This window comes from Dysidea avara, chromosome 8 (genome assembly GCF_963678975.1).
Source record: "Dysidea avara chromosome 8, odDysAvar1.4, whole genome shotgun sequence".
Taxonomy (NCBI): domain Eukaryota; kingdom Metazoa; phylum Porifera; class Demospongiae; order Dictyoceratida; family Dysideidae; genus Dysidea; species Dysidea avara.
In genome coordinates, this window is record NC_089279.1 from 472,715 (window position 1) to 538,561 (window position 65,847).

The 65,847-nt window shown below is 39.7% G+C and overlaps 3 protein-coding genes and 1 long non-coding RNA gene across 5 annotated transcripts; all 4 read left to right on the plus strand.

The window, feature by feature from the left end:
• The first annotated feature begins 3,059 nt into the window (after positions 1–3,059).
• Positions 3,060–6,477, plus strand: LOC136263725 (uncharacterized). Its single transcript, XM_066058357.1, has 5 exons — positions 3,060–3,319; positions 3,371–3,841; positions 3,974–4,651; positions 4,729–5,576; positions 5,888–6,477. The coding sequence occupies exons 1-5, from the start codon at positions 3,060–3,062 to the stop codon at positions 6,475–6,477; spliced, it is 2,847 nt and encodes a 948-aa protein (XP_065914429.1).
• A 194-nt stretch (positions 6,478–6,671) lies between these two features.
• Positions 6,672–7,891, plus strand: LOC136263726 (uncharacterized). Its single transcript, XM_066058358.1, has 2 exons — positions 6,672–7,237; positions 7,303–7,891. The coding sequence occupies exons 1-2, from the start codon at positions 6,672–6,674 to the stop codon at positions 7,889–7,891; spliced, it is 1,155 nt and encodes a 384-aa protein (XP_065914430.1).
• Positions 7,892–28,412: 20,521 nt separating this feature from the next.
• On the plus strand, positions 28,413–30,909 carry LOC136264485 (uncharacterized). 2 transcript variants are annotated; one of them, XR_010705150.1, is made up of 8 exons: positions 28,413–28,882; positions 28,961–29,359; positions 29,619–29,715; positions 29,768–29,892; positions 29,949–30,066; positions 30,118–30,189; positions 30,328–30,392; positions 30,452–30,909. It is a non-coding gene; the product is annotated as an uncharacterized lncRNA (long non-coding RNA). The 2 variants fall into 2 exon arrangements; XR_010705148.1 differs by having other exon boundaries at positions 28,413–29,359; positions 30,452–30,901.
• A 13,104-nt stretch (positions 30,910–44,013) lies between these two features.
• On the plus strand, positions 44,014–46,206 carry LOC136264482 (chimeric ERCC6-PGBD3 protein-like). The gene is made up of 2 exons (XM_066059237.1): positions 44,014–44,383; positions 44,591–46,206. Exons 1-2 carry the CDS (start codon positions 44,015–44,017, stop codon positions 45,656–45,658), a joined length of 1,437 nt encoding a protein of 478 aa, XP_065915309.1. The 5' UTR covers position 44,014; the 3' UTR covers positions 45,659–46,206.
• Positions 46,207–65,847: the final 19,641 nt, after the last annotated feature.

Consider the following 65,847-nt stretch of genomic DNA (forward strand, 5'->3'; position numbering starts at 1 on the left):
CTTGTCATCTCATGACCGTGGCTATTATATAACGAGCATCATGGTCAATCTACCTGGCCAAGCAGCTTCACTGCGCCCAATTTCCCAAAAATTCAGTAGCAGGTACACACATGCACGCATGCACGCACACACCCAATAACACGGGAGCAACATAGATATGCAATAAGCATCTCAAACAGTACACCTGCAATGAGCATGTTGAGCAACACACATACAATGAGCATATCAAGCAGCATACATACAATGAACATATCGAGCAGCACACATACAAACATATCGAGCAACACACATACAATGAGCATATCGAGCAGCACACATACAATGAGCATATCGAGCAGCACACATACAATGAGCATATCGAGCAGCACACATACGAACATATCGAGCAGCACACATACAATGAGCATATTGAGCAGCACACATACAATGAGCATATCGAGCAGTAAACATACAATGAGCATATCGAGCAGCACACATACGAACATATCGAGCAGCACACATACAATGAGCATATCGAGCAGCACACATACAATGAGCATATCGAGCAGCACACATACAATGAGCATATCGAGCAGCACACATACGAACATATCGAGCAGCACACATACAATGAGCATATTGAGCAGCACACATACAATGAGCATATCGAGCAGCACACATACAATGAGCATATCGAGCAGTAAACATACAATGAGCATATCGAGCAGTACACATACGAACATATCGAGCAGCACACATACAATGAGCATATCGAGCAGTAAACATACAGTGAGCATATCGAGCAGTAAACATACAATGAGCATGTCGAGCAGTAAACATACAATGAACATATCGAGCAGTACACAAACAATGAGCATATCGAGCAACACACATACAATGAGCATATCCAGCAGCACACATACAATGAGCATATCGAGCAGCACACATACAATGAGCATATCGAGCAGTACACATACAATGAGCATATCGAGCAGTAAACATACAATGAGCATATCGAGCAGTACACATACAATGAGCATATCGAACAGTAAACATACAATGAGCATATCGAGCAGCACACATACAATGAGCATATCGAGCAGCACACATACAATGAGCATATCGAGCAGTACACATACAATGAGCATATCGAGCAGTAAACATACAATGAGCATATCGAGCAGTACACATACAATGAGCATATCGAACAGTAAACATACAATGAGCATATCGAGCAGCACACATACAATGAGCATATCGAGCAGCACACATACAATGAGCATATCGAGCAGTACACATACAATGAGCATATCGAGCAGTAAACATACAATGAGCATATCGAGCAGTACACATACAATGAGCATATCGAGCAGCACATGAGTACCTTTTCGTCAACATACCATGTTAGTAGAGACTATTGTGCCGTGGCCGCCTTGTCTGTATCAGAGATGTTGGCATGAGCTAGGAGTGCAGGGATGGACTGTATCATTGCCAGAGAGGAGTGTATATATACTTGGTATGCATTGCTACTCCATCTCTCTAATATCTTGATTAGCCAATTCGGTATCCCTGCTGCAACGACAGTGGTTGCTCCGCCACTTCTGAAGCTGTGGCTGGAATATTGATGATGACTGTACTTAGTTTTCAGCAAAATGTGGCGAATGGTATTTGTTAAGTGCTGCCTGTCTAATGGGGAAAATCCGCCAGCCTTGAGCACTGGTGAGTCATCTTGGAGTGGTAGAATTGCTGAAACATAAAGTTGAAGTGCTCTGATGGGGCATGTGGATGCACCACTAGCATGAATAGCAATGGTATGGCCATGTCTAAAAGGATCAGTTTTAGACTGCTCTATCAGCACTGTGTATCTGTCCCCAGCAAGCTGTATGTGCCGCCAAGTCAGATTTGGGGTTGCAAATTCACTAGCTCTCAGGAACCCATAAAATGCTAGCATTAAGGCTGCCCAGAGCAGACGCTTCTCCAGGGGGGAGAATGAAGGGTCCAGACTAAGTTGAGACTTCAGTGTCTAAAGGACAGTGATGGTTATTGGTAGGCGAGTGTGCGACGATACCCCTTGGAATAAAGATAAAAAATAAACTTAGTTGTTGTGAAACAGTCAACATTGAAAGTGTAGATGTAAAGGTTGAATCTGGCAAGTTCTAGGACTTTCTTCAGAATTGTGTATAAATAGATAGTGTAGCATGTACATTTGGCTGGTGTTATTGTACTCCTGGTGTGCTGTTGTTATTTAGCTGTTGCTGCTGTATTTTTTACTGTTGTTGATTAAAGAGATTCTTAATCAGATAGACTGTGTATAGTTTCTCTGGAAATAGATTTGGGCTCAGTATCGTGGTCTTTACACCAATTTCTTGGTAGCAGAGGATGGTTCAAGGTTAAAAGCTGATGACTATGGAGACTAATAGTGAGATACTAGAGTTGGAGAAAGGTTTAGAACAGCAGCAAAGTAATGAACAGCTTGAAGATAGCATATTAGAGTTAAGACAAGAAAAAGCTAAAGTAAAGACACTATTTACTAAGGCAAGGCGTAGAACACTAGTTTTGATACAAGAAAAAGATGTGACTGTAGAAGTTATTAAGGATGCTTGTGAAGATTTAGATGAGGCTTTGGCAAATGTTATGGACACAATAACTAGGTTAGCAGATGCTTTTAGAGAAAACAGAGATCGTAAAAATGGTGATAAACTCAGCCAAGAAATAGAAAAGGTTGAGTTAGAGTATAGTAATGCACAAGATCGTGTGCAAGACACCTTGGATGAACTGAATAAAGTAGCTAACCTCAACAAGTTTGTCAGGAGATTAGAAGAAGATAGTTTCAAACAGAGACAATAGCTAATTATAAGACTACAGCCTCAAGGGAGGTATCAAAGTCAGAGGATTTAATAGCACACCAGCAGTCTGAACATGTAAAAGATAATATAAAACATCAACCGCGAGTTGTAAGAGAAGGCAGCATAGTAATAAGTAAGATTCCCACTGTGTCACTTCACTCAGCAGTGGATCATCAGATTACAGTACCAGAAAGAGGGGCATATTATCCATTGGATGAAGAGACAAGCCAGAATATGGCTGATTCTGCACTGATTGGACAAGACCTGTGGAAACAGCTCAAGAGGGTTAGTATTCCTGTTTTCTCCGGTGATAAAAGAACATACTCAAATTGGAAAGCTGCCTTTTTGGCCTGTGTGGATCAGGCACCAGCCACCCCAGAATACAAACTCCTTCAATTACGACAGTGTTTGGCTGGAGAAGCTTTAAAGACAATTGAAAGTTTGGGACACAGTGCTGCAGCATACCAAGCAGCAAAAGAACGATTAGAGCGAAAGTTTGGGGGTCAGAGAAGACAAATAGCCATATAGTTGGAGAAAATTGACAGTTTTAAGCCGGTTCGACCTGGAAATTACAAAGATATTGAAAAGTTTGCAGACCTATTGGATGTTGCTATTGTAAATGTGAAGGAAACACATTATCCTGAAGAGTTAAGGGATGGTATGTTGTATATCAAATTACAAAAGAAATTACCAACTCAAATGCTGGCTGCTTACCATCGTTGGGTGTTTGAAAACTGCAAGATTGAAAATGTTGAGGTGTTGCGTGAATGGATAGTTCGGGAGGCAGAATTCCAGATGAGGGCTATAGAAACAGTCCAAGGTTTGTCTACAGGAAGGCACGGAAAGCCAGAGACTAGATCTCATGGTTTTAGAGAACCTCATCAGACCTTTTTTGGGAGGTCAAATGCCAAGCTGGAGTCTGGTGAATCCCGAGGTCAGAGGTCATGTAGAGTTTGTAATAAACAACATGGAACATGGACATGTGATGAGTTCAAACAGCTGAATATCCAGAAAAGGTGGGAATGTGCAAAAAGATTAAGACTATGTTTCCGTTGTCTGGGCGAGGGTCACCTGGGCCAATACTGTATACGTACCAGAGTTTGTGGCTTGAATGGTTGCAAAAAGCTTCACCACTGACTGTTACATAGAAATCCAGTTACCTTACCTGATAACGTTGAGAAATCACAGAGAATAGCAACAAACAAAAGATCAACAGTTCAGGTTGATCAGCCACTTACTACTGAGGCATCAAAGTGTACCCAAGAAGAGAGGGTCCCAGTGACAAGAGTGGATTCCCCCAGGGAGGGGGACCAAGTGACATTAACTCAAAATACCACCATGGTTTCTGGAATCTCAAGTAATATTGCCTTAAGGACAATACCTGTATTTGTGAGGAATGGGCATAGAAAGTTGATGGTTAATGCTCTCTTGGATGATGCTAGTACTAAGACTTACCTGAATACGGATGTAGCATCAGAGTTGGGATTGAGGGGTAAGCTTCAGAGAATAAATGTAAATGTATTGAATAGCCGGGTTGAAACTTTTGAGACTTCACCAGTTGAGCTTTTGATAGAAAGTTTAGATGGAAATACTACTTTGAAAGTGACTGCACTTACAACAGGTAGAGTTACCGGGAACATGAAAGTTATTGATTGGGTCGAGTGTGCAGGAAGATGGCCACATTTAAGAAATATTGAGTTTCAAAAATTAGGACCTCGACCGATAGTTGATGTGTTAATAGGGCTGGATTGTTCTGATTTACATTTTTCTTTCAGGGATGTACGTGGTGAACCAGGTCAGCCTGTGGCTAGACTTACACCACTTGGGTGGACTTGCATTGGACCTGTCTATGATGAGGGACAGGCTTGTATGACTAATTTTGCTAGAACTTACTTTACCACAGGGACACTGATGTCAGCAAGATTGAAGCTGTATTACAGAAATTTTGGGAAGTCGACAGTTGTAGTGGAGAAGTGAGTTTCTTATCTCCTCAAGATAAACTGGTGTTAGAAAAGACAAAAAAATCAATTCAGTTTGTTGATAGTCATTATAGAATCTCCATACCATGGAAGGGAGATTCAGTGTATCTACCTGACAACTATTCTGTGGCGGTGAATCGTTTGAAGAACCTTGAGAAACGACTGGCAAAGAATCCTGAGGTGGCCAGGTCCTACCAAGAGACCATTAAACAACATTTGGAGAAGGGTTACATCAGGCAAGTTAATCCTTCGGAGAAGTCCCACAGACAGTGGTACTTACCACACTTTGCGATAGTTAAGAAGTCAAGGTTGACAACTAAAACCCGCATTGTATTTGATGCTTCTGCTCAATGTGATGGAGTGTCTTTGAATGATGCTATACACCAAGGGCCAAAGTTACAGAAGGAATTATATCAAGTTCTGCTACGTTTTAGAAAGCTCCCAGTAGCTTTGATATGTGATATAGCTGAAATGTATTTACAGATCAAGCTTTATCCACAGGATCGGCCTAGTCACAGGTTCCTATGGAGAAATTTAAGTTTGGAGGAAGACATAAAGGAGTATGAGTTTGATCGGTTAGTATTTCGTTTAAATTGTTCTCCGTTTTTGGCACAATTGATGACACAACATCATGCTAAGATTTATCAAGAAAGATACCCTATGGCTTCTGAAATTATATTAAAGTCAACCTATATGGATGATAGTATGACTTCAGTTGTGAGTGAAGTCAGGGAGTCCAACTTTATCAAGAGCTATCCAACCTTTGGGCAGGGTCAGGAATGCATGCCCATAAATGGCTATCAAATTCTGATGTGGTTCTTAGTCAGATTCCAGTAAAGGATAGAATTTATGAGATTGACCTAAACAGTGACCCCTTACCTTCAGTCAAGACACTTGGAGTAATGTGGCTAGCTACGGAGGATGTGTTTATGTTTAATTCAAAAATGATGGAACAAAGGTTTGAGTTAACAAAGAGAAATTTTTTGAAAAAAATTGCAACCTTGTTCGACCCATTGGGCTTTTTGTCCCCTTTTGTAATACGAGCAAAAATGTTAATGTAAGAAGTGTGGGTACAAGGTGTAGATTGGGATGAAGAGTTACCACTGGATACATCTACACAAGTGACAACATGGTTCAGAGAATTATCAAGTTTACCAAGTGTTAGAATTCCAAGGTGTTTACAGTTGAGGAAGGAGGTGAGCTCAATTGCAGTGCATGTGTTTGTGGATGCTTCACTGGAGGCTTATGGTGCAGTAGTTTATGTAAGAGTCAAATATCAGGATGGAAGTTTATCAGTACGTTTAGTTTCATCCACCAAGGTGGATCCACTTCAGTCAGTGAGTGTACCACGTTTAGAGCTCATGGGAGCTGTGTTAGGGAGCAGGTTAGCGACATCAATTTCAGATGCTTTAGATATGGAGAAACAATCCTATACTTTCTGGACTGATAGTGCAAATGTTCTATGGTGGATTAGGGGATACAGTAGAACATTTAAGTCATTTGTTGCAAACAGAGTGGGAGAAATACACTCATCCTCTTCTCGTGATCAGTGGCGATATGTTCCAACAAAGTTAAACCCAGCAGATTATTTGACACGTGGAGTTAAACTTATGGAGTTAGTAGAGTTGAGGATGTGGTGGGAAGGTCCAGAATATTTAATTAAAAGAAGATGAATCCCAATGGCCAAGGAATGTTGTTGACAAGAGACCTGCATCAGCTGTAGAAGAAGTTAAACAGAAATTTACAGTGAAAGAACCATCAGAAGAAAAATCAGCCTTTATGACTACCACAACAAAGATAATTTGGCGATTACAACCAGAATGTTTCTCCAGCTGGAATAAATTAACTAGATATACAAGCCTGGGTTATGAGATTTACAACAAATTGTCGTTCTCACCAGCATGAAAGATTGTTAGACAAAGGGATAAATTTGGAGGAAATAAGGGATGCAGAAAAACTAATTTTGAAGACAACACAGAAAGAATGTTTTAAAGAAGAGTATACAGCCATAGTCGAAAGAAAGAAATTACCTAAAAATTGTAAATTACTCAGTTTATGTCCACGACTGGATGATGATGGGGTGATGAGATCAGAGGGCCGACTCAAGTATGGTGAATTCCTTCCATATGATGTAAGGTATCCTATTATCCTGCCCAGGAAAAGTTGGATAACCAAACATATTGTGAAGCATCACCATGAGCTGGGGAACCATAGTGTGGGTACTAACCAGATATTGTCCACTTTATCATCCAAATATTGGATTGTGGCTGCCAGGGAAGCAATCATTGAGTGGGAGAGAGAGTGTGCCATGTGTAAGAGGAAGAAAGCAAAGAGGACAGAGCAAATAATGGCACCTTTTCCATTGAATAGGCTGACAACATCCTTGAGGGCTTTTGCAAGAGTGGGAGTAGATTTTGCTGGCCATTTATCACGGTACAGGGTCGAGGAAAGCGAAGACAGAAATGCTACTTATGTCTTTTCACGTGTCTCGCATGCAGAGCTGTTCACTTGGAAATTGCTTATGGTTTGGATGTTGATTCTTTTCTAACTGCTTTCAGCCGAATGATTAATAGGAGAGGACTACCAGAGGAAATAATATCAGATAACGGCACTAACTTTGTGGCAGCAGATAAAGAACTCAAGAAGATGACATGCCAAATAGTAAACGATTCGAAGTTCACTTCTGCAATGATTAAAAGAAAGATAAAGTGGTCTTTTAATCCTCCCCAAGCCCCACACTTTGGAGGAGTCTTCGAAACGATGATTAAAGCAGCAAAGAGGGCAATCACGGCTGTTCTAAGTAACTCAGACATTACTGATGAGGAATTGACGGCTTTTACTGAAGCGGAGGCCTTGATTAATTGCAGACCTTTGACTTATCAATCTGCTAATCCACATGACGATGTACCCCTTACACCGAATCATTTGTTACATAGTCAAATGGGGGGAACTTTCGCTCCTGAAAGTACAAAAGAGGTAGCTTACCATCCACTGAGACGATGGAGAAGAATACAAGAACTTAGTAGACATTTTTGGCAACGATGGTTTCATGAATGGATACCAGGTCTGAGTCCGCGGAAGAAGTGATTCGAGTTGCGGAACAATTTGAAAGTGGGTGATGTAGTTTTAATGATGACAACTGATAGTCCACGAGCTCACTGGCCTTTGGCAAGAGTTCTTGAAGTATATTCGGGCCAAGATGGGAATGTTCGCTCAGTTAAAGTTCAAGTAGCAGATAAGACCTTTGTTAGACCAATAGTTAAGCTTTGTCCACTAGAACTGGAATCAGCTAAATAAGAATATTTTGTACAGACAATTGAGAGATAATATGTGACCGGATTTGCAAAAGGGTACCTTTTCCACACACAAAATTTGACCCATTTTGTGAACTTTACAGCTTCATAACTTTTTGATCATGGTATATAATTGATTGAACTTTTCAATGAATGTAGCTACAGTATCTGGCTACATTATGATACTAAGAGCAAGTAAAACAGTATAAGGAGTCAACTGTTATATCATTTTGTTTCCTGGTATGTCAAATGTGTGGAAAAGGTACCTTTTCGCAAATCCGGTCACATATACCTTAACCAAAAGATTACTTAAAGAGAACGATTTACTGCTGATATTACACTAATTCCTATATCATCATGTAGAACATGAGGAGGGGGAAATGGAATAAAGATAAAAAATATACATACTTTTTCCCTCCACACTACAATAAAAAGTAATACAAAACAAAATATCCCATGGCTGTCGAGGCCTTGTACACTTACCAAACCCCTCCACAATCATTTGATTGTGTGAGGTCTACGGCAATAACAACCATGTGAAGGATAAACAGATGGCCAGCCGGAACTAGCAGTGAAGTGGATACGGAGCTGCACACTGTTACAGTTGAGTATGGTGAGTGAACAACATTAACTAATACTTAAACTAAAATTATTGACGAAACTAGCTACAACTACAACTAAAACCAAAACTCCATACTAAAACAACACTATCAGGAAGTACCAAAAAAATGTTAATTAAGATGGATAATTACGTTACATAATTTTAACAGCTAGACACCTAAACACTTGAAAATACATAATTCTGTTTAATTATATTTTGCAACTATGCAAAATGTTCAATGCTGATGGAGGTCCAGTAAGAAATTTCTGTAAATACATGGTCTTTGAGAAGATAAAAAAACTACTATGGACACCAAAACAAGGTTGTGACAAAAAAGTGGATTTGGCTGCCAGACTATTAGTTTTTGTTGTAGCACAGCTAGCTAGTTACAGCTTATTAAAGTACGTACTGTGCCAAAATTGGAAGCACATAGGCCCGTAGTAGTGTGCATAGTTTACTTATGATCGTAGTAGCAGTGGTGCTCAGATCTATGACCTGTCTCATTACGATGGGTCTCATTACGATGGGTCTCATTCTATTCACCCCAGCTGGAAGTTGTTCGGCCCTTTCAGTTGTCTGGAGCTTAATCTCGACTAACAGATTGAAGTAATACAATTTCTACTCGAGTACTATCCAATCACATGAATCACTTGCTGATCTTGCGGTCTGGCACTGAGTGGCTGAGTTAGTGTGTTCAGAGGAACAAGCTGTCGAGTATCAGTCTGTCTCAAATCTCTTTATCAAGGCGTTGGCAAAAGTCGAAGTGACAACTCAGCAGCCTTAATGTTTCACGTGCAACACTTGAAATTATAAGCACCCCGCTCATTCAGCAGCATAAGCACTTTCTTTGTGGTGTCTACAGAAAAGTGTTGATATGGAAAATTAATGCCTCGGTATGGTTTCAATGCTTGAAGAAGAAGACAACCAACCTGATTGAAGATAAAAGGAAAGGCAAGGCACACAGAGCATACACTCATCGGAACCCCAAAAGGCACATCCCACCGGTGAGTTTGCTGTTGTGGCGTAAAATGGTGACTATGTGCTGCTTCATTTGGGCTCTAGGCTTGCGACTGGTCAGGCTGTGAGTGAGGTAGTGAGACTAAAATTTGAGTTTTTGGCGATTTTTAAAAATTTTATATCTGTCCACCTGTAAGTGTTTTGTTGTATTTAATACTGTTTTATGTATTATATGGACTAGTACTATTCTGTAAAGGTGATTTTCACCACGTAAAATGTCTGTAGGATAATTTTCAAAGGCGGAATTTTGGGCAGCACGCAAAACAATCACCACGATCCCTTCTAATATCTGTTTATCTTTTCTGAAACCTCAGCTTGGCAAAACAGGCTGATCATAAAATCTCATCATTCCTTGTCGTTCGTTGTCCAATGCAAAGTACATGTATTTTACACTACATACAAAACACTAATTTACAACCTTTAACTCACAAAATCTCTACAGCACACCATACAATGAAAGAAAGCCCTTGAATTTCTCTATCTAATGCCAACTGTACAAATGGGAGTTATTAACTGCTGATGATGACATAATATGTGCTCTATACATTAACCTATTGGAAAATTTAATTATCTCGGCGGGAAAATATCAATTTACATCCTAAACTAAATTAGCTAAATTTAGTATCATTGTACACAGCGAAGGATGCTTAAAAATAATCCGACCGTACAAATAGTTAAACAAGTTGGTGTACAGAGATATGTTGAAAAACACATTTTTACGGGAATACTGAACGTGTAAATTTCACGGTACAAGACTCCTTTTTAGCTTCCCCTTTGTTACTACACAAAGAACTTACACATGAATAGAATTACCTTTCATCGAGGAATCTGATAAACCAAACTTCATGTCGTTCAATCAGAGTATGCAGAAGTTATGGCACCTTGTTTAGAAGACGGTGTAGTTTTATACGAAATGGGTATAACCTATTTGGAAATCCAGAATATCTTGCACAATTTTGATATGTAATATGAAGAATATGAGCAAAACAACAAATTTCAGTTTAGTCACAAATACACATACTGTTTCTTTTTCACTTGATATTTACTAGTGGACCAATACCAATTGCAAATAACTACCAGAGGGTGGTTTTGAGTTGGAGGATGCTTTCCAAGGTGGTGTTTAGGTATATGTTCCATTAGAGTTTTTGCAAAAAAAAACATACGATCTTTATTATTGTGGTTCATGACACTATCGTGGTTAGTGATTACACAATCTTGGTAACTTAACAGGCTTGTGGTCACCTTCATAAAATGCAACCGGATTTCATATAACCCGGCTTCCACACACACAAAATCAAACTTACATTTTTACCAGAAATTGATTGTTGGTTTAATACACTATCATATTCCACTCTGTATTTCCTTCAGGATTGGTAGGTCCGGTTTCTGCAGCAGCTTTCTTCCGACCCTGTCAAAGCCATGAGTGGAACTTTGGCACCATATTATGGCCATGGGTTTGTTGTAATGGTGTGTAGTGAGCTGGGACTTCACAGAGAGCTCACCAATAGTATTCGCAATCAATTTGGAGAGATTTTAGGGCCATGGAGGGCCATGGAGGGCCCAAACTTGGCCTCTGAATTCCATTCGTTTTCTTGTTCCATTTTATACTCCTATATTAAGCCCCTATTACTACCACCTGTGATCCACTTGAAAAACGCTGCCCAAAACAGGGCATATTTTGGGTATCAGAAACTTATACACCCACACAGTTATAGCTAGTAAATGGATGAATAATTGGTGCAAGTTTTGTTTGCACAGCTGTAGGCACTGGGAAGTTACTACACAATGATTACTTAAAATTGCCATATCTCCTTATGCATTGAAGCTGGGTTTTGTCACATCCAGTCACAAATACAGATATCGGTTCTTTTCTCTGATACTTTTTGTGACTGTGGTAATGTTTTGCATGTGGATATATGAAAGAAGCCAGTGATTGGCATGGTAGTATCATGGCGCATGGATTTCTCTGTGTACTGATATTATCAATTCACATAACAGCTGTATGGGGTGTGAGCATAAACATAGACTTTAGGTTGAGTTTACATCGTGTTATCACAACCACACTCTGTGTCATGCTATTCAAACAGAAATGCAAGTGCCAATACTGTTGACTCTTCTCAAAAATCTAGATTTTCTTGAGTATGCTGGTTACAAATCATGTATACTTTGTTCAAGAGCTGTATGTTTCTTGGTTAGGCGTGAAGTTATTATGCACATAAATTACAGAATCCCTGAGGATCGCAGATCCGATATGGGGAGGCTGAATTGTATGAGGAGGTGAAGGGTACATGGAAACAACATAGTCAGCTTACTACATGGTATTGCTTTTATTGTCCCTAGATCAGTAGAATTTAAAGTGAAAATAATAGAACAGGTCACGTGCTTAATCCCCTTTTTTGGACTGTGGGCAGTTAGTAGTGCTTAATTAAGTTTATCATATAACTACATATGTCATATCATAGTTACAAACTATACACATATTATGCTAGAGAAATGGATTAAAAGAGCTTAATACATAATAATAGCACCCCGACCACTAACAAACTGAGAAACTATCAGTCAGACTACACTATACTGCTAGTCTCTGGTAGCCAACCATTTTACTTTTATGGACATTGAAACTTCAGGGCCTAAACTTATGTTTTGGAAATGATCTGACAAGTCCTGTCATGTGCTTGGGTACCCTATGTGCTCAGGCTTACTCAGTAGTACTGTACAAGAAATTCTAAAAGTGTTAAGACACTAGCCAAAAATGGTCAGAAAATGACAAATGTCTAATCGTAATTTCAGGTGCTGATACCTAGCTTAGCACGACCAAAGAATAATATGGCTTTGAGAGCTATAACTCAATGTATCAAGACACACGGTAGTGTGTCGTGCGGCCCAAGAAGCCGGCGCGCAACCCCGTGAGTATATTGACAGGAAGAAAGAAAACGCAATTTTCGCACCTCCGTAGCTCTGTGTTGCCTTGATGAAACAAGACAAATTTTGCTGTGTACATTCCCTCCAACTTCAGTACTCCACAATCCAAATTTGAGCGAAATCGCTTCAGGCATTCCTGAGATATGCGACTTCAAAAATTGGCTTAGTTTCTTCGTTTTTTTTTTCTTCTTATTTTTTTTCCTCTTTTCGCACACTTACAAAAACTGCTATAAAATGCGAACGCGTTATCCGATTGCCTTGAAATTTGGCACACAGAAGGGGGGTATAAAGGCGCATCTCTGTACCAACTTTGGCTGGAATACCATAAACAGGCAAAGAGTTATGAGCGATTATGCACGACAAATAACACCAATATGTTGTCATGCCTACAGGGTAAACCGCATATGGGAAGAAGCTGAAAATCAGTGGGTGAATAGGTTAACTATTGAACCTCAAACCTTTTGTGGTTTGAAAGAAATCGAGCTAAAAACCAGGAAGATACAGCGAAAAAATCAACAGTGTGTAACAATTACGCAATCGAGATTAGCTAATTTTTCTATTATTATTATTATTATTGTTATGCTTGCCACGCCTACCAGATAAACCACTTGGGGTAATGCTTTGAAAATCGCTGTACAGATGGAGTTATCATCTTAGAAAGGCTCTTCAATGGTGTAGAAAAATCAGACTTAAAGCCACGGAGTTATAACACGAAATCCAACTTGGTGTAGCAAGTGCGAGATCGAGATACTCTAATAGAGCAGTCATCCTAATAGAGCAGTCACCCTGAACAGAATTCAAGAGATCAGTTTGAAATAAGTAACCTGTATAGAGATCAGCTACAAACAAATTACCCTGTAGAGAGTTCAGCTACAAACAATCCACCCTGTTCAGACATCAGTTAGAAGAAGTTTTCTTGTAGAGAATTCAGTTACAAACAAATCACCCTGTTGAAAGATCAGCTAGAAGATGTCACCTTATAGATAGTTCAGTTACAAAGAAACCACCATGTAGAGAATTCAGCTGCAAACAAATCACCTATACAGAATTCAGCTCCAACAAATCACCCTGTAGAGAGATCAGCTAGATGAAGTTTCCTTGTAGAGAGTTCTGCTACAAACAAATCACCCTGTAGAAAGATCAGCTAGAAGAAATCACCTTGTAGAGAGTTCAGCTTCAAAGAAGCAATCATGTGAGAGTTCAGGTACAAACAAATTGTCCTGTAGAGAGATCAGCTAGAAGAAGTTACCTTGTAGAGAGTTCAGCTACAAAGAAACCATCATGTAGATAGTTCAGGTACAAACAAATCACCCTGTAGAAAGATCAGCTATAGAAGAAATCACCTTGTAGAGAGTTCAGCTACAAAGAAACTATCATGTAGAGAGTTCAACTACAAACAAATCACCCTGTAGAAAGATCAGCTATAGAAGAAATCACCTTGTAGAGAGTTCAGCTACAAAGAAACCATCATGTAGAGAGTTCAGCTACAAACAAATCGGCCTGTAGAGAAATCAGCTAGAAGAAATTACCTTGTAGAGAGTTCAGCTACAAAGAAACCATCATGTAGAGAGTTCAGCTGCAAACAAATCACCTGTAGAGAGTTAAGCTACAAATAAATCTCCCTGTAGAGAGATCAGCTAGAAGAAGTCACCTTGCAGGGAGTTCAGTTACAAAGAAATAAACCATGTAGAGAGTTCAGCTGCAAACAAATCACCTGTAGAGAGTTCAGCTAGAAACAAGTCACCCTGTAGAGAGATCAGCTAGAAACAAGTCACCTTGTAGAGAGTTCAGCTAGAAGAAGTCACATTGTAGAGCTACAAAGAAACTACCATGTAGAGTTCAGCTGCAAACAAATCACCCTGTAGAGAACTCAGCTACAAACAAATCGCCCTGTAGAAAGATTAGCTAGAAGAAGTTACCTTATAGGGAGTTCAGCTATGAACAGATCACCCTGTAGAGAGCTCAGCTACAAACAAATCACCCTGTAGAGAGTTCAGTTACAAAGAAACCACCATGTAGAGAGTTCAGCTGCAAAAAAAATCAATCACTCTGTTGAGAGTTCAGCTAGAAGAAGTCACCTTGTAGAGAGTTAAGCTACAAATAAATCACCCTGTAGAGAATTCAGCTACAAACAAATCACCCTGTAGAAAGATCAGCTAGAAGAAGTTACCTTGTAGAGAGTTCAGCTACAAAGAAACCACCATGTAGAGAGTTCAGCTGCAAACAAATCACCTGTAGAGAGTTCAGCTAGAAACAAGTCACCCTGTAGAGAGATCAGCTAAAAACAAGTCACCCTGTAGAGAGTTCAGCTAGAAGAAGTCACATTGTAGAGAGTTCAGCTACAAAGAAACTACCACGTAGAGAGTTCAGCTGCAAACAAATCATCCTGTAGAGAGTTCAACTAGAAGAAGTCACCTTTTAGAGAGTTCAGCTACAAAGCAACCACCATGTAAAGAGTTCAGTTGCAAAAAACTCAATCACCTTGTAGAAAGATTGGCTAGAAGAAGTTACCTTGTAGAGAGTTCAGCTACAAAGAAACCACCATGTAGAGAGTTCAGCTGCAAACAAATCACCTATAGAGAGTTCAGCTAGAAACAAGTCACCCTGTAGAGAGTTCAGCTAGAAGAAGTCACATTGTAGAGAGTTCAGCTACAATGAAACTCCCATGTAGAGAGTTCAGCTGCAAACAAATCACCCTGTAGAGAATTCAGCTACAAACAAATATGCAGTGTAAAAAGATCAGCTAGAAGAAGTTACCTTGTAGAGAGTTCAGCTACAACGAAACCACCATGTAGAGAGTTCAGCTACAAACAAATCACCTGTAGAGAGTTCAGCTAGAAACAAGTCACCCTGTAGAGAGATCAGCTAGAAACAAGTCACGTTGTAGAGAGTTCAGCTAGAAGAAGTCACGTTGTAGAGAGTTCAGCTATAAAGAAACCACCATTTAGAGAGTTCAGCTGCAAACAAATCACCCAGTAGAAAGTTCAGCTATGAACAGATCACCCTGTTGAGAGTTCAGTTAGAAACAAGGAATCCTGTAGAGAGATCACCTAGAAGTATCGCCTTGTAGAGATTTCAGCTACAAACAAATCACCTGTAGAGAGTTCAGCTACAAACAAATCACCCTGTAGAGAGATCAGCTAGAAGAAGTCACCTTGTAGAGAGTTCAGCTATAAAGAAACCACCATGTAGAGAATTCAGCTGCAAACAAACACCCTGTAGAGAACTCAGCTACAAACAAATCGCCCTGTAGAAAGATCAGCTAGAAGAAGTTACCTTGTAGGGATTTCAGCTACAAACAAATCACCCTGTAGAGAGTTCAGCTACAAAGAAACCATTCTGTAAAGAGCTCAGCTGCAAACAAATCACTTGTACAGAATTCAGCTACAAACAAATCACCCTGTAGAGAGATCAGCTAGAAGAAATTACCTTGTAGATAGTTCAGCTACAAACAAATCACCCTGTAGAAAGATCAGTTAGAAGAAGTTACCTTGGAGAAAGTTCAGCTACAAAGAAACCATTTTGTAAAGCGCTCAGCTGCAAACAAATCACCTGTACAGAATTCAACTACGAACAAATCACCCTGTAGAGAGATCAGCTATAAGAAGTTACCTTGTAGATAGTTCAGCTACAAACAAATCTCCCTGTAGAGAGATCAGCTAGAAGAAATTACCTTGTAGAGAGTTCAGCTACAAAGAAACCACCATGTAGAGAGTTCAGCTGCAAAGAAATCACCCTGTAGAAAATTCTGCCAGAAACAAATTGCCCTGTAGAAAGATCAGTTAGAAGAAGTTACCTTTTAGAGAGTTCAGCTACAAAGAAACCATTCTGTAAAGAGCTCAGCTGCAAACAAATCACCTATACAGAATTCAGCTACAAACACATCACCCTGTACAGAGATCAGCTAGAAGAAGTTACCTTGTAGATCGTTCAGCTACAAACAATTCACCCTGTAGAGAGAGCAATTAGAAGAAGTCACCTTGTAGAGTGTTCAGTTACAAAGAAACCTCCATGGAGATTTCTGTAATCAATATAATATTATGTGACCGGATTTGCGAAAAGGGGTCTTCCACACACATCCAATTCTGTAACCGTTGGAGACCATAACTCAGTGTTCAAGTAACATATTAACCTGAAAATTTCACCACGTATTCAGCTATAGTGGTGCTCACCACTGTCCAAAATTCAAGGCAATAGCTCTTTCCAATCTGAAGTTATCAATTGTCAAAGTTGGCAAATTGGATGTGTGTGGAAGACCCCTTTTCGCAAATCCGGTCACATATGTATTATACAGTATATATAATTTGTACATTTACTGATAAAATATTTAAAGTACACCTACTTCATCTTTTCTTCTTCCTGTAGTAAAGAAAAAAACATAGGTTAAAAAAGTCCCAAAGCTGGCCATAGGCCGGCTTTGGGGTATACAAATACAAAAAGAAATGAAATCTAATCCAAAACAGCCAAGCTGTAAAAAAAGTGTGCGGCCCTCAGAAAGGCTATGGTGAAAAAGATAATATGAAATCCAAGGTGGCGGCCAAGAAATGGCTGTGATGGTAGGTTAATGGTAAAAATTTTAATAATGACAATTTAGGTAAATTTTGTGAAGCGGCACAAAAATTCACCTGAATTGTCGTTATTAAAATTTTTACCATTAACCTACCATCACAGCCATTTCTTGGCCGCCACCTTGGATTTCATATCTTTTTTCACCATAGCCTTTCTGAGGGCCGCACACTTTTTTTACAGCTTGGCTGTTTTAGATTAGATATAGCTTTACAACAAAAAATCTCTTATGACAATGAACACATAAATGACATAATAGGTAAACTCTCCAAACACACCCCACAGATTGAAAAACCAAGTTTATCCAGTAGTCTAATATTAGCCAACTCATCTCTGTAGTTTCAGTGTCCAACGACAGTACAATAGCTCAAGTATACCATACAGTCAAGTGGTTGTGCAGGGTGGGAGCTGACTATGTTGTTTCCATGTATCCTTCACCTCCTCATACAATTCATCATCCCATATCAGTTTTGTGAACCTTGGGAATCTGTAATCGTATTTAGGAGGCTCCAAATACATTTCAACAACATAGTCAGCTTACTACATGGTATTGTTCAAAGCATCCTGGATTTAACCGCGAATTTTGGGTTGAAATCCCATAGACTTAGTCAACACTCAAATGCTGTATGAACACTTGGGGACTTCTCTGGTCTATCTGTATATAGGCAACACACTAACAAAATCCATCTCTTGGGCTAGGAAGGTGCTCCCCCCGCTGTATGATGTGATATTATAATGCACTGAATACAAATCATACCTAACAGATTGGTATAAGACTTGTACATGTAGCTGAAGTACACATAAACGAATACCTCAGGGGGGACCTCTTGACACGAATGTATATATCCACTTTAACAATTACAGTAAACTGGACTGGTTTATCTATAGTGTACTTGTTGGCCAAGTCATCAGACTGCCTCAGGTTAGGCACTTCCAATAAAGTGGCAGATTATGTGAGAAGCCATCCTCCACTGAGTCTTTTGAGCCACTTACAGTGAACTCCCAGAGACCATAGCCTGGTCCAGGACAAAAAACTGTCTTCTCAATTGATTGGTCGTCCATCAGGAAATTCCAGTAAGCACTCTGCAGGTCCAACTTGGAGAACACTTTCTTCCCATTAAGTTTACAAAATCCACACATATTCTCACCTTCCCAGAGCTCTTAGGCACATATACAACCGGGGCACACAATGGGCTTGTGTCCGGGTGAATAATATAATGCCTTCCTTTGCTATGTCTTCTAGCTGGGCGTGTACCCGCTCTGCATAGTGAAAGGGGATCTGTCGAAGTGGAACTTTGATTGGCGTTGCCTCTCCAGTGTCTATGACGTGCCTTGTCACATTTGTTTGTCTCAGCTGTTTTGAGAATAGCTCCTTAAATTCTTTTATGACTGTTTCCAGTTCAGGGTGAACATCTGTGGGCATCTCAAACTGAATACAATTCTTATCTGCACACTTTACAGGAATGGCCTGGGGACAATCTTCATCAATGGTAACTGCACCACATGATCTCAGCTCTAATAGCAATGCTTGGTCTGGAAAATTAGTTCTGTGGAATGTGTAAGAATATAAACTCTAGAGCACTGCACATGCACTAATACACTCACAATTGTAACACTAGCACACAGTATATATGTATGATTGTACCTTTTTATTGGACACTATCACATGAGAGATAACTGAACACCTCGTGGCAGATCCGTTTCCTACATGGCGTGGTAAGCAGTTACACATTCTAGCATGGCTAATTCAACCAGTACAACAAGGGGGACAGTCACTGCCTGTCTGTTAATCTCTGGAGTTAATCCCTGGTGCCGGCGAGAGGCACCCATGAAAGTGATGTCATAACAGCTTTAGTGTTCAGTCTCTTTCTGTTACTTCCCTCTAGCCCAATAAAGATGCCCTACATGTTCCAGCTAAGTGCCGTACCCAAGCTGGACCTCCAAGAAGACTGTGGCACAGATTTCGAGGTGTGGAAAGCCTAGTGGATTTCCTACTCAACCCTGTCAGGTCTCAATGGTGAGTCAGCTGCTACCCAGGTACAAGCATTAACTGTATATTTTTTCACACGGAACACTCACGGTAGTTAATAACCTTGGTCTTAGTGAGGAAAACAGGAATAACGCTGAAGCAATTATTGCAGCAATCAAATGCCATGTTGATGGGCATATCAATAAGTCTGGAGCGTTGTCGGCTCCAGTGCAGAGTGCAGCAATCGGGAGAGAACTTTGATGACTATCTAGTGTCACTGAGGGAGCTTGCTAAATCATGCAACGTCTGTTCCATTGTGACAGTATCCGTGACCAGATCATCAAAGGACTTGTGGATGGTGACACTATTGAACAACTGCTGAGGCAACAGAACCTAACCCTTGACACAACCACTATGTGCCATGCACAAGAAGCAGCTAAAAACCAACATAAAGACCTAACTGACCACTCTGTCCTAGCCATCAGGAAATCTGCAAAACCACAAGTATGGCAGGTTCCACCACACACTAGCCAGATGATTCTGAAACCTTGCCCAGGATGTGGGTTACAAGCCTATCAAGGGAGAAGAGCACAGTGCCCAGCTTTCAAGCAGACATGCCACTATTGCCTCAAAGTCGGCCATTTTTCTAGGGTTTGACATGGTCGTCAACAGCAGAAGAAACACCAGCATTGCAACTGCAGAAGACAAAGACCAGGAGTCTAATGAGATGCCACTAGGGTTATCCATCATCAGCTTAAAGCAAGTAGTTACAATAGACCTGGCACCAACCGTGACGGTGCACCTGCATACACACCATGGGTCCTATCACACCCAAGTACTTCCAGATTCAGGAGCAGACATATCAGCTGCTGGTGAGCATGTCCTCCCACCACTCAACGAATACAGGGACAACCTCTTACCATCAGAATTCACACCACGTGCAGCTAATGGGTAGAGGATGCATGCTATTGGAAAGACGAGTGTTTGCTTTCAGCTAGCTGGTAATGAACATGAAGAAAATGTATACATCTTCCCACACTTGAGTGGGGTCATAGTTTCTTGGAGGGCAGCCAAGGCCTTGAAAATCCTGCCACCACATTATCCCCTACTACCCCCCCAAGCTCACAAAACATTATTACAGGCCACAGAGTGGTGTGCTCCCGTAGTGGTTGCTCCCAAGAAGAATTCTAATAAGATTCGTATGTGTACAGATCTCTCCCACCTTCATTGTTTTGTGGTCCGAGAGAGGTATCAGTCTCCAACACCTGCTCAGGCTGTAGCTGATATCGCAGCTAGTGATGCAAAATATTTTACTGTCATTGATGCCCTAAAGGAATACCACCAATGTCCCCTAGACCAACACAGCCAGCTGCTGACAACATTCATTGCACCATTTGGGAGATTCAAATACCTTCGTACCCCCTATGGAATCTCCTCAATATCAGAGCACTACAGCCGCCGGATGACTGGGGCTTTCAAGGGATTGTCAGGCTTTAGATGTGTAGTGGATGATTTTGTCATTTGTGATGGCAACATCACAGATCACATTGCACATGTGAAATAGTTTTTTCAGCGTTGTGCTGAACAACACATCGTGCTCAATGCTGAGAAATGTAGATTCTTCCAAACCAAGACAACCTTTGCTTCTCCAACCAAGGCTACCAGATAGACCCATCCATCACAGAAGCCATCTCAAATTACCCTGTCCCAACCAACCGCACAGAACTTTGCTCCTTCATTGGACTAGTTAACCAGTTGTCCTCCAGCACCAGTGCCAGTCGCAACCCTCTCGACACCATTCAGACCTCTGTTAAGCACCAAGAATGAATTCACATGGTCACCTTGTCACGATACAGCCTTCATAGATGCTAAGAAGTCTCTCACCACTCAGCCCATCTTGGCCTTCTGTGACCTTACCAAACCCACTAGGCTCAGCACCGACACCAGTCAGCAAGGGCTAGGGTATGTCCTTCAGCAACTACATGGGGACATGTGGTCCCTAGTGCAAGCAGGATCCCGATTTCTTTCAAACGCTGAGTCTCGTTATGCAATAATTGAGCTAGAGTTACTCGCAGTTGTGTTGGCAGCCACAAAGTGCAAGATATTTCTAGCAGGCCTTCGACAATTCTCTGTGGTAACTAACCACAATCCATTGGTTTCCATTCTTAACAATCGAAGATTGGATGAAATCGAAAACCCCAGGCTTCAGTGACTCAAGCCTCACCTAATGGCATGCAACTTTACAGCTCAGTGGGTCAAGGGAAAAGGCAATAATACACCTGATGCTCTCTCACGCAACCTGCTTTCTGACCCTCAATGGGATGACTCCCTTGCTGAATATGACTGCCAATACCATCCAGAACCCTCAATTACAGAGATCAGAATCCTTCAGTGTGATAAACGCAACAGCATTCGGCTACATAACCTACGTGAAGAAGCCACCAAGGACCCAGAGTATCAACAGTTACACCACACAATCACTCAGTGCTTCCCCAACCATCGCAATCAACTGCCAGAGGCTTGTAGACACTATTAGAACAATAGAGAGCATCTAACCATAGATGATGGGTTCATTGTATATGGATGTAACTTGTTGATACCTGCATCTATGCAACAAAAGGTGCTAGCCAACCTACACAAATCACACCAGGGAGCCGTGTGAACCAAAGAAAGAGCCAGATTATCACTGTATTGGCTGGGCATCAACAATGATATTGCCAATGTAATCTTGTTATGTAAGAATAGTCAGGATCACCTCCCATCCAACTGCAAAGAGCCCATCATGTCTAAACCAAAGCCATCCCGACCTTTTCAAAAGATTGTTGTAGACTTCTGCAGCTATTGTGGACAGCAATTTCTTATCATGGTTGACTGCCTCATGGGCTGGCCAGACATTATCTCCATGCGAAACAACACCTCCACACAGCACTTGTCCAATCATTGACCCAGTCATTCTGCCGCACCACAGTTCCAGACTTAGTGTGGTCAGATGGTGGGCCACAATTCTCCTCCAAGAATTTAAATGATTTTGCCAGTCAGTGGGGATTTGAGCACAAGACATCATCACCACACTACCCTCAGAGTAATAGTAAGATTGAGGCCACTGCAAAGTCCATGAAGAAGATCATTGCATCGTCCTGGGGTAACAGATCGGTGAAACTAAATGTTTTGTGTCGGGCACTACTGCAATACCAGAATACACCATCACGCAAACATGGAAAGTCTCCTGCACAGAAGCTGTACAGTAGACCTATACAGGACACACTACCAGCACACTGCCACTCATTTTCACCTAAATGGCAATGCAGTACCCTTGAAACTGAACAGTTGGCAGAACATACTTTAGCACAGGCTGAGTTATATTACAATAGCCATGCTCAAAAACTCCAAAATATTCAACTGGGATCCACTGTGACTCTACAGAACCCTCAGACAAAGCTTTGGGACATATATGGCACAGTGGTCAACATTAGTCCCCACCGCAGATACTCAGTGAAGACTCAGAGTGTATGAGTCCTGGTACGTAATAGAGGATTTTTATGACATTGTACACCAGCCTCACTGTGCACATCTGGTAGAAATAACCCACAGTCAGATACTCCACCCTATCCAGAAGAGATAGCGCAATATCCAAATGACAACCAAGACCTCCAAACTCTAGAACCACCATCACAAGATCCTCAGATGCCGACACAGCACCCACAGACCCCACCACAAAAACTTCATAGATCAGAGCATACCTGTACACCACCACAATGCCTGATAGAGGATCCCCAAAGGCCCTGATATCAGCATGGTTATCCTGTGGACTACACCATGCTTGGTGGGGGGATGTAAGAACATAAATTATGAACTATTCTATAGCACTGCACAGGTACTAATACACTCACAATTGTAACACTGGCTAACAGTATATATGTGTGATTGTACCTTTTTATTGAGCACTATCATGTGAGAGATAACTGAAAACCTTGTGGCAGATCTGTTCCCTCAGAATGTACTGGATTTGAAGTTGAGCACAAATCCATGCTCTCTCAGAAAGTCACATCCCAGTATGGCTAGTACAGACAGGTGATCAACAACAATAAAGGAATGTTTAGTAGAAAATGGTCTCAGAGTCACAGTTACATTAGTTATGCCACAGGGCATGATGTTCCTTCCATCAGCATTCACTAATTTGGTGTGGGAATTGGCTTACAAGCGATCTTTGCTGAAGACTGAACATGATGCTCCTGAATCTAACAATATTGTGAGAGGATTGCTGTTCAAGTGTCCATGTGCAAAAGCAGTGCAATTGCTGTGTGCAAGTACAGGAACATGTGCAACAGGTTGAACATTATTTAAACCTAGGGAGTGCCCCCTGCTCAATGGTTCAGGACACCCCCCTGCCATTTCCCTGACTCCAACAATTCTGATTGCTATGTCACCCTTTCCCACAATTATAGCAGATCAGCTCACTCCTCGAACAACAGTTGTTGGCTATATGGCCCAGTTTTCCACACCTGAAACAATGTTTGGTGCAGGGGCTTGCCTTGTTTACACTTAATGCTGCCAACTGCTCTGTCATCACTTTCAGGGTTTCCTCCATTTTGTCTAGTCAACTTGACTCTTCAACTTCTTTCACAATGCTTACAGGGTGAGTTGTGTTTGTGTCTGCCCTCTGATATATCAGAATGGCTTCTCTATCCTAAGCAATTGTCTGTGCACATGCTCCCTTGGGTAACAACTTCAACTGGAGAGTGACTTCAGGTACAGCTCTCATTAAATGGAATCTTAGCTCAGAGTCGTGGATCTCTGCAGGCAGTCCAGGGGATGATTGATCTAACAGCATTTCTATATCTTGAGTGAGTTCATCTAGGCTCTCGATTCCCTCTCGAAGGCATCTGTGTGTTAGCTGCTTGCGGGCTGCAAGACAGTCCTCATCAGTGTCAGGATTTGGTCTGCTGATTATGCCCTTCTTGAGAGCGTCATATGATGCGTTGTCATTTTCTCTAAAAGACTTGTAAATGGTCCAAACTTGTCCCCTGAGTAACTTCAGCAGTCGCACAAGTTTCTTGGCCGCGTCTCACTCATTGGCTGCGGCACATACATCGAATCACCTGAACCATGACGTAGCATTTCCATCTTCCAAAGGCTCTGGTAAACAGATCATAGTTCCTTTAGCCACTGTCCTGGGTTTCAGCACCAATGTAATAACTCAAGAACAAATATAACAAAAGATAACACTTACAACTCAAAGCACATGAACGAGAGAGGGAGGTCATGTGTCAATCACCAGATACAAGATTACGCACACTGTAATTAATATTACAGTAGCTTCTGAATATGTTGATCCTGACAACATTGACTACTGTAGAACTGAACAAATATTGTGTGTTCATGGCGATAAGTGTAGCTACCCTACTGCAAAAGTACAGTTTAAACTGGGTAGATGGAGGAGATGTGGAAATGTGGTTGTGGTTCCTAATGTACCAGTGGCTGTGTTACTGGGTACAGATATTTACCAACCAAGAAATTCTTACTGTTAAGGCTTAATGAATACAACTCATATCCAGGGAAATGTGTGAACTATGAGACATACAGCCACTAGTAGAATGGAATCAACTATAATGGACCAACTCCCTTCTCAGAGTAGGTTATGTATTTCTGGTAATGATGTTTCTGAGCTAAGAAGGGAGGATGATCAGGTTGGGCAGCCAATGTCACTGAATGCTACTCCAAAGGAGTTAAAGGAGTGGCAAAAGCAGGACCCCACCCTAGTCAACATTAGGAAGATGGCAGAAAGTCCAGCTAGAAGTGGGACAAGAAGAGTGTGTTTCCAGTACATAGGGGGTCTGTTGTACCGATTAGGGCTATTAGGAAGAGACCAGATGAGTAAACAATTAGTTCATCCTGTGCAGTGTCACAAGCTGGTGTTGCATCTGGCACATAACAATCCCCTCACTGGTCACCATAGTATCAGCAAGACTAAAAATTGTGTTCTCCAACACTGATATTAGCCAGGAGTGTTTAAAGGTACTGTTGAACTTGTGAGATATGTGAGAAGACTTTTAAGGCAGACAGGACTTTGATGAGTCATCCATTACAAAGGATAGCTATGGACTTTACTGGACCAGAGTCTGGAACTCAAAAGGAAGGCCAATATGTATCCAAAACATTAGGTGTAGCAGCTGCAATGATGACTGTATAACCAATGGATGGAAATCAGGAACTTGTAGAAGAGGCTGTAGTTGGAAACACACAGTGTGAAGTTGTCCAACAACCCCTCACTGTTGTCATAAGGAGGAGGGATGTGACATAGTGACCTATGTCATGCACACACCAAGCAATAGAGGACCTTTGTTTTATAATTAGGAAGTGATGTACATTTGATTATTTAGGGTACATCCTTTTGTACCATAGATATAAGGCAGCCTTACAAGGTTAAGCTGGCCTTATTACTGTATTAGGGCTTTGTGGTTTTTGTAGGTCTTCCATCAGGAAGTTAGGTAATTCAGTTTTATAGTATAAATAGAGAATACCTTTTGTTGTTTGTATGTGTAGTATGAATGTTTGAGTTGAGCTAAGCCTATAACCTTGGAGAGCTAAGCCAGCTTAGCACCTTGATCACTTGGATTTGTGACAGTAGTAAAATAGCAAAACACACTGTAAGAGAGCATGCAACTTTGATAAGCCTTACTAAGAGTGGGAAGAAAGATTGGTAGCAATATTACATTAAACTGTGGGAGTGAATCATATACAGTGTTGGTGGAATTACATTTTAAAAGTAACTCATTACATATCACTTGCAACTAAACTATTTAGTTACAGTTACATATTACCCAAAAATAAAGTAACTATAATAATATTACATATAGTATTACTTCCCGTCCACAGCCTTAAGCTGTCATGTGTGAGACTACCATCTTATCATGTGATGATTATGTTATTATGTTGTTGGACAGTGTGCAAATCTTGGTTATAAGTAAGAAGCTGGTGAAAAAGCTTTAGTCAGTAGGCATCGTTACTTTGTTGTGGCTAGATGTTACTTACGTAGTAGATTAGTAACAAGATTAGTAACTTCGTTACTGGTAGTAATAATCCCCCCCCCCCCCCAAACACCTTTGCTGTAAAAAAGGCGCGTCCAAAAAACTACAAGTATCTGTAACCCAATGTAAAACAGATAAGCTGTAGAAAACACTCCATGAAATTAATGGGTAACTGAAAGAGCTGATATCTAGAGCAGCCAAGAATTAATAATGTTACTACAACTGACTATGATTACCAAAGAATACCTTGGCTGTAGAACAGGTAAATAAAAGTAACTGGCAACCAAAACAGCTGATATCTGAAGCGGCCAAGAATAAAACTAGTTAAGTTGATACAACTTACTACAATTATAAACTTGCAACATTGAATCCTAATCATTCAACTGTGTTCTATACATTCATCCCTGCTACATCCTAAATTAATTCTTTGTAACTCTAATTGGCTGGTAATTTGGCCGCCTTTTTCAATAGTCAGAGTAAAGAACAAAAGGTGGCCAAATTACCAGCCAATTAGAGTTACAAAGAATTAATTTAGGATGTAGCAAGGGTGAATGTATAGAACACAGTTGAATAATTAGGATTCAATGTTGCAAGTTTATAATTGTAGTAAGTTGTATCAACTTAACTCTTGGCCGCTTCAGATATCAGTTGTTTTGGTTGTCAGTTACTTTTATTTACCTGTTCTACAGCCAAGGTGTTCTTTGGTAATCATAGTCAGTTGTAGTAACATTATTAATTCTTGGCCGCTCTAGATATCAGCTTTTCAGTTACCCATTAATTTCATGGAGTGTTTTTCTACAGCTTATCTGTTTTACATGGGTTACAGATACTTGTAGTTTCTTGGACGCGCCTTTTTTTACAGCAAAGGTGTTTTTGGGGGGGATATCACAAATTTTTGTCAGTTATATAATTTACAGACCCAATGTTCAAGCCATGGGGGGTGTATTATGAATTCTGCCTTGTAGAGGAGTTTCAACCAAACAGAAATCTGCTGATAGGCAGTGAGCATATAACATACATTCCTCTAGTAGCTATTAATTTTTTCTTAGGACAAGGGCCAGTGGAAATTACTGGTCATGCCAAGCAATAATGGCTACAGTCAGGGTAACCAAAGATGTGTGTAAAACACTTATTTACAAAGCATGCTTTTCTAGGTGATCTTGGGGAATGCCACCATCTTGAAATAGCAACTCTGAGATTGCATCTGGGATTTGGGAGTGTTTTCAGACAGAGATGTAAATATTCAGCTATATTGTTCAATAACTGTTGTATTAGAATATTTTATTGCCTGACTGTTCTATTAGAGTATTTATTGCTTGACTGTTCTATTGGAGTTTATCAATCATTCTGTACTTGTCAATGAATAAAACCTGCTATGACCACTGCCATAGTGCCATGAGGACGACCTATCAACTTGGTTTGCCACTCGTAGAGTTAGATGCTTTGCTAAGGGTTATGAAAGAGATCACAAACATCCTACTATTATTTTTATTTCACTACATACAAACACACGCTTACATCATATACAAGCACAAGACGCACACAAAATGTGCAAACACTATACACACATGTTCACAAACATACACCACATATTGGTTGTACTCAAGTTAATATCACATCTCTTGTGAAATGCTCTTGTAGGAGAGATGGTAGTGCCTTTACTTGGTGCTAAAAAGTTCTTGCAGAAAAGAAAATTGTGTTTTGTAGATACTGTTTAGTGCCGGTTAATTATACATGTCACTCCATAGTTAAGCCATGAGGATATCCAAGCAAGTGTTTTCGGTGTTGCGACTGATGTTCCAAGTTAGTTGTATGTGCGTTTAATTTAAGGTTAAATTCAGTGCCTGCTTGTTCTTTTACAGGTCTCACTTAACCTTGTGTTGTCATGCAGACATCTGAATATTGTGCAAGCTCTGTGGAACAACCCCAACTCATATACACAATCATTGACAACCACGAACCACATGCATATGTACTTTCAAGCAATCTGTTACAAAAGTTGAAAGCCACAATACAAGCTCAAACCAGCAAACCACGAACTACATTTCAGCAATTTGTTACAAACTTTGTTGCACCATGGTATGTGCATAATGATCAATTAATGAAAACCACAATACAAGCTCCATGATGTATTAATGGAAATAAATAAGTTCCACCTGACTGACAATTATCACGTAACCTGTTTAGGGGATATCCCTTGGAAAGACCTTGCACAGTAACACTTCAAGTGAAAAGTGAATGACACTTGATATGCGATTTATATTATTATTGATGGCAGTCCATATCTTGAGGCCGGGAGAAGTATAATATTAATATTAAACACTAAAATACATTAAAGTATGAGTACCGCATTGTAGAGCCATAACCAAGAACAAGTTCCACTTGACTGACAATGATCAAGTGGCCTATTTAGGGGACATCTCTTGGAAAGTCCCTGTAACACCTCAAATGAATACACGTGATACGCGGTTTACATTACTTATTGATGGCAGTCCATGGCTTGAGAGGACTGAATACTACTAAATATTTGTTATATTGTAACTGGATTTCAATGGAGCAGCGAAGCGTGCTTAACTGATTTGAAACTAAGATACGTAGAGTCTACACCGCTTGAAGAAGAATGTCGAGTGGATATTAAAGAGTCGCCGGCGAGAATACTGATGTCCTCAGCTCTTCGTGGAGGTTCAGTAACGAAAAGAGGAGTGGAGGTTCAGTAACGAAAAGAGGAGTGGAGGTTCAGTAACGAAAAGAGGAGTGGAGGTTCAGTAACGAAAAGAGGAGTGGAGGTTCAGTAACGAAAAGAGGAGTGGAGGTTCAGTAACGAAACGAGGAGTGGAGGTTCAGTAACGAAAGGAGGAGTGAAAAAAATGAGGGTAGTGTACAAAGTGCCACATCTATTCACACTGATTAACTGCGTGTATGTGATTGGTTTTTAGACTGTCAGACGTCTGCACTGACTAGTGCAAGTTCACTGAGACCAAGCTGAAAACTTCTGTGATGGTACCAACTTGAGTAGCAGCAAGTACCAATATTTTCCCGCTTGAAATTATATCTCATGGATGGATTGTCAACAAGGCGTACTCGTATAGACCAAACAGCTTTCAGTATTGTCACTGTAGTGCCAATTTAGAAGTCCTGGAACTAGGTGGAAGAAGTAAGGTAATCTACATGATACTTGTACAAAAAATACTCTTTTACATTGCATACTGGTCTTTATGTACAGTGAAACCTGTCTAATCAGGACACTGCTGGGCCAACTGAATCCTCAAACATGTTACCTCAAGGGTGTGATGAATTTTCAGGTCCTCAAATTTTGTATTACCTCAAGATGTGATGAATTCCCCAAATCTGACATTTACGTAAAAAGTGACAGATTTTTAGATGTATTATATTTAATGCCCGCCCATCAATTTTACAGGTACAGGGTACTTGGTCATAGCATTTGGTTCTCTTACTAGCAGTGCTACATAAATAACTTGGCTAGAGCTGCTCTAAACTTGGCAACTAAGATCAAGGTTCGGGGGGGGGGGGGGTAAGAAGACAAAGGAATTTTATAATGTTATGTAGTTCTCAATTGTCAAGTGTACGTGGACTGCACACCAAGTGTGCGTGGACTGCAGTAACATCAAGGATCTTTCAGGTCAGCAGTGCTACATACATAACCTGCTCTAAACTTGGCAGCTAAGATCAAGGTTTGGGGGGTAAGTAGACAAAGGAGTTTTATAATGTTGTGTGTTCAATTGTCAAGCGTACATGGACTGTACACCAAGTATGCGTGGACTGTAGTAACATCAAGGACATTGTGGATCTTCAGGTCAGCAGTGCTACATACATAACCTGCTCTAAACTTGGCAACTAAGATCAAGGTTTGGGGGGTAAGTAGACAAAGGAATTTTATAATGTTGTGTGTTCTTTAGTTCTCAATTGTCAAGTGTACGTGGACTGTACACCAAGTGTGCGTGAACTGCAAGGACATTGTGGATCTTCAGGTCAGTCTGTGTGTATACTAAGAAATTTTTGTATTACCTCAAGGGTGTGATGAATTTTCAGATCCCCAAATCTATCATTTGCATAAAAAGTGACAGATTTTTAGCTGTATTGTATTTAATGCCCTGTCAATTTTACAGGTACAGGGTACTTGGTCATAGCATGCGGTTCTCTCACTAGCAGTGGTACATACGTAAAGATCAAGGTTCGGAGGAGTAATTTATATAGACAGAGGAATTATATAATGTTATGTGTGTTCTTTAGTTCTCAATTGTCAAGTGTACGTGGACGATGAGGCCTGATAAGATCTTGGCATTATATCTCAGTTGATTACAATCTTCTGAATTTCCACGATGAGGCGTACAGTTGTGATGGGACTAACTACTAATTACAGTGGAACCTGTCTTAGCGACCACCGCTTTAAAAAGACCAGCTTTAAATTCCCCTAATGAGAAGTTTATACACTAATTTACCTGTCTAAAGCAGCCACCTGCCTATTAAGGCCAAGAAATCTTGGCCCAAAGGTGACCGGCTTAGACAGTTTCCACTATATCCCATTTTATTGTCAGAATTTTATTGTGAATGTCACAAACAATTAATGTGATATATTTTGTTATGTAACATGTGTATTAATTAAATGACATGCATGACGAAAGCCACAATGGGAGTGACTACTTGCTGTTAGGGTGGGTAATGCTATGTAACAAGCTGGTTTGAGCACCACCAGAACACACAGTACACCATGTGTGGTGTGGCAACAAGAATTATGTTTGGAACACCTTCTCTAGTGATAATGTTCTTGACACTTTACACTTGCTTATAAGATATCTGCCAATTATCAACGCACGCATGAGGCTTGGCACTAAATGGAGTTTAAAAGATTTCTGCTTAAAACACCTTCCCTAGGGAACTTATGGTTCTACACGCTTTTACAACTTGTTTATCAGGCATTAGGGCTTGTGTCCACATCGTGTCTTTAAAAGTTATTGTAGGGATGAGAGGTTTGATCGAAGAAAATACAAGTATGAACAAACCAGGATTAGATAATGTCAGTGCTAGATGGACTGTACAAACATGGGTAAGTTGACTGGTATAAGGTGACGCTAGGTGTAACATAAGGTTGAGAAATAAAGCGAAATATGTCTAAATACGCGTTTAATACTGGTCACAAGAAAACTACTACTACTACAAAAAAAGATTTTTTAATTACGTAACGCAATACAAACCTATTGAGAGATGCTGCATAATTCAGGGCTAATATTGCGAAACTGTCCCTACACGTAAATAACTCACAGTAGTGGTCATGCGTCTTTTAATTGGGCATGCACTTTGTAATTTCTTGGCCTCGCGCCTCACTACCATGAGTCTTGATATTACACTCCCTACAGTAACTTTATTACTTAGGTAACGTGTTACATTTCTAAATAAAGTAACTTGAGTTATATTACCAATTTTTATAGTATATTTCATTATATTATAAAGCATCATGTGGAAGCAACCAGTATACCTGAGAGAGAACCTGGGGCGAATCCAGAGGAGTTCAAAGGGTTCCATGAAACTCCATTTTGGAAGACCCTTAATATTACTTGGTGAACTGCTGCCAAGTTATTTAAACCAGGCAAGCGCCCACAGTGAAGGCCAGCTGTGGGCACCCGCCTGGTTTACTGAAATTGTTTTCGTTAAAATGTGTGTACGTGCCTACCTATGTTTGTTTGTCCATATGCACCCACGTGAACAAAAACTTTAAAAATGATAAAAAGCAGCCAGCATGTAAGAATTGAAAGCTAAATTAAATATGTATTAAACTTCCACACACATAAACTTTGCTTTGAGGTGGTTTCTTCTCGGCAGTCTGAAATACTCGTATGGCAGCTCTTCATATACTTTTTGAATGATCTTCCCTTTTGGTTTTATAGACGTTTAGCAAAATTAAAACAAACTGAAGGCATCTTAATGTTTAATTATGCTACCACTCACCTACTTACGTGGTCTGATCCTCAGATCTTCATTCTTCACCTCCAGCAATCCATTGATTGAGGAGGGGGTTTGGTAAGTGCTAGGGGCCTCATCTGCCATAGTATATGGCCTAGGCAAGGCTACGTAATTCCAGCGGAGCCAAATTAGGAAGTACTTTTGGTTTATTGATGCTTGGGTAATGAAAGAGTTTAGAGCAGAGAAGCATCTCTGTCTTAAACTCTTTACAATAGAGGCAGACGGGAGAACCTAGTGGATAAGGCAGATATCCTAAGTGAGGCCCCTTGGTTGACCTGCGGGTCACTACTAATTTGTGTCACGTGGCTTTAGCCAGATTGTGACAGCATCAACACCTGCACAGGTGATGCAATGGTCAGGGCGTGACCATTGTTTTCAGAGTTGTCAATATCCACTGTTGAGAGTGGCACTGTGTGAAATAGCATCAACATGTGATAGTAGCACTGTGGTCCCTCTGTGTGGTTAGCTGGTTGGTACTCTATAGCTGGGTCATGTTTGATAGTGTTCATGACAGAGAGTGTCTTCTGGTAGATGGGAGAGTGTCTCCTGATAGTGATCTGGACAGGAGAACATCTCCGGGTAGCAATCTGGTTGGGAGAGCATCTCTATTGAGCAATTTGAATGGGAGAGTGTCTCCTAATACTGATCTGGAAGGGAGAGCATCTTCAGCTATTGATCTGGTTGGGAGAGCGTCTCTAGTTAGCAATTTGAATGGGAGAGCGTCTCCTAATAATGATCTGGATGGGAGAGCATCTTCAGCTATTGATCTGGTTGGGAAAGCGTCTCCTGATACTGATTTGGATGGGAGAGGCAAGCAGCTGTTAGCAACCCGATTTCCTGATGGTACTCTGAACTGGAGCGCCTGTTTGTGAAAGCAGGATAAAAGAGCATCTCTCCTGACAAAGATTTGAACTGCGAGCATCCCTCAATAGCAATCTCTACTTGTGGTAGCGGCTGGCACAGTGAAGGAATCCAGTCAGACCTACGGCTGAAGAACTCACAACAAAGTGCATATAATAGCAAATAGTCTTTCATGTAAATGTTTCTGAGTAATCACAGTGAGGTACAGAGTACAACAACATTGTGTGTCTACTTGCTCCACTGCTTGCACTACATATGTACATAAGTACCACTATTGACAATGGAATACTGACTAGAATTGTTATCTGCCAGCATACCATGCCAATTAACATAGAGCAACTGCATATAGTGAAGTTTGTGAACTGTTCAGTGGGTAGGAACAGGGTGGGAAGATTTCTTACAACAAGTATGAATTACTGCCAACGTGTTCTGCTCACGGTGTTGAGCATGCATTGTTCTTATTAGAGCCCACTGTTGCATGCTAATATTTTGGGTACATCCACAGCTTACTCTTCACAACATTAACTGTGTTTAATAACTTAAACTTTATTTAATGTTTAGTCACACTACCACTCACCTACTTACATGGTCTGACCCTCAGATCTTCATTCTTCACCTCCAGCAATCCATTGATTGAGGAGGGGGTTTGGTAAGTGCTAGGGGCCTCATCTGCCATGGTATATGGCCTAGGCAAGGTTACATAATTCCAGTGGGGCCTAATTAGGAAGTACTTTTAGTTTATTGATGCTTGGGTAATAAAAGAGTTTAGAGCAGAGAAGCTTCTCTGTCCTAAACTCTTTACAATAGAGGCCATAGGTAGGTCATGATATATATTATGTATATCGTGATCTACCCCCCAAGCATCAAGGTTATTTATTTATTTAGACCATGCAATGTGCAGAAATTTTATGGTTGCAACATCTAGTAATATGCAAGATAAGCTATGCTTGCAGCATACAGAAGATGATGATGATGATGTGCAAACTGAGCAATGGTGACATACGAAACAAGCAGTGGCAGTGACATACGTTGATACAAACAAGCAATGGTTATGACATACATATCAAGCATATGTGACAACAAAAACATTAGGAAGACATAACGTACGAGCAAACTAACATGCAAGTATGGTGTGCCCCATGCCAATTGCCTGGCAGAATTGTGGAGCACATCCTAACCATATAACTACAGATTTATAACAAAGACACTGTATCATGTACACATTAGAGCAAGCACTGTGTTTTGAAACAATTCCTGTTAAAGTTGTATAGGTTGAAGTTTCCTTTAATGACAATAAAATGGACTTTTTTTTGGGACTATTATGAGACTCAAGGGTATGGTGTGCAAGAAGCTGACACAACACTATGAAACTGCCATGCAAAGTTCTAACATGTACCTGGCTGCTTTTCAGCATACAATTTATGATAACCATGTGTTTGTGTTGTTGTTTTAATAAAGCAACTCTTATTATTTAACACATCACCAGAGGGATACTGATAGAGAAATTTCTGAACCGATCCAATAAAAAGCGATATACTGAGTCAGAACACCGATACCGACCCAATATATTAAAGTGTAGCTATACATTTAGATTGGAGGAAACTGGGGAACTTTAACTTGCCATTAGATACACTTGGTAAGCAGTTTCAAGTGCTAACAATCACTGACAATGGTTGATTGCCTGTGGTGGTATGGCCAATTAACAACCCAGACAGTGAGGTACCCACAAAATATTTTAGTGCATGCTCCCACCAAGATGAGTCCAAATCACTCCATATTTTTAATGGCTTGTAAAGATGGCTGGTTGTTTCAAGCTGTGTTTCTAGTTTATTCATCACATGGTTGCTTTTTTATAGCTCTCCACTATGATCATTTGTTGTATGGTTGGTAAGTATTATCAGGGCTGTCAATTTGAGTAATCCAGAATGAGTGAGATTCTTCCAAGCCATGACCATGGAGCTGATTCACGCAACCAACTATCAAATTTATAAACAGCAGCCTACCATGTCATTATATCAGCATGGTTTCCCTGTGCTGGTTATAGCAAAATTGTTGACCAATACACTGTACTGTGCCTTGCTATTCTATATAACTATAACTACATGTGGGTATATTACAGAATAATATCTGAACTAACTAATCTAAACTGTACTTTCTGGCTGGTCTCACGTGCACAAGCATAATCCCTCCCATTCATTCAGTGAGAACTGCATACAATCCTTGTGCAACTATATCCATAGCCAAATTCTCTGAACTTTTCAATGCAGATTCAATAATTCTGTCTGCAATCTTATGGCTACATTGATTCAGCATCCCATACCACCAGATCACATGCAGCTAATCTCAACCGTGAGATTGATAACTGTGTACGTGTGAGCATCAGAAAAAGGTTGAATGCATGTGTCACACACGCAATGCTTGTGACTTGACAGGCCTGCATTATAACAAAGATTGTTTTGCTATGCACGTATTTCTATGGCTTCTTGTAGTGTAGCGCTTCTTTTCAAAGGATATAGAAAAGCTACTGTTTCCCCAGCCTTGTTTGCTGTATAACGGAGAGTATAGTGTGGCTTTACCATGGCAAAGACTATTTCGGTAGACTATATCATAACGGTTTTGGTGGCTATATTGAGACCGACCAATATTGGCAAAAAAAAGCCATATTGGCCACTGATATGATATGTATCGGTACATCCCTACTCATTACATGCATATATATACAGTGTGTGTGGGGACAGTGTGTAAGCTTATACTAGTACACCAATTGGTGTTATATTGTTGCTTACTCTATGCAGCATCTCGTCTGAGGCCGTTTCGCAATAGTCGGGGTGTTTTCCCCCGAAGATTCTGATTGATGCCCGCCACACAATCTCCCTGAATTATTGTGGATTAGGTGGCATCCGATGAACTGGTATGGTACGAGGTGGAGCTGTAGTTACTGATGTTGGTGTTGAGTCCAGCGGCGTCGGAGTAGTCCCAGGCGACAGTGACACCGTGCGTAGGCCAAGGCAAGAAAAAACGACCCTGAAGGCGGCTACTAGCATTGTAATATCACATCTTGTCACGTCATCGTCCTGTCTTTGAACACTTGCTGCTGGAGGCAGCCCTTCCCTTGGCATGACAAAGCTCCTCGCTTGCTCAATCCAGCAGTTGAACTTCCCAAGGACAACAACCCTCCCTTTCCTCAGCCGGTGAGAACTACAAGTATTCATCTTGAAGATTTAAAGCCACTGTAACTGGCAAGATTTCTTACAACAGGTATGAATTACTGCCAATGTGTTCTGCTCACGGTGTTGCACATGCATTGTTCTTATTAGAGCCCACTATTGCATGCTAATATTTTGGGTACTTGCACAGCCTACGCTTCACATCATTAACTGTGTTTAATAACTTAAACTTTGTTTAGGCTACCAGAGGTAGTGCATCCTTCGGATAGAAAGGAGGGTGTTACCCATATTTATGCGAATGAAAAATGAAGGGCAGCCTCGAGGCTTTTACTATAGTTCAGCTTGACTCATCTGCTTATTTTTTTCTATATGTTTAATGTGTTTGTTTTGTAAAATTATTCTATTCAGACTGAAAAAGAAAAACTACAATTCGCAGGAGAAAACATGATAGACACATTATAATTATATAAAACAGTTGAGAAGATACTTCTATGCATAATTTGAGGTTTAAAGTGGTTTGTTATAGTTACACTTCCTTAGCAGTGCATAGCAACGTAATTACCGAATTACAAAAATTATGAAATACGCTAAATTGCAGTATTTACAAATTCTAATTATCCAACTTAATTAATAATAACTATAGCATGAATATATGCTAAATTATATACATGGCTGATTAATTACCTATTTAGTTGGAATGGGATAGTATTAATTACATGGGCGCCTGCTTTTTAGAAGTAACACAACATCAACTTGTTTCTTTATCCAGTGCACCAAACTCAGAATACTGTCATTTTTGATTCGGTAGCAATGTTTAGTCAAAGCAGAGTTTTGTCATGACACCATGTGAGGTATAGTAGTTAAATTGACTAGAAAGCTATAGAATGTATTTACCAATAGTGCATAAACGAATGTTAGAATTGAGCATTCAAATGTTTGAATGAAAAACTTTGGATTATTCGATTGTTTCTAATATTTAAAACCCACAACCAAAATTTTAATATATTGAATTTAGAGACGTAGAATCCTCACAACAATAGGTCTTACTCTGAGTAAGACCTATTGTTGTGAGGATTCTGTGCACTTACTTGTTGAAATAGGCTTTGAGATATAGACAGTGTGAGTGTAAACAACAGCAAAGTAGTAGTTTTATCACTGTAATCAACCTCACACCTGGCATGCTAGCCATCGCATGTGTTTTTGGCTTCACATGCACCTAACTGTAGAGAACAGGCTGTTTTACTAAGCATAAACAATAGCGAAGTGCAAGTTAACAACTTTACACTTGGTGCGCATTGTGTTCCATACCATTTTCAGCTGCACATGACCTAATTACATACATTGGGCGCCTGCCCACAGGATTCGAATGTTATGAACTTGCTCCCAAATGAATGAACATTCAAATTTCAGAACATTTGTTTATGCACTATTTACCAACCTAATCAATTATTTAATAGTTATAACGTGCTTACAAGGGATATGACAAACATATACACACAAGCGCCACAGGCATGACTGTGTATATTTTTGTCATATCCCGAGTAATCATGTTATAACTGTTACATTCTACACCCCAGTAGATGAAACGATTATAGATAGCAAGGTATAGTGAAACAGCACCTGTTGAGTAGACGTCCTTGATGGATCAGACGTTTTAGATTCTTTAGAGGTGCCACACCCATCTACTCACGATTAGTGAAGGAGACAAGAGTTAGTGAAGAAGACAAGAGTTCATCAAAAACCCTCCTGGCTCAGGTGAATGATTCTAGGCTCTTGTCAGTATTAGAGGCTTGAAATCCTTGATGGATCAGGCATTTTAGACTCTATAGTGGTGCCACGCTCATCTACTCGCGATTATTGAAATTAGTGAAGGAGACAAGAGTTCATCGAAAATTGCTCAGGTGAATAATTGTTGGTTGATTTAGGCACTTTTTATTAGAGACTTGTTTACCATTTAAATGAGGATTTCACAGAATGTGTGAAGTTACACCATATATGGTAAGCGTAGCCACAAAGTATGGTATATCAGTTATATACCACAGCATGGCGCTTTTGATCTCAACCACAGGTGTGGTATATATGCATGTATATTGTATTACAAATATGGTAACATGTCTGTAGGTATAATACTTTCATCTAATTGCAGCTCACAGATTCCAATAGCAATCATAATGAAGTGCTCTTTGCTCATGACTAAAAGTTGTGGCTGTTTAGTTTTAAGTATAAAGTGTATATGTATGATGCTTCCCAAACGCAACATCGTGAGAACTAAAAGTGTGCCATTAAAAATTTTTGCACGTAATAGGTCATGGCAGCCATTTTGTTCATGAGTCTTCAAGGTCATGGCAGCCATTTCAATATTTGCAAGCAAACTAGCTGCCACACCCCTTGATAGCAAATTTTTATTTTAATCATGCACAATTAGTGCTCGCGATATTGCATTTGGACAGTACCATACTAAGAAGTGTTCAAATAGTCAGTTGGCCCTCAGCAACGTATACACATTTTGCTTCACCACAATGTACGTAGTAGAGGTAAACTTACTTTACATAGCTACAACAAGACCAGTACATTGCCTTAATTTGTCTCTATTTAGTTCCCACAGGTTACTTCACAATATTCAATGCTACACATTATGAATTTGATGTTAATGTTTACTGTCCTATTGGAACTGTTGTGTTTGAAGGATGTATCCTTGTTGAGGATCCTAACACGGTGCAGTTAGTACTTGTTGATTTTCAGAATATACCAGCTGCAGACACAAGTACAGGCCAAGGAGAATTCGAACCTTTTACTATTAATAGAATGGGAAATAATGATGAATTTGAGAATGAAGAAATCCAGAGAAACATTTCACTAACTATTTCTCTAGATCAGGTTTTAGATCCTGAGGATGGGTTAGAAAAAACTTATCGATTTCAGTTGTTATCTCTTGCCATTGGTGGAATTGAACCAGATACGGAAACAGCAACTGTAAGATTGAATGAAATTGGTAAGTTTAGATTGTTATAAGTTAATGAATTAATATAATGAACAAGCCACATCCGTATTAATTAATTATAATTAATAAGTAAAGATTGTATTATACTCATATGTATAAGGGCTAAAATTACACAATATAATAGTTATACAACCAAGTACTAAAAGTAATACAAAATGCAGTTAAAATTATATCATTAATAATGAAATAAATAAATCAATAAATAATTAGTAAATAATGTTTGAGAAAACTACAAGGCCTAAGGCTTCGCACTACCGGGGATAGAATCCATGTTGACAATTGTATAATGGGCGGGTGTTCTCATGAAGGTGATAGAAACGTACAACAATTCTATTTAACGCCGATCAAAACAGTTAGCACATGACGCCTACTAGACAAGCTAACTACTGTTCATTTGTGTTTGAAAGTGGGCAACAGCGACTATTTCGGTTGGAAGACGAGTGGTTGCTACTCCTACTTAATAAACATGATAATTGGAAGTTGCTACTAATCGCTGGAGGTTAGTTGTGTTGGTTACAACACTTTGATAGTCTTGTTTCTTTAGTCTTGGGTAACTAGGCTACCTTCACTTGTGTATGGGATGGGAGAAAGCCTCACCTGGCAGGCCATTGTGCGAAGAAGGTGCAGTTTCCAGCTGGTAAGCTCTCCATCTGAAGCCTCACATCACCATGGTCGGATAATCACTGATTGTAATTGCATACTAATATATCCCTTATGTATATGTGCCAGTCAATTCCTCTAGAATTGTATTACTGTGCATCTTTTCTACCTGCACCTTTTCTATCTACACGCACTGTGCTGACCGTGCACTGTTTGTACATGCCCCATTAGTAGGTTGTCCCATTGGTGATTGTACTTGGTTGTTTTTCCCCAGGCCTAGTAAGAAATACTAATGATAATAAGAAATGTGATCAAAATTACATCATAAATAATGAATGAATTAATTAATTAATTAATGTATGCGAAAACTACAAGGCCTACAGACATGCACTATCTGGTAATAGAATCGCTATTGAACGAAGGCACAAACATGTAATGCTTACCTGTTTTCAAGCTGGTGAAAAGCCGTGTCATTCCATTAATGCACACTACAAAATAAATTAAGGCGGCCGTGCCCAATGCCAATATAAAGAAAGTTCACCATGCCAGACTAGGAACAAGACTATTAGCAGTATGTTTGTTTGTATTTACTTGTATTACCTTATATTTGTATCATCATTCCACCTGGCTTGCCAGGCGCTCTGGTTAGCTGAGCTGTCTATTTGTAAACAGTGTGGTATGTTTTAATGTTTGATTGTATTGTATTGTACATTTTCCCTTCACCTGGCTTGCTAGACTCTGGCTGGCTTGGCTATCTTCCTTTATCTGGCTCAACTGGCTTGAATATTCTAATAGTACAGTATTGTGTATCTCCTGCAAGTTGTGTATGCCACAGCCACATCACTGTGCCATTGCCACGCCACCACTGATGAACCATATTCAGCCAGCAATGACCTCTAGTTGACACTGTGCTGTATATTGGCTACATAGCTGAATAATATCCATCTTCGATTCAGTGTTGCCAATAAGGTATTGCTGCATACAGTACTGCAATATATGTATAGCTCTCTCCTGTATGTTTTGTATGCATCTATACTGTATACACATCACTGTGCCATTGCCACACCAATGATGTACTGGCACTTAGTTACTGGTGACCTCTAGTTACGATACCACCATTGTGTTATATTGTGCCATCTTGAGTTGATTTGAGATCATAATTGTTTTGATCGTGCCTTCACCACCTAGTCATGTATAGCTTCACCAGGGATTGTCGTGTAGGTACTTGGTTGTATGTGACCCGGTCCTAGTTGTTATACAACCAAGTAGTAAAGATAATAAGAAATGTGGTAAAATTATGTAATAAATAATGAATGGATGAATGTACGCGAAAACTACAAGGCCTACAAACATGCACTAACCAGCAATTGAATCACCATTGAATGAAGGCACAAAGACATAATGCTTATATACTCATTTTCGTGCTGGTGACTGAAAAGCTGTGTTATTCCAATATAATGCACACTACAAATAGTTAATTAAGGAAGCCATTCCCCATACCAACATGTTCAAAGTTCACCATGCCAACAAGTAATATTGGTATGTCTGTTTGTTTGTACTGTTTGGTTGTATTGTATCCTTCCACCTGGCTTAGTAGACTCTGGTTGGCTTGGTTCTCTGCTTTTAATGTATTGTAAACAGAGCATGTGGTAGCTATATGTTTTAATGTTTGTTTGTATTGTTTACTTGTATTGTACATTATGCCTTCACTTGGCTTGGCTGTCTTCTTTTATCTGGCTCACCTGGCTTGCATACTCAGATGCTACTACAGAATTGTGTATATCTCCTGCAAGTTGTGTATGCATACAGTGTGTAGCTACATGACATTACTGTGCCATTTCCACACCACTGATGAACTGCATTTAGCTACCAATGACCTCTAGTTGACACTGCACTGTATATTGGCTACAAAGCTGAATAATTTCTATCTTTGGTGTTGCCAATAATGTATTACACTACTACAATAATGTATAGCTTCTCTCCTGTATGTTTTGTATGCATATATACTGTGTACACATCACTGTACCATTACCACACCAATGATGTACCGGCACTTAGCTACTGATGACCTATAGTTACAATGCCACTATTGTGTTATATCTGTCACTATTGTGCCATATAGAGTTGATTTGGGATTGTTATTATTTTAGTTGTGCATAGCCTCACCAAGGGGTTGTCGCATTGGTATATGTACTTGGTTGTATGTGACCCGGTCCTAGTAATAATAATAATTATATAATTGTACTAATAATAATACATAATAATAATATGTGTTGTGTCTGCATGGATTGCGGACCCATTGGAGATGTCTGGGTTTTGAGGATGGTGCAGTAATATAGACAGTAACTGACCTATTTCTTAATTTTTTTTCAATGTTTTTTACTTAGTTTCCCATATGTTTTCTTGTTGTATTGATGTTGTATGTGATAGTATTACTAATACGTAGTATTTGATAATAATAACTGATATCGTTTTACTATAATTATACAACCAAGTACTAAGAATAATAAGGAATGTAGTCGAGATTATGTCATAAATGATAATAAATAAATAATGTTTGAGAAAACTACAAGGCCTAGAGACATGAACTAAGCAGGGATAGATTCACCTGTGAATGAAATCACAACCATATATTAAGTACATCTGTTCACGCTGGAGACCTGACCGTATGTGTAATTCTAAATAATGCCCAGTACCACACCCTTGCTTAATTACAGATTGTGCAAGGAGAAGATTAGTAAACGTCTGTGGAGTGATTGCAGGAGAGCCAGAGGCCACTTTAAACATAAACAACAAGATTATAAGTTTGTTTAAGTGTTTGTAACTGTATTTTGTATGCAGGACATGTGCTCCAGGTGTCAGTTAACAATCAGCTGATGCGCTCATGAACAACCAGCTGATGCACTTGTGAACAACAAGGTAATGAGTGTTTCAATGTAATACTTGTATTGTACATCTTCATTCTTCACCTGGCTTGCTAGCTGGAATTTTTCTGCCTTTAGTGTTGCCAATACTCTGCAATCAACAAGAAGATGTATTGCTACATATACAACAATGTGTAACTATCTCTTGTATGTTGTGTATGCAGAATATTATAGACTGTGATCACTTGCCAATACCAGACCAATGATTCTATATTTTGTACATTTTTGCTGTGCTTTGCACTTCAGCTGGCTTGCTAGCTGGAATTATTTTCTGTGGTTGCCAATGGTGTGTGATCTATAAGATGAATTGTTGCATATGCAACAATCTGTAACTATGTGTTGTATGTTGTGTAACGTTTATGCATAATATTATAGACTGTGCCAATGCAACACTGCTGGCACATGCCAGTGGCCTCTAGTTACAACAAAGTGTATTGTGATCGTTCATGACTGGTGTCTCTTTGTTTTATAAGTGTTTCCAGGTGACACAGTTATTCCCAAGTTGCTGCAGGATACTTCACCTTGCTTGCTAATAACTGAATAATTTTCCACCATCAGTATTGCCAAAAATACATTGCTGCATTCACTATTGCTTTAATGTGTATCTCCAGTATATCATCTATGGCTCAGAATGTTGTGTATGCACATAGTGTGTACACATCAACCACACCACTGATGTACTGGCACTTGCCTTTAGTCTGTGCCATATTGGGATCATATTGTGCTGGCCTTCACCACCTTGTCGTGCATAGTGGCCTTACTTTTTGATTGAGTCTCCTTTATATAAACAAATTACTTAATACCATTATAGTTTGCTTGTTTTTTTGTGTGTAAGCTACATTTTAATGTTGTGATTTTCTGATGTCAGTTAAACTCTTTCCTGTGTATGCACACGTATCATTTCTGCCGGCACACCCACTGCTCTGAGTGCTGGCTATGGCATTGTTTATACATGCCCAATGGGTAGGTTGTCATGTTGATATATGTACTTGGTTGTATGTGACCCGGTCCTAGTAATAATAGTAATTATATAACCACGTACTAAAGATAATACGAAATGTGGTTAAAATTACATCATTAACCCATTAACGGCGGTAGCTGCCATATGGCGGCATGGATTTAGAAATCCACATGATTTGGCAAAGCACACTAGTTTAACCATAAAGCAGCTCCATAAGGGCCGACGCACGTGTGCTAAGATTTGTACGACCACACCCCTTTGGTTACTAGGATAAATGGTCCTTCCCGCAAAGCGATTCGCATTTTGCGCATAAATGACATAATGGCATCCCGACTTTCCGTAACGGACGTTCTCGATACTCTTCTTGATGATGGATTCAGCAGTGATGAGAGCGACGATAATGAAGGAGAAGAGATATATGCCTACTTGGGCGAGCCTGTTCTCCGTCGAAGCGAATTGGAGGCTGAAGCTGTACTCGAACCAGTGGCAGACGCTTGGGATGCTGCTGGCGACCTGAATGAGGACAGAGATGATATTGAAGACAGGGACAATCCTTCTACTGAAGACAAGAACGATCCTACTACTGAAGAGAGGGTTGATGAAGAACAGTTTGATGATGCTTCCAGCGAACAAAGTGAAGCCATCAGTAGGACAGGAAGTATTAGTGATCACAATGATAGAGATGAAAGTGTAAGTGATTTCACATAGATATGAATAGGTGACAACTAAGGTATAAATGGTTGATGATAAATATGCACTGGTGAAAAGAGATAGAATACATACAAGCATACAAATAGAAAACATACAGACAATAGATAAAAAAATACAAGTTGTGGCTAAGTAAAATTATTTATGAGTGACTACATAATGCAAATAAATGTTTGTATTCCTTTGCAGCAATCCAGTTCAGAACACCCAAGTTCTCCCAAGCAACGACGACTTGATCCTACTGATAGTGACACTTCCGATGATGACTCCATACCAACATCACCTGATCGACCAACCCGTGCCACTACAGCAGCTCGAGGAGCAGCACGTGCACATCGACGAGGACGGGGTACAACAAGAGGTGGTGGTGGTGTAGGACCTACTGACAGTGCCAGGCGTGGACGTGGTGTACGTCGCAGTGACAGCAGAGGACGTGGTCGTGGCAGGGAGCGTAGTCGGAGTAGAACAACTAGTCTTGGTGGAGGACGTGGTCGTGGCAGAGGACGTGGTCGTGGTGCTGGTAGGGGACATGGGACCATACCTGGTGATGGAAGAGCAGCTGGAGTAACTTTTCTACCTGGAGAGTGGGAGAATATAGAGCCCACACACACTAAATTTAGCTACTCACCAACTCCTGGTCCAAATGTACGATTTCCACCAAACACAAGGCCAGTTGATTTATTTTATTTGTACTTTACTGATGATGTTTGGGACTTGCTGGTCACTGAAACCAATAGTTATGCTGCTTTGCGGTTTCCCTGTCGGCAATATGCAAGACCGTGGAAAGATGTCACCTGTGAAGAAATGAAGGCATTTATTGGAATGCTCATAATGATGGGGATCTTACACTTGCCACACCTTTACATGTACTGGCAGGTTGATGAGGAGATCCTGAGTACTCCTGGTATCTCAGAAATAATGAGTAGAGACAAGTTTCTCCAGATCTACCGTTTCCTTCATCTTGCTGATAATAGACAGCAACATCCAGCAGGGCATCCACGACATGACAAACTTTTCAAAGTGAGAAACTTGCTGAACTTGGTCACTGCCCAATGTGCTTCCAATTACACACCTCACCAGGCTGTGACTGTAGATGAGGCTATGATTCCTTTCAAGGGTCGTCTCAACTTCAAGCAATATATGAAGAACAAGCCTACAAAGTGGGGGATAAAAGTGTTTGTGTTGTGTGATGCAACAAATGGGTACATATACAGAATGCAAATATACACAGGCAAAAACATGGAGTCTAAACCTTGATATTGGGCTTTGTTCAAGAGTTGTACTGGAACTTATGGATGGACTTGAAGGGCATGAAGTTTACACCGACAATTATTATACCAGCCCTCGTCTGTACATGGCCCTGTATGAAGATCAGAACAACGCTTGTGGGACAGCTCGAACAAACAGAACAGGGTTTCCTAAGTCAATAATTAGAAGGACAACTGAAGATAGGGGATACTATAATTACCTATCAAATGGTCCACTCCTTGCAGCAGCATGGTATGATCGAAGATTTGTCTATTTTCTATCAACCTTTCATGAAGGAGCATCACATGGAGAGACAGTCTGACGTACTAATCCTGATGGGACATCAAGTGATGTTTCTTGTCCGCCACTGCTGCCTGATTATCAGCAGTACATGCGAGGGGTGGATCGCAGTGATCAGCATATAGGATACTATAATGTGGGAAGAAGATCCCGTAAGTGGTGGAAAAGAGTTTTTGCTCACCTGATAGAATGTGCTCTTTACAATGCTTACATCTTAGAGAGGTACTCCAATCCATCACTGTATGCTGGTTATCCAAGTCGACGAAAGTGAAGTTATCTAAGCTTCCACATTGCAGTAGCCAATCAGCTAATCGGACCTTATCGTTTCCGGCAATGAGCTGGTCGTCAGCGGAGTGGGGAGCATAGTGAAACACGACTGAACTTGAATCTTGGTCACTGGCCTATACAACAGACAAAGAAACTTGAATGTGTAGTGTGCAACATGACAAGGAACAAGCAACATCTTTCTAGAAGTGAACTGAGGCATGAAACTCGATTTAAATGTTCTTACTGTAATGTACATTTATGTGTAAGTGACGATAGGGAATGTTTCAAACTTTATCACACAAAGGTAGAGTACTGGAACACTAGCTAGCCCAACTGTAGTAACTAGTACGCAGCACTTTATTGTTTTGCATGTAATGTTTTGTAACAAATGCTAATTGCTTGTATACTAATCTATATTAGCCAGTAAACAATAACCAATACAAATACGTCCATTCACTCACGTAAACATCACGATACCATTGATCTGCTTCGATAGACTCGTTTGTTTCATACTTCCCCCTAAGAAATCGCTCCTTCATTGATCGTTCCTTTGCTGCTATGACCTGTATCATCACTAAAATTGTGAAACGTGACGACGCCATTGTTATTGCATGAGTATTTACGCATGCGCGTACGGCAATCGTATCAAAAATCTATGGCTGAATACGCTTACCTGAAACATCGCCTTCCGCTCTCAGGGAAATGAAGCGCTTCACCCGTCGGCGTATCCAACGCAGTTGTGATGAAGTAAGGTTTGTTGTTAGCTGTCTAAAGTTAGAATAACTGTGTCAAGTATGGTTTTACCGTTTGCATATAAAAATACGGAGTTATAAAATATTGTAATGTATGTGTGGTTGCTGCTATGGCAACAAATTGCATATAGTTGTATTCCTTGGTCCATGGGGAACATAGTGATATATGGTTTCCAAGGGGTTTAACTGTTTGTTTGCTTAGAAAAGAGGCTTGTCTTGAGTCATGCGTTTTTTTTTAATTCCCTCCAGGAATTCAGCTGTTAATGGGTTTTTAATAACGAATTAAATAATAAATAATGTTTGAGAAAACTACAAGGCAGGCTTCACACTCACCGGGAATAGAATCCATGTTGTATGAAGAGATGATCATATAATTGGTGGGTGTTATCGTGGAGATGATAGAAATTCTATTTAACACCAATTAGCACATGACACCCACTATTAATAGATCAGGCGGATTCTAGACAAGCGAACTACTATTCATTTGTGTTTTAAAGTGGGTGACAGCAGTTGGAAGACACGTGGTTGCTACTCCTGCTTAATAAACAACATGATTGGAAGTTGCTACTAATTGCTGGAGGTTAGTTTGTGTTGGTTAAGGTTAAAACACTTTGATAGTATTGTTTCTTTAGTCTCGCATAACTAGGCTATCTTCACTTGTGTACACGATGGGAGAAAGCCTCACCTGGCAGGCCATTGTGTAAAGAAGGTGCAGTTTCCAGCTGGTAATTTTTTATGATGATGCATAGCTCTCCACAGACTGATCACTGATATGGGCCCTGAGAAACTACCAAATTGCATCCCACCTACTGAACGTTGATAGAGAGAACAAACAACATACACAAAATGTGCCCTTAGGCTGTTAATTGCTATGTGCGTGATTGTGCTTGCTTATTAACTGCTGCTATTATTATATGTAGCTACAGTTTGCCACCATCGGCAATGCTCCACATGCTTGTGCACACTGACATATTCATGAAATTCTGGTATTGCATTTCAGCCGCAATTGTTCTCTGGTTTTTTTTTGTTTTTTTTTGGTCTTGCAGCATATCCATGGCATCATGTGATCATTTTAGTACAAATGACCCAGCTCATGTTAAATATATACATAACTCAGATATCAGTTGTAGGTGACAGACAGTTGAAATACTATGCTTCTTTCCCAATCTTGCCGTGGTCTGCTAATACATCCCATATGTATATGTGCCATTCAATTCCTCTAGAATTGTATTACTGTGCATCTGCACATACTGTGTTCGCCACGCACTGTTTGTACATGCCCCATTAGTAGATTGTCCCATTGGTGATTGTACTTGGCTGTATTTGCCCTGGGCCTATAAGTACTAAGAATAATACAAAATGCAGTTAAAATTACGTAATAAATAGTAATAATGAATAAATAAATAATGTTTGGGAAAACTACAAGGCCTATGAACTTACACTAATCGTGGTTCGACTCACTAGTGAACAGAGGCACAAACATATAATAATTACTCCTGTTCATGCTGATGACTTGAACTAACATGTAATTCTATATAAGCCGTCCCAAGTCGCCATGCCAGCTGCCAGTACATGCATTCAGGTGGATTATTAACAGAGGGGGTAGACTATGTTTTCATGTTGTAATACTGTTTGCATTGTTTCTTTGTACTGTGTCTGTATTTAACTACCCAGTAACAATAAATAAAATATTATCTCCTGTTGCTGTGAAGTGCCAATCACTACTGTAGCTGCCATTCAGTGTCTGTACACCACTGATGATGTGCCATATCCATGAGTATTCCTTTGAAGATACTGCCACCTTTCACAGTGATCTGCTACACATTTTATTTCATCTTGCAGTGTATCCAAGACACCATGTGACCATATTTTGACATATCGGCCCATCTCATACTTAAAAATGTCACTCAGCAGATGGATCAAATAACGGTTGTGTGTGACACGCAGTGGAAATACTTGGCTTCTTTTGTCCCAGATATAACTGTGGTCTGCCCTTGGCAACTCCAGCCATGTCATAATCCATCACCCTGATCCATCCTCATTTAAACAACTGGTATCACATGAGGAGGACACTAATTGTGTACAGTTACATAAATTAATTAATTAAGTGTTTGTTGGTCAGTATGAATTCTGAGGGCCTGCTATATATGTATATAATAATGCACGTGACTGTTGTTGTGATTACCCAATAAAGCTTAAACATCTGATTATAATTGCGTTTATGTGCCAACACACACACACACACACACACACACACACACACACACACACACACACACACACACACACACTATACTGGTAGATTGTCCCGTTGGTGATTGTACTTGGTTGTATGTGCCCCAGGCCTAGTAATAATAATAATAATAATTATACAACCAAGTACTAAAGATAATACGAATTGTGGTTAAAATTATGTCATAAATAATAATAATTAATTAATGTTCTTGACAACTACAAGGTCTAGAGACATGAACTAACCGGGGATAGATTCGCCTGTGAATGAAGGCACAAACGTATAATCGTCGTGCCCATTCAGGCTGATGACTTGACCATATGTGTAATTCTATATAACGCGCAGTACCACACCCTTGCTTATTTACAGATTGCGTGAAGGAGAAGATTAGCGATGCCTGTGGAGTGACTGCAGGAGAACCAGAGGCCACTTTACGTGTAAACAAGAAGATTACAAGTAAGTTTTTATGTTTGTAACATCTTAAGTCTCCATGCCAGATGCCAGTGGATTCATTCATGTAAATAAACAATACAAGAAAACATTAAAACATATGCCACACTCTTTACAGTACCGTTACATGTAAAATACAAGTAAACAATCTTGTCTTGTGCAGCTGGCATGGCGAACTTCCTTTGTGTTGGTGTCAGGCAATTCAATACGTGCTTAACCTTTTTTGCCTCACCTGGCTTAGCTACTTGGCTCTGGCTGTCTTCCTTTATCTGGTTCATCTGGCTTGCATACTCCTACAGTATTGTGTAGCTATCTCCTGCAAGTTGTGTATGTATAATTATAGTGTGTCACCCATCACTGTGCCATTGCTACACGATGAACCCTATGTAGCTCTAGTTGATGTGCTGTATATTGGCTAATAATTTTTATCTGGTGATGTTGCCTATAATATATTGCTGCATACAATACTGCGATAATGTATAGTTCTCTCCAGCCATGTCTTAATCCAGTGCTCTAATCCATCCTCATTTAAACATATCATGTAACACAAATTGTGTACAATTAATGTAACAAGTATCCGTTAGATGTTTAAGCTTTACTACTTGTAGGCGTCAGATTCAATACCATGATTGTCACAATTTAAAGTGCAATCTCACATCTCCATGGTCGGATAATCACTGATTGTAATTTCATACTAATATGTTTATGTGCCAGCTCTAGAACTGTATAACTGTGCATCTTTTCTACTTGCACACACTGTGTTGGCCATGCACTGTTTGTACACGCCCCATTAGTAGGTTGTCCCATTGGTGATTGTACTTGGTTGTATTTGCCCCGGGCATAGTAATAATAATAATAATGATGATGATGATAACAGAAGATGTGGTCAATGACAGCTTTTATAGTCCCTATAATACTTGGCTCACTTGCCCTACAAGCTTGAAGAGTGCACTGCAGCAGATGGGTATCAATTACGCTAACCTCATCCCCAAGCTACAAAAGAGTGTGCTGTTGAGCTCCTCTCATATCTTGCATCATTTTGTGACTGAGCATTGATCCTAATCTTTTGGATAAAGTATAGGATGATTTAACTCATGCAAGTTGTCATGATGATTTTTGTGTAATAATAATAATAATACTTATTTTGTCTTCGAGCTGACCAGTAACAACACAATTAATTCTTATGGTATACCAGTAATGAGATACAGTGCAGGAATTGTTAAATGGCCATCTAGTTTTCTATAGCAGTTGGATTGTCAAACTAGAAAATTGCTACAGTTTCACGTGGAAGACACCCTAGATCTGATGTAGATCGACTGTACATCCCAAGACAATTAGGAGGGTGTGGGCTTTGTTCCATTGAGGATGTGGTACATTGTGAGGAGTGTTCTCTGTTTGTATATGTCAATAAAGGGAGAGATGCTTTAATTTAGGAGGTCAAGCGTGCAGATGTATTGCAGGATCTGAAGGTAAGCAAGAGTTTATTTCAAAGCGGCTTAATGAATGAGTACGTGACACGGGGTACAGATATTGCATGCCAGATATACTAACTAGTACGCATCATCATGACGTATTCACTTCCGGCGCCAGACCAGCACCAGAGGCCAATCCTGTTGATATGTAGAGTTGGGACCCCTCCTTTGGCGCGGAGGAGCAGCATTAAGTGACGGTCAATACGAAGGATTAACCGAAGTTAATGTGCGACGATTTATACTATCTCACGTGATGATTAGATACGGTCTGGTGCTGGCGTCAGGTATGATAGTATACGGGGAGCTGCTTCTGCGCATGCGCATCAGTTACCTCATGGTTTTAGGCGGGATTTTCACTGGCGTTTTGTGTGATCCCCCCACCCACCTTGGTTATGCTATAGTAATGTGTGGTGCGTGGCCGTAATGCTACTACCGGGTTTTGTGTCCAGCATGTACTCTTTACAGTTAGAGCATGCTGTGACAGGTGCTAGTCTGGGCTTGGCATCACCCAAGCCAACAAGGATATAGCTAGTACTATACAGCGGTTCATCAGTACGTGACACGGGGTACGGATATTGCATGCCAGATATACTAACTAGTACGTGTCATCATGACGTATTCACTTCCGGTGCCGGACCAGTACCAGAGGCCTTTACATGGTTACTATATTAGATGATACCATTGGCAAGAAGATGAGTTTCTATTGGTTGGTGAAGGGTGATTTAGTCTTGGAGTCTAAAGGTTTCATACTTGCAGAACAGGAGCAGTCAATTTCTACCAGAGCTATGTGTCATATATATGACACAGGAACTTCGTCAATGTGTATGTTATGCTCAGAACATCCTGAGACTGTTGAACATTTGGTTTGTGGCTGCAATTATCTGGCTGGTCTTCAGTACAAGCGTCGACTTGATGAAGTAGCCAAGTATTTGCACCAGTTGTTATGTGGGAAGTATGAATTGGAATGTGATGCAGTCTGGCGGAGATACTCACCACATATTTCAGTTCAGGAATAAAAAAAAATTGAAATTGCTATGAGACTTCAGTATTTACACTGACAAGGTTATTTATGCCAGAAGACCTGACATCACTGTCATTGACAAACTTGATAATTTGGTAACCTTTATTGATGTATATAGCTGTCCCAGCTGACAGGAGAGTAACTGATAACGAGAATGAGAAGATTGAAAAGTATCAGGACTCTAGGATTGAGATTGAGTGATTATGGAATAAAAAGACTAGAGTTATACCAATAGTTATAGGTGCACTAGAAGGAGTATATATTGCAGAACATGTTGGAATGTTTAGAAAATGTGGCTTGTGGCTTGTGGCTGTGTTCTTATGTTTAATGGCTGTATTGACTTTTATTCTTTTAATAAATATCAATAGCAGAGTGAAAACACATCTCAATGACTAAACAAGGGTTACTTGATGGAGAGTGTTGAGCCAGTTCTTCCCAAGCTGGCAACAACCCTTACACATAGATAATTCAAACACTTGGTGGCCTTTCAGTGGCACTTCTCCTACAGTTAGTGCTGTGTAATGGCCTGGGAGCAAAGCATAATGGTGACTTCACTTTTGAGTCAGTAATTTATAGGTGGGGAACATGTTCAGATGAAAACATTAACTCCTAATTTCTTTTGATACAGTAAGCATGGGTTCACCAGTCACAATAATGCTACAAATAGTAAACGAACAAATGTATGGAAAATTAGGAATATCAAGTTTGATTAAGGATCATAAAAAAGGTAGGGAAACAAGGGAGGTTGCTTACAACTGTAGATATACTAGTGGACAATTCAGTCAAGAGTATAGACTGAAGTAGGGATTAAATGTCCACTATATATGTGCAGGTATAGGCGACCTCCTTTGTTTCCCTATATTTTTCTATAATCCCTATTCCAACTTATAAAATTCCTATTTTTGTTATACTTGTGATGTGATATATATATATATATATATTTATACTTGTGATATGATATTTTATAGTTATAACACGCTTACAAGGGATATGACTAAAATATATGCACAATTCACGTAGTGTTGTTTTAGTATGGAGTTTTAGTTTTAGTTTTAGTTGTAGTTAGTTTCATCAATAATTTTAGTTTTAGTTATAGTTATAGTAATCTTTCTTAATTCTTTTTAGTTATTGATTTAGTTATGGTTATTCACTCTTTGATGTTTTAGTTTTAGTTACAGTTTTAGTTATGTACATCAAAACCTTTTAGTTATAGTTTTAGTTGTGCATAAGAAAACCTTGTTTAGCTTTAATAGTAAGCACCAAGTGACTACATTTGAAACTCTTGTTATAATTTCAGTACCATTTTTCCAGCTTAGTAATAGAAAATCTTTGTATTACAAGACCTGTCAATTTTTTAATAATATAGTTATAGTTATAGTTTTAGTAACTATATACATTTGTTTTAGTTATAGTTATAGTTTTAGTAATAATATAGATTTGATTTTAGTTATAGTTATAGTTTCAGTGATTATATACGTTTGTTTTAGTTATAGTTTTAGTTTTAGTTAACTTAAATATATTCACTTTACTAAAAGTACTTTTAGTTTTAGTTACAGTTAACTGAAACAACACTAGATTCACAAGAGCGCACAGCACTTGAGTGAGAGTGCGTATATTTAGTCATATCCCGAGTAATCGTGTTATAGCTGTTATATTCTACACCCCAGTAGATGAAAACGATTATAGATAGTAAGTTATAGTGAAACAGCACCTCCTGGAGATGGAAATCAATAGAAATTCTTGATGGATCAGACGTTTTACACTTTTAACGATGCCACGCCCACATAGTCACGATTAGTGAGTTATCCACGAAGGAGACAAGAGTTCATCGAAACTTGTTCCAGTTCCTGAGGTGAATAATTTTTGGTTGATTTAGGCACTTGTTATTAGAGACTTGTTTACCGTTTAGATAAGGATTTTGCGGAATGTGTGAAGTTACACCATATATGGTAAGCATAGCCACAAAGCGTGGTATATCAGTTATATACCACAGTTTTCCGTGGTATATCAGTTATATACCACAGTGCGGCGCTTTTGATCTCAACCACAGGTGTGGTATATATATACCACCCCAAAAACACCTTTGCTGTAAAAAAGGTGCGCCCAAGAAACTACAAGTACCTGGAACCCAATGTAAAAAAACAAAAACAAAACAGCTCAGCTGAAGTGAAAAGTAACTGGTAACTTAAAGAGCTGATATCTGAAGCGGCCAAGAATACAATTACTAAAGTTTAATCCATGCAAGAACACCTTGGCTATAAAACAGGTGTGTACATGAAAGTAACTGGCAACTGAAATGGCTGATATCTGAAGCGGCCAAGAATGAATGGTCATATACAACTAATTCAAAAATTTAACACTGAACCTTTATAATTCAGCTGTGTTCTATATTCACTCTTGCTGCATCGTAAAGTAATTTCTTTTAACTCTAATTGGCAGGTAATTTAGCCGCCTTTTTTAATAGTCAGTATAATAGAGCAAAAAAAGGTGGCCAAATTACCAGCCAATTAGAGTTAAAAGAAATTACTTTACGATGCAGCAAGAGTGAATATAGAACACAGCTGAATTATAAAGGTTCAGTGTTAAATTTTTGAATTAGTTGTATATGACCATTCATTCTTGGCCGCTTCAGATATCAGCCATTTCAGTTGCCAGTTACTTTCATGTACACACCTGTTTTATAGCCAAGGTGTTCTTGCATGGATTAAACTTTAGTAATTGTATTCTTGGCCGCTTCAGATATCAGCTCTTTAAATTACCAATTACTTTTCACTTCAGCTGAGCTGTTTTCTTTTTGTTTGTTTTTTTACGTTGGGTTCCAGGTACTTGTAGTTTCTTGGGCGCACCTTTTTTACAGCGAAGGTGTTTTTGGGGTGGATATCACTCATTTTTGTCAGTGATAGACTCTACATTTGGTTTAAAAGGTAATTTTTTTTGGAAATGGGCAATTAACAGTAATGCAGAATATTATCTTGGAGAGTCAGTAAAATCCATACATATAATGATTGTTTCATAACACCGTAAATTCGGAAGTATGAATTTACGGTGTAGTATGACTGTTCTATTAGAGTAAATCTATCTTTACTGCCTGCATGTGACGAATATATCTCATATCTGTGCATGTTAAATGCTTCAGACACCTAATTAAACTTGCAAGTGACTAATTAGTTTACAGTTACTACACAGCTATAAATACATTTGTAATTGTTATCACCATAATCATTTATCATATTATAACCATTTTTTTAATATTTTGGTCACAACTTCAGGATTAGAGCAGCAGAGAAAGGAATAGAGGACTCAACCATCAAGACTTGTATATGGGAGATGGAACAGTATTGCGATGGACAATGCCGGTACTAACCCCTCAAGGGTGTTGCAGTACAGTATAGATGCAAGACCAGAGCATCGATCGTCACCTTTTGACTGTGGTCACAACTTCAGGATTGGAGCAGCAGAGAAAGGAATGGAGGACTCAATCATCAAGACTCAGGGAGATGGAATAGTATTGCCAAGGATAATGCCAGCACTAACCCCTCAAGGTTGCCACAGTGCAGTATCGATACAACCACTCCAACCAGTGCATAAGACCAGAGCCTCGATCATCACCTTTTGACTGAAATTTGTATACTTGATGAAGCAATTAAAACAAAAAAGTTGTAGTACTTATACTTTCCTGAGGGAGCATGCCCCCATAGTCCCAGGCTCCCTTGCCTGTTCAGCAGAATAATAGAATTGAGCCTTACTACCACTTTCACCATTATTCTTGGCCCGGATGTACATATCGGCAACATAATACAGTAGCTGTAGATAATGCCCCTAGGCAGAGCTATAGGGGTGGGAATTTTTCCCTACTATCACACTATCACAGTAGTTCTTCTCGCAGTTCTTTTCCTGGCCATCATCAACTGCTGTCAAAACATTAGCGTCATCCCCCAGACCCTTCCTCAAGCATGCTTATCACACAAAAATAACTTAGTTTAGCAGTGCACAAACAATTATTGACAGCATATGTACACTTACCGCATTGTTGAACCATGTATACCACCAGAATCCACCGGATTGACAACTAACACGTGATCTATTTAGGGGAAATCTCGTGGAATAGTATTGATGTGGAATCCACCGGATTCACATCTTTTTCAATCTGGATTTTTGGAGGCCACACCTTTTTTACAGTTTGTCTGTTTTAGATCACTTCTTTTTGTAATTTCGTACCTAAAGCTAGCGTATGGCCAGTTTTGGGTATTTCTTTTTAGTTGTCTTTACTACAGGACTGAGGATTATGAAGGAGAGTGAGATTTTATTTACTTGTTTAGCTACATGTAATAGTTGTAACACGGGCATGAGAGCTTTGCATGATATGTATGCCCGACTGCCCGAGGGAAGAGGGCATACATATCAGGCAAAGCCTGAATGCCCCATGTTACAGCTAATATGTAACACTTATTAGGCTGATGGCCTGTACAGGGTGATCAAACACCCTAGCCAATACAAATGCGGCCACTGGGTGTATTATATATGCATACCTAAAATTTTCAATTATGCGTCAACAGCTAGTATGTTCTGGTTATGTTCATTTATGATAAACGGACATATCCTAGAGATATCACAGATATTTCCTTTGAACTTATCTTGATTATCTATCATATCTCGATAACTAAAACAATTATTTATTTTAGTAAACTGCCAATATTGTAACCAGTAAAGTGAGCAAATTGCAATTTGAAGACTATAAAAGAGTGAAAAATGTTAGTCTTAAACACTGTTCCCAAATGGTAGGAGAGTTGGAGCCCCCAAGGAGGTGCCTACACCATCAGGTATACAAATAATTTACGGAAGTTTACTATTATCTAGATTAATAAACCATCTTGATAAGTCTTATGATATCTCGATAATTGAATATATCTAGATAATCTCACACCTCTAATCTTTTAGTTATAGTTTTAGTAACATTTCTAAAAGCGTTTTAGTTTTAGTTATAATTTTAGTTGTACATAAGAAAATCTTAGCTTTAGTTATAGTTTTAGTAATCTTTTCCAATGCTTTTTAGTTTTAGATTTAGATTTGGTGAAATATTCTGTTGTGTTATAGTTATAGATTTAGTTTTAGTTATAATACAGATTTGCTTTTAGTTATAGTTTTAGTTAACTAATACATATTTGTCTTATTAAACGTACTTTTAGCTTTAGTTATAGCTAACTAAACCATCATCAGGTCACAAACTATAGCATATATTGATGTTTGGATGCTATATATAGCAGTACAGTTTCATTCTGTGCTTTGTTCCACCTGTAGAACATATGTGAACTTATACGAGCAGTGGTCTGAGCAACATAGTGTTATTTTAGTAAAGAGTTTTAATTTTAGTTATAGTCATAGCTAGTTTCTTCAATAATTTTAATTTTAGCTATAGTAGTTCTTCTTAATTCATTTTAGTTATATTTAGGTATGGTTATATGTGACTGGATCTGCGAAAACTGTTCTTATCGCCCAAGACAGGAAGTTTGATTTTTTCACACAAACACAAAGCTTAATGAATGCACTATCAAATTTCACTGTCACAGTCGACCAGAATAAAGTGGTCTGCTTTTTTAAAGCACAGTGGCGAGCTGTATGAGTGGTCTGGGGTCTTAATGGAGCCCTGGCCAACCAGGAGATGGCTGTGTGTGGCTGTACAATTCCGTGGTGTTGGACAATGACCTGTGCTGTAAATTTCCTTTCATTTTAGCCAGTTCTGAGCCCTGAATGGCCCATAACATGGCCTAATTCATCCCAACACATTCCTTTTCAATTTTTGAACACCATCTTTCCCACCTTCCAGGGCCCTTGCCTCCCACCCACTTTGCAGTTCGCCTGATACAGTCAACCTCGGTTTTAAAACTATCTAAAATGGTGGGAAACTTAGCTGTTGACTACTTCAGTGGATGATCAGGAAGGTAAGAAATTGTTGTAAAGCGTGTGAAAATTTGGTATGTGTAGCTACTACCATTGGCCAGCTACAACACCTTGAATATTTAAAACTGACACTTTTAAATGGGCGATAAGACCGGTTTTCCCAGAGACAGTCACATATTGTCTTCGTTGTTTTCGTTTTAGTTAAAAACATGAAAACCTTTTAGTTTTAGTTATAGTTTTAGTTTTGCATAAAAAATCTTTTGGTGTCGGTTATAGTTTTTAGTTATCTTTCTTAATTCTTTTTAGTTTTAGTAAATTATTCTGCTGTTTTTTAGCTATAGATTTGCTTTTAGTTATAGTTTTAGTTAACTAATCAAGACTCACAGTAGTGAGTCGCGAGGCCAAGAAGCACAAAGCACACGCCCACAATAATAATAAACACGCGACCACTACTGTGAGGCATTTACATGAGGGATCGATTATGCAATCTTTTAAAATCCGCATGGCGAAATCTCAGCCTTATTAAAAGATTCCACCTCAAAACCAGGGACATGTAACCTTTGTATAATGAGTAACTACCACACGAAAAGTCAGACGAATTGTTGGAGTAGTTTGTTTCATCGCCCATCCATTTACAATGCATTAATTAAATTATTTATTCAAATGTGCATCGTTCTTTTTTTCATTTTCTTCATCATCGCATCCCATTGGAGTGATTTTCTTTCAACCATGAAGTTGTATTGTAAAAAGGCTGCGGCTATCAGGGGCTTTTTACACAATGTATCTACATTTAATTTCGCTAAAAGTTGTTCGTTAGTTTATGAGATCGCTTTTGTGCTCTTTGAAGATTCAAACTTGCCGCCATGACATCGAGGTGTGAGGCACCCGCCTCAATTCCCAAACCCAAACAGTGTGGAAGTGGGCAAGGTCATTAGCCATAGCGAGCTGGCTGATTTATAGACATTGTGCTGTCAACTCTTGGTTTAATTGTGAGTCCAGTCAATGATTTATTTTAAATTCGCCACGGTATATGCCTCCACTGACTCATTATAGCATGACTCCGGCCCATGCAGGGCCGTACATAGCTATAGCCAGCTGTTTCATACCCACTGTAGTGATATAGTTGAAGTAACTTACTGCTACATTACCCGTGCACATCTTTAATCCTGCCCCAGTCCTTCAGTGCCTGTGAAACTGCAGTGTTCACTTAAAAAGCCAGCATCAGCACATCACCTTTCAGCACTTAACCCATAATTATAGAAACTCTTTAATAATAGACTGTAATAGTAAACATTTAAATTATGATGATCCCATAAAATTTAAAAAATTACCACAATAGCACAAGAAGCCAGATACACTAGTGTTTGGCTATGAAGTACCACCAAGAGTTCATAATATAGTAGTGGGGTCTTGGTACCACACATTAATTTTTCTTCACCATTTGTGTGATTTGTCCATTGACCATAAACTCACACGCCAACAGTCACAACATTAGTATCCACCCTGCATATACAAAGGATGTCAACAAACACTTAATTCCACTATTATGATTATTGTTAAAGTGAGCATCCCACATAGCCATTCCCAAGATGTATTCAGCATACTGCAGCAGTTGATGACCAATTTTGGAATACTTGTTTTGTGGTTTTCACCTACATTGTTAACATAACAATTGTTGTTGCTAGGAGACATATAAACTAGGAGGGACTAATGGTTATAGTATAAAGGTAAGCAAGTTACACAACTGCAAAGGAAATTTTAATAAACTAGCAGTGATTGGATAGTTGGTAGATAAAAGTAGAAAACAATTTGTAGTTTTCCAGTCCTGATTGTTTGAGAATAAGCACATTAGCTGCTATAAGCATGAATAAAGCAAGACAGACTAAATTTTAACACACGGTTTATGATGCAAACTCATTATGCACCTACCAATGTGTTACCCCACCACCTTCCTTGGATGTAAAGCCTGTAAGTGGGGATTTACAAGGCGAATTGGCATGAAACTGCTGCTTCACTATGGGGCATTTGACAATCATTCATTAAGCACCCAAGTATTTTTTCTACGCTATGTCAAATCCCCCACGTTGCAACTGGAACCAATGGTGGGGATTTGACACAATAGGTTTGTCCTACCATGGGGCATTTAACATTCGGTTGTGCCCACTATAGCCCTATATTTGCCCGAGGGGGGGGGGGGGGGGGGGTTGTAGGGAAATACATTGATATGTGCACTTTATATATTATGGTGCATCTACTGGGGTAAGTAGATTAAGCCTGTACCTTGCGGGCCTAAGCATGTTCCTCTCCTTTTTTGAAAAATAATATTTTATTGCCTGCCTCTAACTGGAGTTTGCCTGACACCTTCAACATCACAAAAAGCTATCTAAAATGGTTAATTTAGCTTTGATCATTGGCAAACTACAACACTCAACAATTATATCAGAGTATACATAACTCTATATATCTGCCCAGTTACTATATAGTAGTGTCCATGGTTGTCTCAGATCTGCTTATATTATTATCACATCAATCAATTGATGTATAGTAATTACGGCCTACTGTATGTACGCATTGAGCTGAGCCCTCAAAAATATTAGCTCATTTGTAGTATTGACTTACCTGCTAATCATTCAAATGCCTGACACATTATTTATAGCCAAAGTTTTCACCATACATTATAGGAAGCCATAAAAGTATATAGCCTATTAACCTTTCCTGAACTGTTGGTGGAAGCACTTGTTTGCTCTTGACATCTTTGTTGTCATCACCAACCATCTTGGTTGGTTGAAACATTGAGAAAATATCCTCTTTCATTTTTAGCTGTTTTCTCAGGGTTCAGCTCAACTTGTTCGCAGTCTGACCCACACAGCTAGAACAAGCCAGCTACGAGGCTCTGGCCTACACAAGCATAGTATATAATCCCACGAAGCTACTATGGCATGGGAGATTCCTGTCTAAAATTACGACGGTAGTTATATAGCCGTTTACAATGACTTAGCTGTACACGAACTTACCCGGCAATTTGCTGGGAGAATAGTGTGATGCATTCAGTGTCATCAGGCTTCATGTCCATTCCGAGGCATACATTCAGCGACAACTCGCAGCTGATTTGGCTCCACTTGTCATGCACAGACTTCGACTAGACTAGTTATATCACCAACCCACTGCTTCAGCAAGAACAGTTAAAACGTACCATAGCCTCGACTTTTCCAGTTCTTATTTACGTGAAACATCACGCGGGATATCACGTGAGTCCTTGCGGGAATTTGAACATTATTTTCAGTTTGAATGAATTTTCTCTTAGCAAGTCACTTTTAGTAGCGCTTGTAAACACTGAACTTGGAAGCTTTTGCTACTGATTTAGCTAGCTAATCTGTTGCTGAAGCTGTTATTATGCATGCATGCATGCAGTGTCTCCTATTTAATATATTACCTAACCTAACCCTAACCCTACCCTTCTCTATTCAACAAAAATTAGTGATATCCTGTGCCAAAAACAGCCTAGCTGTAAAAAAAGGCGAGGCCAAGAATGCACAAGTACATGTTCATGGAGTAACCAAAAGACATGATATCAAAATCTGGCCAAGAAAGCATTTACAGTATAGGCACTTTTGTGCATTAATTTTCTATATGCTTCACATTATCACATCCAGCTAGCTGTACATGTGTGCTTGCAATATAAACAATACTACTGAGATGGTAAAAGATATTACACTACATTGTTACCAAAATTAATTTAACTAAAAATTTACAATTGGTTTCTTCTTGGCCATCTTTTTGCACTGTATATTAAAATAAAAAGATGGCAAAGTAGAAACTAAATGTAAATTTTTAGTTAAATTAATTTTGGTAACAATGCAGTGTAATATCTTTTATCATCTCAGTAGAATTGTTTATATTGCAAGCACACATGTATAGCTAGCTGGATGTGATAATGTGAAGCATATAGAAAATTAATGTACAAAAGTGCCTATACTGTAAATGCTTTCTTGGCCAGATTTTGATATCATGTCTTTTGGTTACTCCATGAACATGTACTTGTGCATTCTTGGCCTTGCCTTTTTTTTACAGCTGGGCTGTTTTTGGCACAGGATACATATTTGCCTTACTAAAAGTGCTTTTAGTTTTAGTTAACTAAAGCAACACTAATACACACAAATCACATACACTAATACATCACGTGAATGACGCAAACCACCACACAGACATTGGCCAGTAGATGCCAGCTTCAGCCTGGCAGACACGATTCGAGGAGACACAGCTTTCCAACTTCTCCAGCAGCTCTCCAAGCAGCAGTAGTCCTACCATCCAGCAAAATACCAACTCCATTAATTTTTGCCTTACAACAACTTCATTGTCAGCCGGCGAATTAACCTGAGTGTAAAAGGTCCATTCACCAATGGGCCAGATGTTAGACCCCAACCATTTGGTCTCCTGGATATCAGCGATGAAGATGTTATAGTAGTTCAGTAACCAGGAAATTCGTCTTCCACTCCACAGTTGAACCAAACAAGAGTAGTACCACGAGCATGGCACACCCAACAGTCTGCAGACTCTTCTATCAGCGAACTAACATTCCAAGTGCCAGCATACAACATGATACGCCAGCAGTGGCGAAGACAACATCCCACAGGAACATTCCTGTGTTGGGACAATGGCTTCACACTACTATGTGCCTTCCTGTACAAAGAATACTCAGATGGGATTGCAATTCCCACCTGAAGGAACCCCTGATCTCCACCACACGGTCATGAGCAGGGGGACTATCGTTAGCCACATCACTAGCATCAGCCATTCACAGGAATGAACTGACAAAAGCAACACTAGAGGACTAATTTAGACATATCTTGATATTTCCTTTTAACTTATCTCGATTATCTAACATATCTCGATAACCGAAACAATTATTTATTTTAGTGAGCTGCCAATATTGTAACCAGTAAAGTGAGCAAATTGCAATTTGAAGACCATTATAAAGTGAAAAATATTAAACTACACTGTTCCCAAGATGTAGGAGAGTTGGAGGTGCCTACACCGTCAGGTATGCAAGTAATTTATGGAAGTTTACTATTATCTAGATTAATAAACCTATCATCCTTATCTCGATAATCGAATATATCTAGATAATCACACACCTCTAAGCAACACAATTAAACACCTACACGTGGGAAGCCAACAATGTGTTTCCAGGCCTACCACTTAGAGGTCGATAGCCACACAGACACACACATACACCCACACACTACACACACATCACACACACACACACACACTGCACACACACGCGCGCACACTACACACGCGCGCACACTACACATGCACACACACCCACACACACACACACCCACCCACACACACACACCCACCCACACACACACACACACACACACACACACGTGCGCACACTACACATGCACACACACCCCCACACACACACACACCCACACACACACACACACACACACACACACACACACACACACACACACACACACACACACATACACACGCACACACACACACACACACCTGGACCTGGACCTGGATAGAAGACCACCAAAAGGTGATGTCCTTCTGCCTTGTTGCAGGCTGAGTCAATAATTCATCAAAGTCTTCTTGTTCAAGAACACTTGTACCTTGCCATTGTCTGTGGCCTTTGAAATGTTCGTTGCACTGAGAACAGGACACTGGAACACTCATCTCACTGCTTGCTGCACCTTGTGACCTAACACTGCTACAACTGTGTCTGGTCTTATCCTGTAATCTGCTTAACTGCGTTGGCATCCATCACAATGAAGTCTACTATCTTGAGTTGCGCCACTTATAGATGAACCTCTATTTCACACCTTGCGTTACTCTTGTCTATCTTGTGCTAATACATACCAACCTACTTCATCAATTTGAAAAGCCTTCAATTTGCACCTGACCTTGTCATGACAGTGAAGCTTTGCCCCGTGTGGTGGTTGGCAATGGGGCGGCCACCCAAACAGCAACTGCTTAGGAAGGCGATCATCACTCATCCTAGCAACATGTCCCAACCAATGCAATCTTCTGCAGGAAATCGTACCTGCTAAAGGTCCAGCAAACCAGCCTTACTCCTTACTTCCTCATAACTAATATGCTGGGAAATCTGCAAAGCTCGTGAGATACCTAAACGTGTTCTTAAACAACGATGGTGAAATGTCTCTAAAGTGTGTACATCTCTCTGCTTCATATGCCAAGCTTCTACAGTATATAACAGAGCGCCCAGTACCACAGCTTGGTAAACCATGAACTTTGTGGTTAAAGAGATCATAGAATGACTAAAAACAGACCTTCTGAGAGCTCCAAAATCACTGGCAGCCCGAGATATTCTGGTGTTTAATTCCATCTGCACTCCACTGTGGGATTCCATGATAGAACAAAGATAGCGAAAAGATGTTACCGATGTGATAGAACCATCACCACCAACAATGGGGTCTAAATCACTTTGAACAAAACCACTCCCTACAACTAAAAACTTGGTGAGGCTGCAAGCTGCTACAATACTATTTAATTCAACAGTAGCTTTAACAAGGTCTTCTCTAGTAGATGTTACTATAGTAGCATCATCAGCAAAGCTCAGCTCAGTCATCCAAGATGTGGAGGTGCTCTAGCCCTCTCACCCACTAGCTTACCTCCACATTTATAAAGGAACTTGACTCCAAGTTGTGCATATCATTGTCGCCAACACCATATTACTACATTAAAGAACAAAATGAACAGAGTGGGTGCAAAAACACGCCACTGCCTCAAGCCATTGGAAACCTCAATATTGGCCAAATTCCCCTCACACAATTTCCAACTTGCATGTTAATTTCATATATTGTACTTTGCATGGGAGGATTAAAGCGATGCCGCGTATCGTATTCTCCATACAGTACTAATCAACTGCATAACTGTACTGTATGAGTCATACAGTACAGTTATGCGCTTAATTGGGCAAATACAGCACACTTGGGCAAATACAGTACAGTTATGCGGAGAATTTATTTTAAGAATGTTACGTAAACAACATACTGTAAATCACTAAAACCAGCCAAACTAATCCTACAAGTTCGTTCTACGGCTAGGAATAGATTGTATACACACTTACTGATCGTCTGATCGCAAAGCTTTTAAACATGACTCCACTAAGACGGTATGATTGATCACGTGTGTGACATTGTAAATCGCTAAAACAACCAAACTAATCCTATTAGTTCGCTCTACGACTAGAAATAGATTATATGAACACTTACTGATATTCTTATCACCGAAAATCGCAGCAGTTTGAGTACTAGAGAAAATCGCTCCAAGCCAGACACGACCAGGAAGTACAATATAACACTTAAAGCACCGCCTTGCTTGTGTGTACGAAAAATACAGTACTCGGGGAGTGTCTCAAGGCAAATACAGCACTCGGCTTCGCCTCATGCTGTATTAGCCTCTCAACACACACCTTCGTACTGTATTTTCCGTACACACGCACGGCGGTGCTTTAACTCTAACATAGGGACCTTATCACACTGATCAGAACATCAGGCACCCCATACTTAGCAAGGACATGCCACATTGCAGCCCTAGGCACAGAATCATATGCCTTCTTCAAGTCTATAAAAAATATGAAAGCCTTTGTGTCATGTTCAATAGTCTTTTCTACTAGCTGGCATGCACAAAAATTTTGTCTGTGAAACCTCAATTGCACTAAAAGCTATACTGAGAACATGTACACACACATACACATACTACACTACACACAGACACACACACACTACACATGTACACACAGACACACACACACAGAC

Bases quoted from the DNA above. Each gene is read 5' to 3' on its own strand.
- LOC136263725 (XM_066058357.1), top strand. From the start codon at position 3,060: ATGGCTGATTCTGCACTGATTGGACAAGACCTGTGGAAACAGCTCAAG. The intron at 3,842-3,973 runs GTGGGAATGTGC...ACTGTTACATAG, and splicing joins CAGCTGAATATCCAGAAAAG to AAATCCAGTTACCTTACCTG. The intron at 4,652-4,728 runs GTGGACTTGCAT...ACTTTACCACAG, and splicing joins GCTAGACTTACACCACTTGG to GGACACTGATGTCAGCAAGA.
- LOC136263726 (XM_066058358.1), top strand. From the start codon at position 6,672: ATGAGATTTACAACAAATTGTCGTTCTCACCAGCATGAAAGATTGTTA. The intron at 7,238-7,302 runs GTACAGGGTCGA...TCTCGCATGCAG, and splicing joins TTTGCTGGCCATTTATCACG to AGCTGTTCACTTGGAAATTG.
- LOC136264482 (XM_066059237.1), top strand. From the start codon at position 44,015: ATGGCATCCCGACTTTCCGTAACGGACGTTCTCGATACTCTTCTTGAT. The intron at 44,384-44,590 runs GTAAGTGATTTC...ATTCCTTTGCAG, and splicing joins ACAATGATAGAGATGAAAGT to CAATCCAGTTCAGAACACCC.